This window comes from Neophocaena asiaeorientalis, unplaced genomic scaffold (genome assembly GCF_003031525.2).
Source record: "Neophocaena asiaeorientalis asiaeorientalis breed wild unplaced genomic scaffold, Neophocaena_asiaeorientalis_V1.1 scaffold105, whole genome shotgun sequence".
Taxonomy (NCBI): Eukaryota; Metazoa; Chordata; class Mammalia; order Artiodactyla; family Phocoenidae; genus Neophocaena; species Neophocaena asiaeorientalis.
Genome location: NW_020172162.1, coordinates 1845187 through 1917275, shown reverse-complemented (window position 1 = coordinate 1917275; position 72089 = coordinate 1845187). Strand labels below are relative to the sequence as shown.

General features: G+C 42.1%; 2 protein-coding genes across 6 annotated transcripts in view; one reads left to right on the top strand and one right to left on the bottom strand.

Moving 5' to 3' along the window:
* The window catches only part of ATG5 (autophagy related 5), a 114040-nt gene extending 88192 nt beyond the window's left edge, over positions 1-25848 (top strand). For 3 of the 5 annotated variants that reach the window (XM_024755647.1, XM_024755654.1, XM_024755664.1), the window contains 2 exons: positions 9105-9222; positions 25077-25831. In XM_024755647.1, coding sequence (XP_024611415.1) covers positions 9105-9222; positions 25077-25213 — 255 coding nt within the window. In that variant the 3' untranslated portion in view covers positions 25214-25831. Of the gene's footprint in view, positions 1-9104; positions 9223-24939; positions 25000-25076 lie in introns of those variants that run through there. The other 2 variants (XM_024755661.1, XM_024755662.1) reach the window with 2 other exon arrangements.
* An 11296-nt stretch (positions 25849-37144) lies between these two features.
* Positions 37145-67175, bottom strand: LOC112406517 (40S ribosomal protein S3a-like). The gene is given in 8 exon segments (XM_024755328.1): positions 37145-37245; positions 37248-37755; positions 37942-38028; positions 38030-38109; positions 38112-38177; positions 42557-42673; positions 47480-47695; positions 66983-67175. Coding segments are annotated over 8 exon segments (1368 nt in total).
* Positions 67176-72089: the final 4914 nt, after the last annotated feature.

Below are 72089 nucleotides of genomic sequence, written 5' to 3'. Positions count from 1 at the left end.
TTAACCGTGGTTTTAAAGGGAGAAATGAAAGGAATTAATCATTGTTAATTGCTAACACCTGTTGCACTAGGTGTTTTGTGTATCTCATCTTATTTAATTGTTACAACAGTCATTCAAAAATATATATTATTCCCATTTTTCAGATTTAGAAACAGACTCCCAAAGACTGATGTAATTTGCCTTACGTACCCAGTCAGTTGTGTTGTGAGTTGGGATTCCAACCAAGCCCTTGCTAATTCAATGCATTTGACATTCCATGCTTTATGTGCTAAATTTGTAAGCCACTTTGCTCCCCTTATCCACTGATTTCTCACAGGTACTGTTATATTCCATCTGCCTCTGAATATTTTAGTGGGGAGGGGCATATGGAAGGGAAGGATTGGTGCTGTACTCTGCCTGAAATAGTCTTGTCTCTTTCTCTGTTTTAAAAAAAAATTTCTCCATTTCAAGTCGGAAACTGGAAGACCTATATTCTCTCCTTTGTTTTCATCTTCTTTGGAAACTCCCTACAATTTTATTTAATACATTACATTCTACCACACTTAGCATATTTTACTTTGAACCTACTGGTATATCTTGCACACTTATAAAATGAAATTATGTAACCAGTTTTTTGTTTGATGTTTGTTTGTTTGTTTTTTACTTTTGTTTTTGCTCTAGCTGCCAAAAAGTCCAGAGTTAAAAAGTTTATGCTTGGGCTTTTAAATTTTCTCATAGCACTTTGTACATATTTCTGTTATCACTTAACACTGTTACACATTTGTTTACACATTTGTTTATGTGTGCATTGTTCATCTTTGTATCTACTCTGTATCTACTAGCACAAGTGATACCTTCATAAGTGCTCAACAAATGTTTAATGAATGAAGATTTCTAATGTATTTACCCCTGCCCTCTGGTTGTTAGAGATCCTGGACATGGGTACTACTACTGGGATAATTCTTTTTGTTTGTTTGTTTTGTTGTGTTGTGGCTGGACTCTTGACTGTCTGGGTCTGGGCTGTTTGGGGGCGGGTGGGGAGACAGCCATGAGGACTGTGCCTAGTTGCCAAGAACACAGGGCTTCACTGGACTAGGCAAGAATTTACCCAAAACACGTGAAATCAGCCTAACTCTCTAAAAATAGGAAGTAGGAAGTGCATCTAAGAAGCCAGAGATGAGAGCTGCCAATGGGGTGAAGTGGAATCATAGTCAGGAAGAGAAGATGTGATCAGAAACTGGGAGATTTGGGAACAGGCTAGGAAGCAGAATTTGAAAGGATGTGGAGGGAATGTTTCTGGATGGAGGCTGTGAGCACTCTTAGGGGGTGGGACTAATTTTTGAGTTACTGGATTAAAGGAGAGCTACTCAGGGCTGGTCAGAGAACTTTGTGAGGGGAGTAACCCTGCTCATTTTCTGCTGAATACCTTTAACAACTGCCTGATACAGAAAAGAGGTGAATTAAAGTAAGAATAAACAAATGAATTAAGGAAACAAATCTATTTTCAGATCACACAATCTATCCACATCCCTTATATCCACTCTCTCCATTTTCTTTGCCACCACACAAGTTCTTATCCTCATTATTTCTCAAGCTAACCAGAGAGACTCCCCAATTCTCCAGTCTCTTCCAATTTTAATTTATGTTATAGACTGTAGCAGGATTAGTCCTTTTTTTCCCTCATTCAATTTCTGTAAACTAAAAACAAAAACAGTTCACCCAATTCTCCCACCCCCATACTCCCCGCCTCTGGCAACCACTGATGTGTTCTCTGGATCAGTGAGCTTGGTTTGTTGGCTTGTTGGGTTTTTTTGTTTTTTGTTTTTTGTTTTTGCGGTACGCGGGCCTCTCACAGTTGTGGCCTCTCCCGTTGCGGAGCACAGGCTCTGGACGCGCAGGCTCACTGGCCATGGCTCACGGGCCCAGCCGCTCCGCGGCATGTGGGATCTTCCCGGACCGGGGCACGAACCTGCGTCCCCTGCATCAGCAGGCGGACTTTCAACCACTGCGCCACCAGGGAAGCCCAGAACTCCTTTGATATACTTAAGCAAGTCTTGTAAATCAAATTTTATTTACAAATATAGTAAACCAATTATCCTGACTCTTTCATAGGACTTAAAGCAAAACATACAAAGTAGCCGATGATATCAAAACTTGTTGCTGTACCTGGAGAAATACAACATATATAAAGTATCAATATAATATTTATTTCTTCAGCCCAACCAAGGGCTTAGAATACCAGTCTAAGACTCACTGGACCAAATATTATGGATTCAGTTTACAGCAAGTCAGATCAGAGATCCTGAACCTGGGTACTACTACTGGGATGATTCTATCCAAGCAGTTCTAACAAACGGAGTCCCTTGTCATCATGAGGTATACTGCCTGATGTATCAGTAGGAGACCCACCTACCCCCAGCCTTTTAATTAAGGGCGTTTGTAAGTTTCACAAACAAGTGAATCATCATGCATCTACTGGGCATCTTTTAGGTTGTATCCTTTCTGAATTTTTATGTTTTTCTCTTTCATAACTTTTAATCTCTTTGTTTCAGTGAATAGAATCTCCTTTTCCTATTGGATATGATTCTTTCCTCTTTAAGGTCACTAACTCCATGGTCTGTGAACCAAATGTGTCCAGCTGTAATTTGTCATTTTCAAAAAACTAACATTTCTAACTCATTATATTGATACAATATATACTACCAAAACAACAAAATCAGCCCTAATGCTATGCAGTAACAGTGTGATGACAAGATTAGTATATCTTCTTATCATCCATATTTCATATTACAACTCAATATAAAATACATGTTAGTGTTTAATAAATTTCCTTTGACTGTCAAGTCATGCTTAATAAGAACAGTAACAGCACTTATTGAGCAATTACTGTTCACTAGGCGTTCTTCTAAATGCTTTTCATAAATTAACATGTATAATCTTCACATGAAGTTGTAACAAATGATACAGAAACATCTCTATACATACTCTTCACCCAGTTACCCCAACTGGTGACGTCTTCTATAACTACAGTAAAATATCATAGCCAGGAAAAGTGACGTTGATATAATCCACAAACTTTATTCATATTTCATTAGTTTTGTTCCAACACAAAGGCTACCCTTTTATAGCTCAGCCTCCAACCTCACTTTCTCCTTTCCCTGACCTCTGACAACAACTAATTTGTTCCCCATTTCTAAAATTTTATCATTTTACTAATGTTATGTAAGTATAATCATATAGTACATAAGCTTGAGATTGGATTTTTTCATGTAGTGTAATTCCCTTGCGTTCCATACAATTTGTTGCATGTATTAATAGGTTTTTACATTATTATTACTGAGTAGTATTCTGTGGTATAGATATACCACAGTTTAACCATTCACCTGTCGAAAGACATTGGGATTGTTTTTGCTATGAACAATTGTGTACAATTTTTTTGAGAACATATGTTTGCGCTTCTCTGGAAGTACTCAAGAGTACAATTGCTGGGTCATATGGTAAATGTATGTTTAGTTTTGTAAGAAACTACCTTACCCTTTTCCATAAGAGCTGAACCATTTTACATTTGTACTAGCAATAGTACGAGAGATCTCGTTTCTCCACATGCTCACCAGCATTTAGTATTATTACCATTTTTTATTTTAGACATGCTGGTAGGTGTGTAGGGATGTTGTATTGTGGTTTTAATTTGCATTTCCTTAGTGGCTAATGACATGTCAAACATCTTTTTATTATTTTTTTTTTTTTTATTTATTTTTTTTTTTGTGGTACGTGGGCCTCTCACTATTGTGGCCTCTCCCATTGCGGAGCACAAGCTCCGGGGGCCCAGCCGCTCCGCGGCACGCGGGATCCCCCCGGAGCGGGGCACGAACCCATGTCCCCTGCATCGGCAGGCGGACTCCCAACCACTGCGCCACCAGGGAAGCCCTCTTTTTATTATTAATTAATTTTATTTATTTATTTTTGGCTGAGTTGGGTCTTCGTTGCTGCGGGTAGGCTTTCTCTAGTTGCGGCGAGCGGGGGCTACTCTTTGTTGTGGGGCGCAGGCTTCTCATTGTGGTGGCTTCTCTTGTGGCGGAGCACAGGCTCTAGGCATGCAGGCTTCAGTAGTTGTGGCATGCGGGCTCAGTAGTTGTGGCTCACAGGCTCTAGAGCGCAGACTTAGTAGTTGTGGCGCACGGGCTTAGTTGCTCTGCGGCGTGTGGGATCTTCCCGGACCAGGGCTCAAACCTACATCCCCTGCATTGGCAGGCGTATTCTTAACCACTGCGCCACCAGGGAAGCCCTCAAACATCTTTTCACGTGCTTATTTGCCATATGTATATCCTGTTTGGTGAAATGTCTGTTGGTGTCTTTTGCTTATTTTCTAATTGAATTCTTTGTGTTTTTTACTGTTGGATTTTTAGAGTTCTTTATATATTCTGGATACAAGACCTTAGTTGGATATGTAGTCTTGCAGATATTTTCTTTCAGTCTTGCCTTTTCATCTTCTTCACAGAATCTTTTCTAGAGTAAAAGTTTATTTTGATAAGGGTCCAGTTTATCAATATTTCCTTTTATGGATCTTGCTTTTTGGTGTTAAGTTCTAGACCAACTCTGAATCAAGTCCTAAAGTGACTTTGCTTTTTTTACCCTGCCATATAAAAACATTACAACATAAGCTGAATTTCATGATTCTGGACCTTTTAGCATCTAGATAAGTGAACTTAGAGAAAGTAGATTAAAACTAAAAAGAAATAAAATTTGAGTCTGCTAAATTGGGACAGTATTAAGTTAAAATATTCATTACAGTGCTCTAAAACTGTTGATCGTGGTGGTGGTAATGTTGTGGTGGTAGTGTGTGTTTTAGTGTGTATTTAGGTGGTTGTGTGTACCATGATTGTACTGTGTATATATTTTATCTCAGAAACTCTGCAGTGTAGATATTACCTCCATTTATACTCATGCATATGTGTGCAAACTTGATTCAGTAAAATCTTACAAATTTAACTTAAAATTTTTACAAATTTAGTTCCTCTGCTTCTGTTCAGTATATCTCCAAGGTAAATCAACAGCATAACTTTTTCATACAGGAAAAAGTTATTGGTACAGTGATGATTGGTGCCTAAGTAAAGAAGGGATGGGGCACAGCCAGCCAGTAGCATCCTAATTTTATATACATTTGATGTGCTTAAGAAATGACTAACAGGGGCTTCCCTGGTGGCGCAGTGGTTGAGAGTCCGCCTGCCGCTGCAGGGCACACGGGTTTGTGCCCCGGTCCGGGAGGATCCCACATGCCGCGGAGCGGCTGGGCCCGTGAGCCATGGCCGCTGAGCCTGCGTGTCCGGAGCCTGTGCTCCGTGGCGGGAGAGGCCACAACAGTGAGAGGCCCGCATAACGCAAAAAAAAAGAAAAGAAATGACTAACATATTTAATTTAAAAACTAGCAAGGGCAGTTTCAAATATGACTTTACCAAGTCATATTATTTCTCATGAGAAAGTAATTCTGTTTCTTGAAAGTCCCTGAAATAGTTTGCATATTTACAAATATATGGCTAGATTAAGTGTTGCGGTGTAGCTTTATTACAGTGGCTTTCTTATCTATCAGGCTAAGGTTCAGATTACCATGGATATTGTTAGCATTATCTGGTTTTATGTATATACTAAATCAAAGTTTAAAGAATTCATGTTCGTGGAGTTTTTGTATTTTTAAAATTCTTGCTATATTCAAAAGGAAAATAGCTTTTAAATACTTCCTAGTATAATTTAGTCTTCTCTGCTTAACTCCAACTTAGGTTTAATGAGATCTGTTAAGAAATTTACATGAATTTACCCTTCATTCCCATTGCCCTTTAGAACCTCTGTACAGTAGTTGAATTCCTGATCTGTCTGTGGAGGGCTTTTAAGGATAAGTAACTCAAAATTGAGTACTTTTCATAATCTTTGGTGTAACTTACTCAGACACTTAATGGCTCTTTTCTAACATACTAACTTTTTAAGAATGAGAATATAAGTTTTTTTAATATGATTTTTTTAAATTAATTAATTTATTTTTGTCTTTGCTGCTACATGCAGGCTTTCTCTCGTTGTGGCGAGCGGGGGCTACTCCTTTGTGGTGTGCGGGCTTCTCATTGCAGTGGCTTCTCTTGTTGCGGATCACAGGCTCTAGGTGCGCGGGCTTCAGTAGTTGTGGCTCACAGGCTTAGTTGCTCCGCGGCATGTGGGATCTTCCTGGAGCAGGGCTCAAACCCGTGTCCCGTTCATTGTCAGGCGGGCTCTTAACCACTGCGCAACCAGGGAAGCCCGAGAATGCAGGTTTTTAAAGGCACTCGAATAAATGTTAAACAGAAAGTGTTTATTCGATTTTTTATTGGGGTATCTTAATAAAGGTTTTTATTATTTGAAAAACAGCAGTTTACTTTGATGAGAGTTTTCTTGGTTACCATTCTACAGAATTTACTTAGAATATGTGGGCTTTCCCCCTCCCCGCAAGCAAATAGCATTATAAAGGTTGTTGAAGTTATACCTTTATTATAACTGCTCCACTTTGGGAGAGAGTTGAAAAAAGAGAAGTACAGGGAAATTACAGGCCATTTTTTCTAGGAATGGGAATAGGGGAGAATTTCTGTTTTTTAATATGTGGCTGAGACTACTCAGCCTTTCCTGTTTAGCATATTTTTTCAAATTATTATAATATATATTATATTATTAGAGCTAAGCCACCTCGTAGTTTTGTCACTAAGTAGGGGGCGAATGAATCTTGAAAAGATTTATTTGGCTTTGCTGAAAACCTTAGTATTTTCAGATCAGAGCATGGATGATACATTTTAACTTTTTTTAAACTGGGGGTACAGTCCTGCCCCTCCTTTTCTACTGACCGGGGCCTAGTTGTCATCACATAGGCTTGCATTACTCAGCCTCTCACCGATCATGCTGATGTTACCTCTTCACCAAGTCATTGTACACAGAGCTGCTTTCCATCAGTCTTCAGAAAAAGCCTCTTTCATCACGTCACTTCCTTTGCTAAAAAGTCTTAAAAGCCTCTTCATTGCCTGGAAGATAGAAAGCACTAAGTGGGTGGTGGCTATTTTAAATTATTACTGCAGTCCCCTATTCATTTCTTTTTTCTCTGAATTCTTCTAACCTTTATTATCTTCACATAGTTAATCCTTGATTGTGCATGATATCATTCTCAGTTTCACCTGTGGGAAAACTATGAGCTTCCAAAATTGAAGGATATCAATCACACTTTTAAAAAAGATTTTTACTGGTGTATAATTGATTTACAATGTTGTGTTAGTTTCAGGTGTACAGCAAAGTGAATCTGTTACACAAATACATATATCCACTCTTTTTTAGATTCTTTTCCCATATAGGCCATTACAGAGTATTGAGTAGAGTTCCCTGTTCAATCATACTTTTAAAAAATGAAGAGTTCAGTTAGTGAAGTGAATTGCATTATATTCAGTGCATACTTATTAAAATTTTAGTTTTTTTCATACTTTCCATATATGCTCAACTGTATTATTGTAACACTGTTTTTAACATTTATTATGTATTCACTGAACACACAGTGTAAAGCCAGGAGAGGTACTCACATGCTTGCACCACATCTAGCTTTTCTTACATCGTAGTTTATGTCTGCGCTTAAAATCAGATGTTTTTTTTACCAAATCTGGTAAAAGTTATCTTGAAGAAGTTGAGATATATACCTCTGTGATTTAAAAACAAACAAACAAACAGGGACTTCCCTGGTGGTCCAGGGGGTAAAACTCCGCGCTCCCAAAGCAGAGGGCCCCGGTTCTATACCTAGCTGGGAAACTAGATCCCACATGCGTGCCACAACTAATGATAACGCATGCTGCAACTAAACATGCTGCAACCAAGACCCGGTGCAGCCTAAATAAATAAATTAATTAAAAAACGAACAAACAAACCAAAAACTTGTCTTTAATGGCTAGGTATTTGAAATCATTTTCTTATAAAATATAAGGTATTACTCTGTTCCTGTAGGTTTTTACGATTTTTCGTTCCAGGAAGCTTAAAACAAAAACTTAGCATCTTAAAATGAAATACCAATTAAGAGTTGTGGTGGGTATTATTCTCCTTATCATTTACTTATTCCGTTCTTGGCAGTTCTCCTATTCCCAGAATAAACTTAAGAGGTATGGAATGTCCCAGATTTCCAAAGAAACTGGGTGCAAGATCATAGAACTCAAAAACGACAGTGCTATTTATTCATAGATTGGCTGATTCCAGAGCCTCCGCAGTCTGTCGTGGGGAGGCTTCGTCATTGTTGTCGTGTTTCTAGAGAGGGAGTTTGAGAAAATTAAACCTAATTTTTCGAATGGGTAAGACGTTGAAATTCTTAGCAATAAATTATGACATAGTGCTAATAGCAATTGTCAGAGGAAATACATCTACTATTTTGAAATTTGTTGAACCTATAGAAAAGAAAAAATAATAAAACAACTAAGACCATATAATACCCTTCACCTGGATTCACCAGTAATTAACATTTTTTCACATTTGCTGTCTCTTTCTACACACACACTCTTTCTCGCTCCCCTCCCCCAACCATTGGACTGTAGGTTTCAGACATCATGGTACCTTACTCCTAAATACTGGATCATGAATTTCTTAACAATAAGGATATTGTCCTTATAAACATTATCACACCTAAGAAATTTGACATTAATTTAATAATATTATCTAATGTTCATTTCGTGTTTCCCCATTTATTCCAAAAATGTCTTTTATAGCTGATCTTTTTAAATTTCTTTCTCCAATCCACTATTCAGTCAGACTTTTGTGTTTTGTATTTGGTTGTTATATCTTGTCAGTCTCTTTTAATCTTTTTGTATTGTTTCTGTTTTTTTAATGCCTTTGACTTTTTTAAAGTGTTCAGGCCAGCTGTGTTTAGAATGCTGCACCTTCTGAATTTGTTTTATTGCTTCCTGTGATTAGATTTACTTGAGTTTGTGTTAAGCATTTTGGGCCATAATACCACATTTGTGATGTTATATGCTTCTGATTACACTATATCAGAAGACAGCTAATGCCAGCTTTAAATTTCTGATCTATTAGTTCATATTCGCAGCAACAGAGACTTAATTGTTTGAAATCTTTTTTCATTTTTCGAATAGACAACAACTGAACGGCCTTTCATTCAGAAGCTTTTTCGTCCTGTGGCTACAGATGGACAATTGCATACACTAGGAGACCTCCTCAAAGAAGTCTGTCCTTCTGCAGTTGCTCCTGAAGGTAATATAATCAGCAACATTAAAACATCTCTTTCATTTCTCTTTGTTACTGAAGTAACATAAGCATTCTATATTTATAAATAACAGTTATTAGTTACTTTAGGAAGATATTTTCATTATCTTGTTCATCTTTTGAAATAGAAGCACGTGATATTTAACTTACTATTTTATAAATTATTGACACTAAGAGAATAAGAATTTCACTCTCTTTAACAAACTAAAATACACTTTTAAAATTACTCTCATATTTCTGGGGCTTGCATCTTTCATTTGTGAATTCAGTTCTGGTAAACATTATTTTTAATCTCGCATTGTGTTTCTTCATTCTAAAGGAATAAGAGATAGTAAAAAAAAAAAGAAAAGGTCTTGCCTTTGGTTGATATTTTAAAATTCAAAATATTGAATAATGGATACGTATTTTATTTGAATTTTTTGCTACTCTTTAATGTTTTACTCAGCATTGTTCTCTGAGGCTTTAACATTTCACAAGTCCAGTCAAGAGCTTGCCCTGTTTTGTAGTCCTCATTTTGTAGCTTAGGTTAAGACTGTTTTCCTGTAAGCAGAGGAAAAATATAAAAATCACAATTCTCTTTTCTTAATTGCAACATAAGGAACACTAGGAAAATGCAGAAAACTAGGGGGGAAATGCTATAGACCCCTAACTCATAGAGGCCACTATTGACACACACATGCAGATATATACTTGAATGTTTGGGGGGGTGTGTGTATAAAATTATATGTCCTGCTGCTTTTTTCACCTAACATAACATGATAGTCATTAAAAATTCTTTAAAGCTATGTTTTTAAATACCAGCACTATGGTCCTTTATATCAATGCACCATAATTTGACCATCACCCTGTTACTGAATGACTTGTCTTATTATTGGTTACACTAAGCTGTAGGGGAAATTTCAGTGGCATATTGCTGTATTTGTTAATATATTGCCTAGACTTGGATTTATCATATAGAAAAACATTTAAAACTTGCCACTTTAAATCCTTTATGGGAAGAGGTAAGGCATTAGTAAATACAAAGGTAATACTTCAGTAGATAATGCTGTGTTTCTTATTAATATATCCTAAGTTGTGGTGATGGCAGTATTATTTACATGACTTGTAACTATATCACACAGTTCAAGAATCATATAGTATCTATGGAAATGGTTTGCCTATTAAGTAGAATTAGAAATAGTAGGATTGAGAGGAATGTTGATATTCTAGCCTAAAAGACTAAACAAAGAATATGGAACTCAAAATGTATGCTATTTGACCTGTGACTATAACTGTTTTTCTTAATTAAATATACTTGCCTTTCCTGGCATTCCTATGTATATCTAGCACTTTGAAAATACACAAAGGCTCAAAAGGAGGGGAGAAGAGGGGCATCTGAAATACCATCAGAACCAGTTCCAGGAGGGATCAATAGAAAAGATCATTGACCACTACTCAAAATTATGAAAATTGAGCAAGTTTCATTGGTTTAAGAGGTTACTAAATAACCTCTAAGTTATAACCTCTTATAATAACCTTACAGTTTACTAAATATAGTAAACTATATTTACTGAGTCATTTGTCACCACTGTACTATACTAGTCAAGGTTTTTGATACTGTCATACATACTCATATCTCTAATAATAGGAAAATACTATCTTATAATCCTAATCTTCTTTATTGCTATATAGTTTTCATTTTCAGTAAGAGTTTGTGTTAAATAATTTTTTTGCCATTCAGTGATTTTTATTTTTTATAAATTTATAGCCATCGCCACAATCTAGTTTTGGAATATTTCCATCACCTCAGAGTTCCCACGTGCTTGTTTGTAGCTAATTTCTGCTCCTATTGCCAATTATAGACAATTACCAGTCTGCTTTCTGTCTCTGTAATTTACCTCTTTTGGATATTTCACATAAAGGGAATTATACAAAATTGCAACTGATTGTTTTCACTTAGCATAATGTTTTTGGGTTTCATTCATATTGTAGTATAAATTAGTAGTTTGTTCCTTTTTATTCCTGAGTAGTATTCCATTGGGTGTATGTATCACATTTTGTTTATTCACCAATTGATGGGCATTTGGGTTGTTTCCACCTTTTCACCTTTATGAATGATGCTGCTCTGAACATCCACATACAGGACATATGTTTTCATTTTTCTTGGGTAGATTCCTAGGAGTGGAATGGCTGGGTTGTATGGTAAGTTTATATTTAATTTTTTAAGAAGCTGCTAAACTTTTCCAAAGTGGCTTCACCATTTTCCAGTTCTACCAGCAATGAATGGGGATTCCAGTTTCTTCACATCTTCATCAGTGTATATATTTTTTGTCTTATTATAGCCATCCTAGTGTTGTGTAGTGGTGTCTCATGTTGGTTTTTTAAAATTTCCCTAATGACTAATGATGTTGAATGTTTTCATGTGCTTATTGTTACTCATGGATATATTTGATGAAATGTCTTATGTAAATCCTTTTCTCATTTTTTTCATGGATTATATGTCATATAATCCATGAGTTTTGAGAGTTATTTATATATTCTTTATACAAGTACTTTACCAGACATGGTTTGTAATTATTTTCTTCTAGTCTGAGACTTACCTTTTCATTTTTTTGGAAGAGTAAAAAATATTTTATTTTGATGAAGTCCTATTTATCAAGGTTTTTAATACATGTGTTCAGTTAAATAATCAAATATTTTTTCTAGTAGACAACACACTTGTATAGTTCCAAAATCTAAAAGTTTATAAAGGAATTTAGTGAAAAGTCTCTATCTCAACTCGTATACATAAAATCCTGACTCAGTTCCCCTCTCCAGAGACAACCAGTGTTGCCATTTTCCTGTAAATCCTCACAGAGATAGTTAAGTAAACTTTTTAGTTTTGAACTCAAGTTATAGAAATTTGGACTGGGATATTCCCAGTAATTTTAGGAATAATCTTATTTTTCCAATTCATTTGATCCATGCTATAAGGGTTTTCTGTGTGTTTTTAAAATCTATTTAATGTCTATTTTGCTACATTCTTGAAGATTCGGGAATATAGACTAGTTTTTCCATTTGAAGTATAATTAAGAGATTGATCATTTTTATTGCTGTCAGAGACAGGACCCACAGGCTGCCCCCACTGCAAGCATTGGCCTTCAGTTATTCATTTCTCTGCACTGTATTTTTCTTTCTTTTTGAGTACTTTGCAGTATTTTAAAGAACATCGAAAAATGCTTTTATTAATTAAGAGTAAATTGAAATTTAAGCTAAAGCTTAATGTTGAAATGGCTACCTGATTGTACTTTTCTTAGATGTTTTTTGACAATCTTCTTTCCAGAACACTGTCATATAAAATGTACTTCTTTATAACATCCTTGACTATTGAGTGAGAACATCACAATAAGACTCAAAACCTTAATAAAACTGTTCTACTATAAGGCGCTAGCCCCCCAACTGGCAGCACAGTTATCAACAAATCCACAGAATGATGAGACAAAACCTTAGTGGAGGGAGAGCAGGAAGAAATTGGTTGGGTGTTAATTTTGTATTTGACATCTTTAAAGAATCATATAACTGTTGAACCTTAGAGTTATTTTGGTTCAGTCTCTTAGTTTTTTTTTTGTTGTTGTCGTTGTTTTGTGGTACGCGGGCCTCTCACTGTTGTGGCCTCTCCCGTTGTGGAGCACAGGCTCCGGACGCACATGCTCAGTGGCCATGGCCCACGGGCCCAGCCGCTCCACGGCATGTGGGATCTTCCCAGACCGGGGCACGAACCCGTGTCCCCTGCATCGGCAGGCGGACTCTCAACCACGGCGCCACCAGGGAAGCCCCAGTCTCTTCGTTTTTAGATGATTTGCTAAAGGTCTCTTAGCTGCTTAATTGTAGAACTAGGTTTAGAACTCAAGTCTCATCTCCTGGTCCATTGGTTTTTCCACTTTACTATGCTACCATTTATTTTCATTTTCACCTTTTCAATCTTTTCACTTTTTTGTTTACTTTAAAATAACATTCTGAAATGTTTGCTTTTTCCTAACTCAATTTATTCTATGATTTGTGTTTAGTACCTAATCTGGCCTGCACGCAAGACCTACACTTTTCTTTCAGTGTTCTGTGGCGTGATATTAGGGACCTGAGCTGCTGTTGTTACTGTAGTGTTCCTGTGTATAATTCTGGCTACTCTTCTTGTTGATTTTATGAAAATGCTGTCTATGACATTCTGACATGTAAATGATAAGCAGTCACATGGTTTGAGCTGACACATTTGTCAGAATGCACCTTAGTGCTTTTTTGCCATTCCTACACCCAGATCACAGTACATATACAAAGTTACTGTGGTCCTGCACAAGAATGGCGCATACATTTGTGAGGCTTTTTTATTCCTTTAAAGATTCTTTATTCTCTCCTAAATTTTTTTAGAACATTTTAAAAATATTTATTTATTTTTGGCTATGTTAGGTCTTTGCTGCTGCATGCGGGTTTTCTCTGGTTGTGGCGAGTGAGGGCTACTCTTCGTCGTGGTGCACGGGCTTCTCATTGCGGTGGCTTGTTGTGGAGCATGGGCTCTAGGCGCATGGGCTTCAGTAGTTGTGGCTCACAGGCTCAGTAGTTGTGGCTCGTGGGCTCTAGAGCGCAGGCTGAGTAGTTGTGGAGCACGGGCTTAGTTGCTCCGTGGCATGTGGGATCTTCCCGGACCAGGGCTCAAACCCGTATCCCCTGTGTTGTCAGGCGGATTCTTAACTACTGCACCACCAGGGAAGCCCTCTCCTAAATTTTTAACCTGCACTACCTGCCCATCCATTCCTAAATAATACACAAGGTGACTCCCCTTGTTTTTTGGGTCCTTTTTAAAGGGAGGGCAGTGAGGTAGCCACTCACAGCATTAATCCACTAACCTGCCCCTTAGGCAGATATCTTTTTGTGACAGACTTCTTCCCACCCAAACTGTCACATGCTTGTATCCATCAGGGAACATACACATACCATACACATACTTCATTGAAATGATGTAAATAGTACGTATACTTTTGAGGTACTCTTGATGGTACATTTCATACCAGGAGGAGGCCACATTTCTAATACCAGTATCTTATCTTTGGAAAAACTTTTATTTGCCTCTTCTTTTTGTCACCTCATTGGAAAATAACTGTCAGTCATTTCAGGATCTATGGGGAGTATTCAAAACATCAAGTCACTCTTTCAGTAAAAAACATTACTGTCTCGTTCAGTACACCTGTGATATTGTCCGTAGTGAAGCATTTTGAAACACCTGCACCCAACTTAAGTTGAAAGTGAAAGACTTTAAGATTGGGTGTGTATGGATAAGAACTAGCTGTCATCACATGATTACAGGAGAAAGTGCTTCATAAAAGTTATGTGGCACCATTGTCTACTATTCCTTACAACAAGTGATTCATGCATGAAGGAATTCTGCCTTATTTCATCATATGAAGGTAGAATGTACTAATATGCATGAAGACGTGCTTTAGGTCATTATTCTTATAACTAATGATGAGCTGCTTTATGTGTTTCTTTTTTTGTTTTGTAAGTGACTAGATAAGTTAGCCAAGGTAACAGGAAGTAACCAAAGGTGAACTCAGGTAAATTTTTTCTGTGGTGTCAGCAGTAGTTAAAATGACTCAGAGAGCTAAGCTTCTGTAGCAGGCTTGAAGTGAAATTTCTTTCTTTGCCCATTAGAAACAACATACAAAAATTTTTAAAAACTAAAAATCATAGCTTTTATTCTTTTACTTTGGAGAATACAAAAATCTTATAAGCTTTGCCCAATCATGTTTCATTGCTTAGTTTTCTAATGTAATGTATAAAAACCTAGTAAGTTAGGGTTATAAAAATAATAATGTCCATTCTCACTTTTTTTTTTTTGGCGGTACGCGGGCCTCTCACCGCTGCGGCCTCTCCCGTTGTGGAGCACAGGCTCCGGACGTGCAGGGCCAGCGGCCACGGCTCACGGGCCCAGCCGCTCCGCGGCACGTGGGATCTTCCCGGACCGGGGCACGAACCCGCGTCCCCTGCATCGGCAGGTGGACTCCCAACCACTGCACCACCAGGGAAGCCCCATTCTCACTCTTACAAGTTTATTTCAAAGTTCCGGTTGATCAGTCCTCTGTAACAGTTGGGCTCTTATAATCCTGAATTTATATTTGGTATTGTACAAATGGAGTGTGTGTATAGGGAAAGGCTTACATTCAGTGGCAAATTAGTCAGGGTTGCCTGCATCTCTCTTACCAGCAAGTACAGTCTTCTTGCTGCTTGCCTTTTTCCATTTCTGCCCTGCTTCCTGGGATTTTATTTACTCTTTGAGCCCCTTCCCAACTACCATTTAACTTTTGGGTTCCATTTGATGTTGTAGCTTTCATTATTCGTCAGTTTCTTCACATCATACTGTCTTCTGACACTGGGGTTACTAAGGTGTCCCTGCTTTTAAGAAACTTTAGTCCAGTTGGAGTGGACAGAAAGATGCACAGATGTGATATGTGTAGGAATGGAGATATGCAAAAGATAGTAGGAAGATTTATTGTCTTATCCATTCCAGAGTAGGCAGTAAAGACTGAGCTAAGTCTTAAAAGATGAGCAGAAATTAGTTGCAAAGGAGGGACCAGGTCACAGTGTCCCACTGTAGTAGAATCCTTCACTAGTTAGCCAGGGGCTGGTTGCTCAGGGGTAATGTCTAGTCTGAAATGCTGACCTAAAATGTCCCTACTCTATTTCCTGAAAGACTAGCTTTATTTTTCTACTTTTCTCCCATAAATGTGGACAAGATTTTCAATGAGGTCAGATGTGGGGGGAAAGTATTGAGGAACTAAGTGACTAAAATTGATCTTTTATTTGCTTAGTACAAATCTTTTTATTTGTACAAGTCTTTTATTGTACACATCTTTTATTTGTGCTAATGTTTTTGTACAGATCTTTTATTTGTGCTAATCTTTTTTAGTACAAATCTTATTTGTACTAATCTTTTATTAGTACAAATCTTTTATTTGTCAGTACATTAGAATATAATTTTAACAGCTGAGGCTAGGGAGTCATAATATCCCATTTAGGTAGTCTAACTTGAAAATTATACTGCTTTATTTTTGACATGCTTTATGAGAAACCACAGAATAGTTTCTATAAAAAGTAAGGAAAGATGGTGCATTCACATTTTTTTCTCCTTAGCCCCATAGCATATGATTAGATTGTTTTATAAAGTGAATCAGCTGTTTGTTGTAACAGCTTTTTTCAGACATAAAGCAATTAGAGAAAAGAAACATCTATACCGCAAAAAAAAAAAAAAGAAGAAACATGTAAATCTCACATTATTCTTCCAAGGCGGATCCTTCAATTTGAAGTTTGAACTTCAAATTGGCACTTTTGTCAGCATGGTGACACTGACCCCCAAAGAGGTGGCATTTCAATTTGCCAGTTCATGCCACAGAAACATGAAGCCTTCAAACCCCAAACTTCATCAGAATGAGGGTTTAGGAGTAAGAATAATAATCATTTTACAGTTTCAGTAATTCTTTTTTCACTCATTTAAAATTTGTTTTCATTCTAGTATCCTTTTGTACCTTCATGCAAAGGTATGATTGATTGATTTAGAAGATCATTTAGTAGTTGCTTTTTTTTGATGGTTCTTACTCAATAAAATAAGGGTGTTACCTGCTACGCACCTGATAGGATGGTTGGAGGGTTTAAATGAACAAAAGATTTGTTTAAGTGAGATTTCATAATCTAATATTTTTCACAGTTTTACAATTAACATTTTTTGGTTTTGTTAGTATTTTTTCACAAATAACCGTACTCATAAGAAATTTACCAAGTGGAGTTAGCAAGAACCAGTTTTATTTTTTCCTGTTGTCATTTGTTGATAATCCTACTCTGCAGAGATAAGTACGTGTTGATATTCAGCCTCTGCACCGAAGATAGAGATGTAGGATGAGCTCTAAATGTAAACTGATGTTGGAACCGCTTATACCTCAGGTTATGGCAAGAGTTCCATGCTACTGAGTTTTTAACTTTTTTCAGAAGTTACCTTCTGGATGTGATTAGGAATGCTCTGGTAAGACATAAGTAAGCTTATCTCCATAGTCCCTGCAGCCAGCTGGACTAGCATATACTCGTTAAAATATGTTAAAAAGGAAAAATCTTAAGGCAAGAGGTCCGGAAGTGTTGCTGCTAGTGAAAGCTTTTCATTGAAGACTATAAGCAACAAATCACATATTTATTTGAAGTTTCAGCTATTCACAAATAACCCTGGAAGGCCCATTTGTAACTCCACTGAGGTACTGTGAGCCTGCCATGTGGGACTGGGTCATTGGACTACAGTCTTATCCTAACACTCTCTATTATTCATTGTTTTCTCTCTCTGGGTGTAAAAGAAATGATACAGTGTCATTCACAGTGGTAATACAAGAAGTTCTTCAAATGTAGCCCTCATCAACAAAGATCTACTATATTCAAGTCTGGACAGAAGTAACTTATGAGGCTTATTTTAAACTTGGTAATTATAATATATTTTCTTAAATGTATCGTTATGTCATCAAATCTAAACTGAATCGAACTCTTCGCCTTGTTTGTTTGATTCTTCCTCCATCTCTGTGCTTTGTCCCAACACATGGGTAACATGGACTAATTTTGGTGGTACAGAATCTGTTAATGACTTAACCCATTGACATATGTCTTTTCTAAAATGAAAGGAATAATAAACTGATTATTTTCATTATTCTCCGTTAGTGAAGATGGGATTACTGGGCCTGTCAGGAGATGCCTCTGATTTCCTTTATCTAGATCCCAAGAAGTTAAATGAATTAACTTGACTCTTTGAAAAGTGGGAACAGATCTTACACAATTAATATTTCATCTTTAGCACTAGAAAACAATTCCCTTAACAAAATAATAACACATGCAGGCAGTTAAAAGCAAGTCATCTCTTCGTTAAAACAAGTCCTGTGAGACCTTAATCTGACCATATATAAACAGTGTAATTACTGCCTGTATTTTAAATAAAACAATTAGTTTTGAACTATTCTGTAACTCATAATTGACAAATATTAACGGGCCCTATTACACCCAACTAGAATTACTGGATCATTTTATAAAATTAGTTCAAAAACATTTGAACCTATATTTTCAAAGTTTTATTTTTGGGGGCGGGAGGTTTCTTGAAGTGAAGAAGTTTTAATTTCTAACTTGTACCACACTTTTATCTTATCAGGAGGCATTTAATCAGTTTATGTAAATGGTCTCACAGTCACTTAATACAATGTTCTTTTTATAATTATAGCTAATTTGGGGGGTTAAGTTTAAATTTTGGTTTATTACCTCCTCATTAAGAAATATAAAGGTTATAAGCAAGTCAGTGAAAGAATTAACATAGACATGTTTTGAAAAATCTTATACAAAATGTTAAGAGTCAAGGCTTTGGTAATATTTTGGACAGAAATAATAAAAATATATATAAAGATAAAATTTACGCATGGGAAAAAATATTCGGTATATAGTAACTGTGATATTCTATGTTCATTAAAACCTATACTACTAAATGAGCATAGATCCGGAAGAAGTTAATGTAGGTATTTTTAAATAGGTTTGTATTTCTCTGATAAACAGCACTCTCCTTCTGTTTGTGATCATAGGATAAAAGCTCTGTAAGCTTGTATATGTTCATTTTTACTGCTACATCATGTAGTATGCTCTTAAGATTGAGATCTCATTCCCCAGGAAGCATTTCTGTCTAAGATTAATTGCCCTTTTAAAATCAGCGTTTGATGTATTCCTTTGGCTATATCCTGGCTTGGTTTAACCCTCTTTGACCTGACCTCACTGACTATTATCGCTGAAGCTGAGTCAAAATCCTTCAGCATGATGTATGCACTTCAGATTTCAGCCTGTGGTTTTTCATGTCGATGGACTCAATTAGTTGGCGTTTTACTAATGAACATATCAGAAGTTAAAGAATTTGTCAGGGCAACATTGTTCAGAATAGTGACAGTAAAAATGTTTATCTCTGTTTTTCAGAAGTATCAAATAGTTTTCAGAAGTTTTACCTTCAGCATCACACATTCCAAGATAGCAAATCAAGGCATTTTCTGCTGAACTATGTAAAATATAAATGTGAAGCCACAAATCTAAACACAGTGGTTACAACCTTTGGCCTTAGATTTCTATTATTCCATATCCACAAGTGTGAACTAAAAAAACAAGTTACTAATCTGAAATGTTCTGATTAAAAGCACTTTCCGGGGCTTCCCTGGTGGCGCAGTGGTTGGGAGTCCGCCTGCCGATGCAGGGGACACAGGTTCGTGCCCCGGTCCGGGAAGATCCCACATACCGTGGAGTGGCTGGGCCCGTGAGCCATGGCCGCTGAGACTGCGCGTCCGGAGCCTGTGCTCCGCAACGGGAGAGGCCACAACAGTGAGAGGCCCGCGTACTGCAAAAAAAAAAAAAAAAAAAAAAAGCACTTTCCCTTAAAGATATATCATCCATTTCTCTAGCTTCCTTTAAATTCAAAGAAGTTTCACATATTTAGTTACACGTATTAATAGTAAGAGTGAAACTCATGCATCTCTCTAGAATCTCAAGTAACCTGTTTTTAAAGACATTTAGGTCATATTCCTTGTTAATAATTGGCTTAAAAATAATGGCTAAAATGCAGATTGGGATGGGGAAGGCTGTGAGCCATTGCTAATAGAAATCTCTAAAAAGCAGATTCATCACATACTCTTAAGTTCTCAAATAATGATATACTTTAAAATGTATAACAAAGATTTTTGAAGTTTTTTTCCCCCCTACTTGAGTTTTTCATCTTTAAAATAAAATAAGAACCATACCTAAAGTCTATTAAGTAACATCACCATAGTACAATAGGGCTCATTTGACTTATCCAGGATGTGCTCTGTTGAATATACATATTTAGAGCAGTACTAGATTTATCCAGAGGGTTTACAGTGCTTAATGACTTTTTAAAAATGTCATTCATTTTGTTGTTTGCATAATGATAGCCTTTGGGTTTTTTTGTTCTCATCTCTCTCTTTTGTTCTTCTTAACACATTCATAAAATCCTTGTGCCACACTGCATAATAATGGGTCTGAGTAATGCAGTGTATGTTAACATGAGGCCAAATTCTCACACCCTTTGCATGCCAGTCACTTAATTAAATCCACAGTTTTTATATACGTTTTGGTATATCACTCACTTTATTGAATGCCTACTATGTCCAAGCCCTGTGCTGGGCTCTGTGCTGAGTGCTTTATTTGGATATCCCATTTGATCCTCTCTGAAACCCTGGAGGTTAGAATTCTTTACCTACACTGTAGGAGGAGGAAACTGGACTCAAAAGGTTAAGTGATTTGCCTAAGAATTAAAAGCTAGTGTATTATGCTGGTTTAAACTCAAATAGTTCGCTGTCTTTGCATAAAAGACTCCTGTACTAGAACTGGAAGACTTGTTACCAATCCTCTGTTTTAGACCAGTGCTTTACAAACTGACCCATGGTGTTGAATCACAAACTGCCATGGATCGTAAGTCAGCAAGCAGCAGGACTTGGGAGACGGGCTTCAATCCCACATCAACCAAAGCTGCCCCACCTTCACCTGTGTTATATATTGTGGTTCTGCATAAGATTTTGTTTGAAGAAAAATTCTATACCCATATTATTATACGATTTATTTAAGGGAACATTTTAAAAAAGACTTTACCCCAGAGATTGATTCAGGTCTGGAGAGGTTATATATTTTTAAAAATCTTCCAAATGATTCTGATGGTCAGCCAGATTTGCAAACCATAGATCTAGACAGACATCTTCACTTTATATATAAGGAAAGAGATGAGTTCTGCCTAGAGTCCTTCATTGTCAGAATTGGAATTCAAGTTGCCTCCCTCCCAATTTGTGTCTTTTTTTAAAGTTCATAATTTTCATTAATGACTTGTTGACTAATATGAATTTTCTTTCTTTTCTTTTTGTTTCTATATGTAATTCTTACTCTTTTAATCATACAGCCAAAATCTGTCTAAATATATTTTTCTTAAAATGTCACACAGCTCTAAAATGCTCACTTTAAAGTAGATGCTAGAATTGTTTGTTTTTATTAGGGTATTGGTGATAATAAAACATTATATGATGTGTTTACATTTTTATCTTTCATAATACTGAGGCTTATAAGTAAGATGAATATAAGAAATGAAATTTTATTATGATATCCTCTGTATTGATTTATGATCTCTTTAGATTTAACATCTAACTCTTAAAGTGAATTTAATTGCTACTCAAAGAAAATGCTTGTCTCTGTTATTTTTTTCTGTCCTTTTCCTTAATTCACAAACTCAAAGTATTTATGAATGATTGTCCTTATATTTACAAGATGAATTAAAAGAGTTGTTTTTTTAAATTGCTATGTGGACATTCTACAAAATAATGACATGTATTCTTCAAAATTGTCGAGGTTAAGAAAGACAAGGAAAAGCTAAAAACTGTCCAAGTTAAAGGAGAGTATAGAGACCTGAAAATTAAATGCAGTGTTTGGTTCCTGGACTGAATCTTAGACTGGAGAAAAAATAATTAGGATAGTTAATAACATTTGAAATGATTACATAATAGTATAATATCAATGTTAATGTTTTTTATTTTGATAACTGTACTATGGTTATATAAAAGAATATTTTTATTAGAAAGTATATACTGAAATATTTAAAGGTAAAGGACTCTGTTTCTAATTTACTCTCAAATGATTCAGAAAGTAGTTATATATATACACAGAATGATAAAGCAAATGGGGTAAAAATGTAAACAGTTGATGACTCTGGGTGAAGAGGAATTCCTTGTGCTATTCTTGCAACTTTTCTCTAAGTTTGAAATTATATCCAAATCAAAAGTTACCCCCAAAAGTGCCCTGTATGTGAAAATTTCATATAGAATGAGTTCACTCGATAACTGTCTCAAACGTTTGCCTACTTTAAAGCATCAGACTAACGTTTTTAAAAATCTGAGTGGGTGGGATGTGGAGTAACATATTTCTCCTGAGTCATTTACTTTGTAGTGACATATTTCTTATTCCCAAGTATTAAATTCTAGATTCCCATTTTGAAACACAAAGATATATTTACCAAAAACACGATTTACTTGAGTAGCAGTATCATCAAGTGTTTCCGTTCTGTTAGGGGAAAAAAATCTGCTGAATTTTTACTATTTAGTCTTGTTAGCTTTGATATTGCCAAAATGTCCAGTCATGCTTTGTTGTTATTTGTGGTAGCATCAGTTTTGGTGATGGCATATATACTTCTTGGCTTATTTGGAAACATTTTGACTTTTTGTTGTTTCAATAACCAAAACAGTCTTTATCAGTAGAGCTCTTCTACATAGTAGTGGTAGTCATTAGAAACTATTTTCAAAACATTAATTTTGATAGTGTGTTTTACCAGCAGCAAAATGATCCAAGCTCTGAAAACACTTATTGTCAGGTACCACGCTAGGCACTGAGGATACAGTGATAAATAAGAGAGAAGTATTATTTAAGAGTTTCAAGGAAACTGCTGTCCCATTGTAAGAATCCTTCTGATGAGAGTTACGTCATCAGAGAAAGTCAGAAAACCAAAAAGATAAATATACACAGGTGAAATATTTGGACAGATGTAAGCAGTGACCAAATTATATATTTAAAATCTTAAACTGTTGTGTTGAGGGATATGACATCACTTGCTTAGTTGTCTGTGCTTAGCGACACGTTTATGTTCCAGATTAAAAGTGGCCCCAGGTTAAACCAGAGAATCAGGGCTGCCTATTCAGGTTTCTGATAACGTGATTTATTGGGTTTGTTTTACAAAGTGTTTGAATTGTGCTTATGTTCTCCAGCTTCTGCTGTACAGTTCTTAAACTGTCCTCTTGTGTAACAGGGTTATAGCCTTTTGCCTTTCAGACACACCATGCGTCAGTGTGCCACATTTACATGCTGCTTCAGGCAGAGTATTTTGGATATTCAGCTCTATTTCGTAGTATCCAAAGGTGACACTGCTTAAGGAAGAACTTTACAGATAAGGAACTTTGACTCTTACACCACTGCTCTTTAATTTTTTTTTTGACTCAGTGCTAAGTAGGAGGAAGATTCTGAGACTATTAAGGTATTTCAAAGAAATATACAAGAATATAAAGAGAACTACAGCGGAAATGTTTTTAAATATTCTAAGAAAGATTTAATACAGTGAAACCCTGGCAGTCTAGAACTTACAAAGTATGAATCATTCCAGATAGCTGAGGGCTTATCCATTTGAATATCAACATTTAAAAATCTTCTCAAAGTACTAATACTGTGCTTTCTATAGTATTCTGTATATAGCTTAATCTTTTAGTTATAAATGATTCACATCATTATGGAAACCAATCATTGTATTAATACTGTGATCACAACTGTGTAAAAAGTATGTATAGATGCAACAAAGATTGGTGGACAAATCAAAACAATGAGAGAATTTTTTTAAGTTAGTAGTATTATAAGGTGATATCTTTTTCCAAAATTGTTTTAAGCTATGACACAGTGTTTCAGGGTTTTTTGGAGACATTTATTTGGTTATCTTTGGGGTTGATAATATGTTCGTTAGGTCTTTATTTTTGGCATTCTTTTAGCAATTCTCTAGTGTTTTTGTGTCCTCTCATTGTCAATCTGTTGACTGTCACTGCCCAGGACTGTGCTGCCTCTAATAGGGAGTTTAAATATTTCTTTAAAAGGGTCTCTTGTTTCAGGTGCCAGCCAAGCCATTATCACCATACATCATCAGCCCATTTTGCCTAGACATTTGAGCACTAGGGATGCAAAAGTCATTTTGAACAGAGCAGAAAGGAAAAATAGGGTATTTCCTTCTCATACAGTTCCATGAATTCCCTGTTTCCTTGCTGTCTTCTGTGTCCAGGAAGCTGAGAGATTTAGACGTTGTAGATTGAAGAGACTAAAAGAGACAAACCAAGAATTGTGCTAAAGGAGTGATACAAAGTTTCTTGAAGGTTCTTTGTTTTGTTTTATTTTGTTTTCTGTTTTTAGAAAAAGAGTTTGGTTTTACTTTCTTTTTTTTTCTGTAGCAACCAAGCATGCTTCCGTTTTCTTTAAAGATCGTCAGTATATCATACAAAAATCATAAAAGACACAAAACTAATCTTAAATTTAATTTGTAATAAAATTTGAACTTCAGAGAAGAGCGTGAATTTCAGCAACGTTTTAATTAGCGAATGGGTGTTAACAAAAATCAATCAAGTTTCAGTACTCTGAAACAGAAATCCCTGAGTCAGACTCCCAGTTGCTTCTCATTAAAACTTTAACTATTCTTCTAATAGTCCCTAAAATTTTCTCATACATATATGAACAGCTTTATTGAAAATTAACTTACAGCTCCCATCTGTTTTATTAAACATCTTCCTAAACACTGCTCTTATTCTTGATGACTTCTAGACACCTTTCTGTTTTGTATGTTTTAAATATGTATTGACCTACTTCACCCACCTGTCATTTTTAATAGCTGTATAGTACAGTTTTTAATGTGTAACTAAAATAAATTTTGGTCAGTGGGTACAATGGGCTGTTTTCTCCACTGTGGTTTCATTAACGTCAATCTTAGGTAAGCACAGTAATTAAGAAAGAATGAATACTTTCACATATAGCAACAGAATTTTTATCAGAATTCATTGTAACTCTCAGGTTTCTGTTTTGGGTGATACATATTGCAACATTTGAACTTTCTCCATGTCCACATTTCCTGCTCAGGAAACAGACCAGGTTTTTAACCTGTTAAAGCAGTAAAATCCATTTAATTCACTGAGGATTCTCAAAGGCAACAGATTATTTTTTCTTCAACTGTTTTGACTCTTATCGATTATTGTTGGATTTCTTTCTTGGAATAGATGGGGGAAAAAAGAATCAAGTGATGATTCATGGAATTGAACCAATGTTGGAAACACCTTTGCAGTGGCTGAGTGAACATCTGAGCTACCCAGATAATTTTCTTCATATTAGTATCATCCCGCAACCAACAGATTGAAGGATCAACCATTTGCTTAAATGGAATCACCGTTAAACAGGATTTACCAGAGCATGTCACCTTTCTGCTTCAATCAGGTTTGGTGGAGGCAGCCTGACCAGAAACACTGCTACAAGCCAAACAGGAAAAAGATTCCATGTCAGATAAGGGCACTTGGGCTGGTCTTACTTTGCATCACCACTGCTTTCCTCCGCTGCCGTCATTAAACCTCAGCTGCGACATGAAAGACTTTACAGGACCACTGCAAGTCTTCTGTTTTCTTGTAAAATATAATGAAGCTGAAGCCTTTGGCCTAAGAAGAAAATGGAAATATGTGCCACTCAATTTGTATTTCTGATTAACAAATAAACAGGGGTATTTCCTAAGGTGACCATGGTTGAACTTTAGCTCAAGGGAGTGGAAACATTGGTTTAATTTTCAAGAGCATTAGACTTAAGAAAGTAAAAGAGAAATTCTGTTATCAATAACTTTCAGTAATTTTTTGTAAAAGATCAAATTACAGTAAACCCATCTTTCCTTAATGAAAATTTCCTATGTTTACAGTCTGTCTATTGGTATGCAATCTTGTAACTTTGATAATGAACAGTGAGAGATTTTTAAATAAAGCCTCTAAATATGTTTTGTCATTTAATAACATACAATTTTGTCATTTTTCCAGTACTTTCTGACTCACATACATTAGATCACTGTTTTTACTCTGTGTGTTACCTTTCAGTCTGGTCATCATTGGCATGGAATGGGTGTAGGGCATAGGATAACTTGTCTCAGGAGCTGTCATAGAATTTCTTGCTGCCGATTTTTAAATCTGTGTTATTTACACTAAAAGTATAAATAATGTTGCCATTTATCATTGCTGTTTTATCACTGTAAATCTGTCAAATCATAGTATCTTAAGCATCTGTATAATTTTACATTTTTTTTGGAAAAACCCATTCCTTTTCAAGCTAGTGTTTTTCATTGGCCTCAGGTCTAATGTTTCACGGTGGTCCCTGGTAGCCAATCTTTGAAGTTTAAAGATTACCGATCTCCAGACTGCAATAGCTTTTCCTTAACTTTACCAAAAATATTCAGAGGTTACTAGAGTTCTTATTCAAATACGGAAATTTTTGCTGCACTTTATGACCACGCTGCTGGGATTCTACCAGCTGGACGTGCTTGTGCGTTACACTTTGTTTCTTGTGAGCTAGCTTGCTGTGCATATTGAATGTTGACCCGTTTGAGTATGCTAAAAGACAGTATCATACAATAATGGTTTTAGATTCCAAAATAAAGATGAATGTTTTTCTCATAAAAAAAAATTGTACGAATGTGAAGTGAGATCCTGCTAGTGCTCACTGCTTCCTTTTTCCTTTTATGATTTTCACTAATCAGCAGCAGACTTATCCACAGAATGAGATAAAGTTAGTCAAAGAGCAAATATTCTGGAATGGAAAGTATAAGCCTCAATCCAAAAGGAAAACATAGGGTACCAATATGATCAGAGAAAAATGGAAGCAAGTAGCAAATACTTGGCTAATGTCAATAAAATGAAAAGTGCCATTTTAGTAAGGCAGAAAAAATAGTAATCTTTCAGTTACTTAAGGATTAAAAAACCCACTGACTTGTGTTTTTTCAAAAGAGGTTGATCTGAATATGATTGCTCACATTAAAAGTGTTTATTCATCTATTCAGTTTGGGGATTTTCCCTCTTGATGTTTTGACAGACTGATGTGAGCTTCAGTGAGCAAAGGGATCAAAATGCCAGGAGTGCTAAGCTGTGAAGAAGATAAGTGTGGTAAGAGCAGTAAGCCATAGTAGTTTTCACAGACAAGACCAATGCATGGTCTCTGCAGTGGGCTCAAGTGAGCTACTGATCTTTACGTCCAGGTTTGAAAGTAAGTTTTATCAAGCCATTTCCCATTTTTACCTCCTTGTTCATTATTACACCAGCGTCATAACTGTATTTCTCTACTCCAGTCCCAGGTAAGTCAAGCTTCTGATACCCAGAGAAAGAATAAAAACAGAAATTAGTGCTGGCTTAAATATCTATTTTTGTTTCTTTTTATTTGAATATTTAAATTTTATGGTTTATTAAAAAATTAAATTAATTGTGTGTCTGTCTTTATTTCTAGAAGTTGAAAATGAAATTTACTATAAATCAGGTTACCTATTGGGGAAATCATTAAAATTTCCGTATTCTTACACCTGTCATAAAAGTTTCTCAAAGAAATAACCGACAGGAGGGTTAAAGGAGAACATATGAAAGAAAACTGGAGAGGACCACAAACCTCAGTGTGCTTGTTTAACTCATCCTCGGCAGTGAGCGTCCTAAGAAAATGAAAATGTGTTCTTAAGTTCTTGGCATTGTTTAACTAGGAAGGAATAAATTCAGCCTAAATAAAGTAAATCATTGCTTGTCCTTCATAATGTTGTTTTTCACCTGGATGGCCTAAGTTCATGGATAGAGTGAACTGATAAGGACTTTATGTATCTAAAGACCCAAAGTAGCTTGCTCATAGTTAAAACCGACCTACTAGTCTTTATAGCATGGTGATGTTCAGAACACATTGCAGTCAGTCAGTTGGACGTGAACGCAGGATGGGCTGCTCCTGTTATGTTTATTCCCCCATTCACTGGAAGCTAGGTGGGAATGGGTGGTTTGCTAAGAAAACAATATACAAAGTGTGATATTGAGTGACACTTACTTTTAATGGTTATCTTTCTAGGATATGTTTATATTTTGTAGGCTATATGAGGTTAACATTTTTTTCTTTGAATTTTCAGAAATATAGTTTACATGGGTCATGCCAAAGAATGACAGTCTCATGTTTTATTTATCATACTGTTGATATTTAGGTCTGAGGTAAGTTGGGTTTCCTTTTAGATGTGCCAACACAGTTGAAATAGAAGTGTAGGATCTTGGAGTATGATAGGAAAAAATCAAGTATGACAATATTTATAGTCCATTCCATTCATGGTCAATCACTGGGGTGGAATCAGTCAAAATACTTACCTGTCTCTTGAGTTCTGTCATCCACTTAAGTTTTTATAAATACAGTCATCTCTTGGTCTGAAAGTATTAAAAATTACCGACACGGGTGTTGGAGAGAAGGGAGTCATGCCTCTTTTCAAGTAATTTGAGATTAAATGATTCTTTGTAATAAAAATTCATTTACCACATAGATTTATTTGTCAAATTTTCTCAAACATGAATTACAGATTTGATTCTCCACACTTATTGGCAAATGTAATACTACTGTGGGATCTTAGTAGTCACAATATAGGAACCATAGAGTGAAAAAGCACTCTACTTTTAGATCCTGTAGGTGGTTCATTAAGTATTTAAGTTTTTTAATATTTAACTATTCTTGTCAATTGACAATATGTTGGAATGATCACCAGTGAGATAAAGACTAATCTGAAGATTTAGAAATGTCAGCACGTTTCAACATACTAATTGATTCTTCTGAAAGTGATGAATTTGGCTTTCCCTCTATAGCTTCCCCAGCCCCATATCACAAGAATAAATAAAGCACAACCAGGCTTTTTCCTCTTTGTTTACCATGGTTCTTAGTAGAGTGTCTTGCACATAGTTGGTGCTTTGCAGCTATGTATAAAAAAGAAAAAAATTAACAGGATTATTTAATGATGCTTTAAAATCAATGTTATGTTCTCCTGTTAAAAATACCAGCTATAAAAATAGGAAGGACCTTGTTGTTTAGAAATCAATATACAAAGTGCAGTGAGTGCAGGTTTGCAGTACTGGTGAAGACTGGCTTACTCAAATTGGCTACTTTCAGCAGGAACCACTGTGGATCGGAACCTTGCGTCAGTCCACGTTCATTTTAGTTGTAGCGTAGACCGCAGCACAGATCTTCTGTTTCAACATCACTCTAATTTAAGCAGCCCCTAAAGTTTGAGCTATTCTCATCAAGCGTCTAGAGGTATTTATTAATTCTGGCCTTTTCGTAAATGAGTGGTTTGTGTCTTGCTTTTGCCTTTAGACCTTACTTCTGAAAATGTAATACATTTTTAGCAAGGGAAATGTGTTAGACCTGTGAGCAGTGTTCTTCAAACTGAGGTAGACTCTTAGGACCATGTTTATGAAAAGCTTTAAGAGAAATATTTGTCTTTCAGTCTTTTATATTCAGTGGAAGAGGTATCTGCTTCATGTATTATTTAGAAAATACAGATGAACTTTTCCTTCGTAATGTTTACTGTGGTTTATAATAAATATTTGTATGGTATTTGTTTCTCACACTGAGCATAAACTCCATAAGAGCAGAGACCAGGTCTGTTTGGCCCAGGATTGTATTCTCAGGACCTAGCACTGTGCTGCAACACAGCGGACTATATACTACATACTTGTTGAATAAAAGGTTGGAAAAGTCTGTGTAGTATATCTCCCTTTTAGACTCCAAAGCATATTGATACATTAAAGACTTTGAGAAATTTTAAGGTTAAGAGACCTATTTGATCTAGCACTTCCCAAATTTTCTTGATTATAGGATTTTTCCTCCAGTACCACATCATATTGAACTCTAGTTTGGGGAATACTACATTAAATCGTTATATCCTAATGACCTAGAGTTTAACGCGTAAGGCTTATCCCTCTTTTTCTGACAATCAACTCCATTTGAAAGTAGCTCTTAAGCTTAGGACCCCTCCAAAAAATATCTCGAGTCTATTCATGCCATCCTCTAGCTATGTTCCATTTTTGTCAGTATCATTCTTGAAGTTCATTCACCAAGTGTATAATGAGTAATATATGCCAAGCTATGTGCAAGAAATACAATAGGTTAGAACTCGTCATGGTAATGCTGGGTGGATGGTCTGGCTGCACAGCAGTGCCATAATTTGACGGCACATATAGAGTAAGATGTGGTCAAAGGGCTGGAAACCACAGGGTCTCTTTACAAGACTTCCATCCAAGTATAAAAACTAGGCAAATGGTCAGTCCTTAGGTGTGAAAGTAAGCAGGAATCAGGGATGAATAATTGCTCTCAGGGCGCCTCCATTAAGGTAGGCAAAAGAGCCATGGAGCTGAAATGCGGCATTCCAGGGAAATAATTACCAGAGCTCCAAATGGAAAGGCCAAGCAGAGAGGCTGGCTCCATAGACGAGTGATTTTCTGTGGCACTGGTACATGTGGCAGGCGTTTCTTATCTCTAGGGAGACACTGTACTTGTTTGGGATGTGGTGACTGTATCTTCGTGCTGTCTAATGCGCATTTTCCAAATAAGCTCTGTTGCTGAAAGCTTAAATCCATAATTTGGACGTTGATATTCTTGTTACTCAAAACTGTTGGGTTTTAGCTTTCTTTTACAGAGACAGTAACTCAGTGACCTGTTACCTGTATCTGATCTGTTGTGTGCAGGCCTAGGGAAACATTTCATGCCCTGACTACTAGCCTTTTTCTGCGTAGGCCATCTCAACCATGCCCCCCTTAAGAATTTGATCATTCCTAAGTGCCTGTATTTCAATAGTTCCTTTTGTCATGGTTTTGAAATTAATTAGCATGTGATGCTAATATTCAAGTGTGACACAGAAAGTTATTGATGATACTGCTGACGTGTGAAGGTATCAACTGGAGCCAACTTTAGATGAGGGCTAGACAGGTTGGGGCAGGGGTTGGGGAGGAATATATATATATATAAGCAAATCAGGTAAAAGTTAAGTTACTTTGGGGTTGTACCATGCATGAAACATTCGAATAAAAAAATAGAAATGCCAGATAGGTTGTGATTAGCTGTAGTTCAACTCTAATTCAGATGCATGGTGGACACTTTTCATTCTAGGCAGAATGAAGACCATGCCTTAGTCTCAGAGCATTTAGGATATCTTAGTAAAAACCAACTCTGATTGCTAATTCTGTGTTCTGCATATTCTCCCAAATCTTAAAGAATTCTACATGATTCGTCTATTCAAACATTTGTTGAGCAAGTAGGGTAGTGGATATTTTGAGAGAAAAGACATGGTCTCTGACCTTAAGGGACCTCCGTAAGAGGAGAGAAGACAAAAGTAACTACAACATAATCGTTGGATATTGCAATGAGAACATACAAATAAACCGCTATGAGAAAAATGGAGCTGAGAGAATGATTTACTTTGAGCGAACTAGATGTTATCTTGCTTGACCTCTCAGAAGCATTTGACAGTTCATCACACCTTCATTCTTGAAACACTTTCTTCACTGGACACCACACCCTCCTGGTTTTCCTCCTACCTCAGCCCCTTTCTCAGTTTTCTTTGATGATTCTTTTCTTCACTCCTAAATGTTGCAGTACTCTAGGGCTCAGGCTTTGGTCCTCTTCTCTAGCTACACCCAGCGTGTGAGCTCATCCTGTGGCTTTTAACACCATATGTTTTCTGCAATATTAACTTCTCCTGAGTTCCAGACTTCTACCCAACCACTTACGTGACAACCATCTTAGATGTCTAATAGTTCAAATTTTATTGAGTCAAAGCAGAACTCTTGATTTTCTGCCCATACCTGTAGCTCTCTCTTTCCCATCCTAATAAATGCAACCCAGCCCCAAAGCCTAGTATCTTTTTTCTTTTTAATTAGTTTATTTTTGGCTGTGTTGGGTCTTCGTTGCTGCGTGCAGTCTTTCTCTAGTTGCAGCTAGTGGGGGCTACTCATTGTGGTGGCTTCTCTTGTTGCGGAGCATGGGTTCTAGGCGCACAGGCTTCAATAGTTGTGGCTCGTGGGCTCTAGAGCGCAGGCTCAGTAGTTGTGGCGCATGGGCTTAGTTGCTCTGCAGCATGTGGGATCTTCATGGAGTAGGGCTCGAACATGTCTCCCCTGCATTGGCAGGTGGATTCTTTTGTGTGTGTGTGTGTGTGTGTGGTACGCGGGCCTCTCACTGTCGTGGCCTCTCCCGTTGCGGAGCACAGGCTCCGGACGCGCAGGCTCAGCGGCCGTGGCTCACGGGCCCAGCCGCTCCGCGGCATGTGGGATCTTCCCGGACCGGGGCACGAACCCGTGTGCCCTGCATCGGCAGGAGGACTCTCAACCACTGCGCCACCAGGGAAGCCCGGCAGCTGGATTCTTAACCAGTGCGCCACCAGGGAAGTCCCCTAACCTAGTCATCTTTAATTTCTTTCTCCACATCCATGTCTAGTCCATCAATGAGTCCTAATGAGTCTACCTTAAAATATACCCTGAATGTATTTTTTTTACCACCTCCACTGTTTCCACCAAAGTGTCAGCAATCATTGTCTCCCCTGGACTACTTAACAGTAGCCTCTTATCTGGCCTCTCCTTAAAACATGTGACGTCATGGCAGTTCTTTGATGAAAACATTCCAGTGTCTTTCCAGCCCACCAAAATAGATCTAAAGTTACCAAGTTCTGCTTGATCTGATCCCTGCTTCTGACCTCATCACCCTCTGCCTCCACTACTTTATTATGTCTATACTGGCCTCCTTCCCCACCTTGTCCTTTAAACACACTAAGATGGTTCTCCCTCTGGGGATTCTGCATGGCTATGTAGCTAACAGTTATTGAGTGTTTACTACAGTGTTCCAGGCACTGTTCTAAGTGCTTTTCAGGTATTAACTCATTTAGTTTCAGAGCTGTATGAGGTAGTTACTGATATTATCCCCATGGGGAAACTGAGGCACAGGAAAATTAAGTTACTATACTAGCATCGTGAGGTGGGTAATAGATCTAGGATTTAAACCCAGGTGGAACGGGCCAGGTCCACACTCTCACCCACTTTCTGCAATTGCCTTAGCTTACCTTTGGTCTCACAACAGAGTGTAAGCTCCATGAGGGCAGGGACATTCTTCTCTTCATCCTCTTACCTCTAATGATGCCTGACATATTGCAGGGCCTTATTGAATATTTGTTGAATGCGTAAGTTTCTAAAGCTTCTATTTGAGTAGGTTAGGAAAAGCCTCATTGAAGAAGGCTTTTGAGCTGGAACTTGAAGAAAGGGAAATTCTTTTTTCAAGAAATTGGGAAAAGAGGGAAGGAAAGTGAGATACAGATATAGATATTCATACAGAGAGAGGTATATGAATAAAACCTCAGAAAAAAGATTGTCCAATTGGGCTAAGTCACTTGCAGGAGAGAAGGAAAGATATGACAGGAAAGGTCTGTTCTGAGAAGATTATAGAAAGCCTTGAGTACCAGGCTAAGGAGATGAGATTTTATCTGGTGTGCAATGAGAGCCACTGAATATTTTTAGTAGTTAGATCATATGTTTAGAGTAACCTTTTGAGATGATGACTCTGGTAACATCTTGTAGAGAGATTTAGTATAGGCTGAGTCTGGGAGACCAATGAGAGAAAGGCTGCCATGATCGAGTCACTAACATCTCTTGACCATCACAGTAATCTCAAAAATGGAGTTCCTGCATCCACTCCTGGCCCTGCAATTCCTTTCTCCATCTGGCAGCCAGAAAGATCATTTAAAGCTTCAGCTCAGGTCTTATGATATTGTGATTTATAATAAGAAATACATATTTGGTCTTTTTGTCCTTTCCGGCCCAGAGCTCCTAAAACTGGGAATTTCCTAGTGATGAGAGCAATCACGATATCTTTCGTTATGTTATTGATGACTTTTGAACCACACCTAAAGATGGGGGCTGGTTGCTGGGAGAACCAGTCATGTGATTAGAGGTTTGGAACTTTCAGTCCTACCCTGCCTTGACCTCCAGGGAGGAGAAGAGAGGCCGGAGATTGAATCAGTCACCATTGGTCAATGACTTAATCGGTTATGCCTAGTTAACGAAGCCTCTGTAAAAACCCAAAAGCTTCCTCAAGCTTCCTCGTGGGTGAGTTCATGGACATTTGGAGAGAATGGCGCCTCTTCCCGCATGCCTTGCCCTATGCACTTCTTTTATCTGCTGGTTCCTGGTTTATATACTTTTATAATAAACTAGAAAACAAAATGTGACTCTGAGTTTTGTGAGGGGTTCTAGCGAATTAAGTGAAAAGAAGCGGGAGTGGTGGGACCTCCTGGTCTACAGCTCTTGGTCGAAGGCCAGGCAGCAGCGTGGGCTGGTGATTGGGGTCTGAGGTGTGGCCGGAGGGAGGAGGCAGTCTTGTGGGACTAAACCCTTAGTTCTGGAAGGTGATGCTACTTCTGGGCAGATGTGTCAGAATTGAGTTGAATTGTAGGATTCTCTGCTGGTATCTAGAAAATCGCTTATTGGTGGTGTGGGGAACATCCCCCTCCCCGGACGTTGACGTTGGTACAGAACTATTTTAGGTCCATTTTCTCCTCTGCTTGAAATCTTGAAATGGCTTCCTGTTGTCTTTAGGGAACTCCAAAATCCGTACTATACACAGGCTTTGCAAGATCTGGCTTCTCCCCAATAGATTTATTCCCCATTACTCTTCCTTTTCTTCATGATCCAACCATACTATACGTCTTTCAGATTCTCAAAGCATGAAGCTCTCTATTAATACAAACTCTTGCCTTGACTATTCCTTCTCCCTGGAATGTCCTCTCCCACCACCCGCTTTTGCTTGCTAATTCCTACTTATCCTTTCTCTCAGTTCCTCAGGACTTTCCTCTGTAACTGCACAATCCCTTCCTGGTAGGGTTGCTAGATGTAGCAGATTAAAATACAAGATGCCCAGTTAAAGTTGAATTTCAGATAAACAAGAACTAATTTTTTAGTATAAGTATATCCCTTGCAATATTTGGGGCATACTTCTACTAAAAAAATTTAGTTGTTTATCTGAAATTTATCTTTAACCGGACATCTTGTATTTTAACTGGAAACCCTGCTTTCCAGCTAGATTTGGTTATTCTCTCCCCTAGCTCACTCTTTACTTTTCCTCAGTATTTATCTCCCTGTATTCATTGATCCACATCTGTGATACCTGATAGGCTGTAAGTACCACGAGGGCAGGGATGAGTCGTCTTTGTTCACCAATGCCTAGCACAGTGCAATAGCATGTCATAGGCCCTCAATAAATATTAAATGAGTGAAAACAATAAGAGGCTATTAGAGTTCTAGAGGGAGGCCAGGACTGAAGATACTGTCTGGGAAGTTTTCTGCGTGGAGGTGACCTTTGAAGCAGGAGCAAGTGGAGGAAGTGAAGAACACAGCAAAGGTATGGAGTGGAAAGAGAAGACCCTGGGCTAAGCTGAGGGGAATGCCCCTGCTTGGGTGGAAAAAAGAGGAAGAAGGGCCAGAGACAATAGAGCCAGAGAAAGAATTCATAACCTGCAGAGGGATCTAGGGAAATCACAGGGACCAGGCCTTTGGATTTGGCAGTTAAATACTTGGGACCTTCAAGAGAGCTAATTCGGGTCTGATAGCTCTCAGGTTGCATGCAGACTAATCTTGAGAAATTTAGTGATGGGGAAAAAAAAGGGTGTAGCTGAGCCATTAACATGGTGGAGAGAAAATGTGTCTGTGTGTGTGTGTGCTTTATGCATAAGGGAGACCTCAGTGTGTTCATAGGTGAAAGGGGAGGAATCAGTGGAAAATGACAGCGGTCATCCTGGAGGAAGAAGTGATAGATGGTCTTGGAGCAAGTGGAGGGGGTGGACTCAGAAAAGAGGAAGGATGTTTCGCAAGTAAGAGGAGGAGGGTGGGACCAGTGATTATTAATTTCAGTCATTTCTGATAAGTGTGACTCTCTGGTCTCAAAAAATAAAAAAGTCACATTGTCCTTATTACTAAAGATTATATCCAGTGTTCACTAAAGAGTATAACCTGAATTTGAACATAATTAAGGTTTCTTAGCCCAGCAGCTTTTCGAACTGTGACAAGCATGGGAATCACTGCCTGTTTAAATGCAGATTGTGAAGAGGAGGTGGGACAGGGCCTGATGTTCTGCATTTCCAACAAACACCCCAGGGATGCGGTTGCTGCTGTCTTAGACCTTCCATCTTTGCTTCCAGGACGCTTTTTTTTTTTTTTTGCAATGGCAGCTGAATGTAAATGTTTTACATTGGCCTAACCTTGTAATGGAATTTATGCGAGAAATACTGAACACCCTTTCTTCTGAAGTTAGCTGAAATAAGGTTGAAATACATCTTACCACAAATGTGTTCTAAAGAACTCAGAATGCTCATGTGTATCTCAAACATTAATTTTCTCAGTACTAAGAAGGAGTTGTCTTCAGAATTTGAAACCATATTGTTTTGGAATATTAGAAAACGAAATGGCTTAAAAGCAGAATGTGATCTTGATGAAATATTTATCTGTAGTGATTATTATTATTTACATTTTATTTTATTTTTGGCTGCGTTGGGTCTTTGTTGCTGCACGCGGGCTTTTCTCTGGTTGCAGCGAGCAGGGGCTACTCTTCATTGCGGCGCGTGGGCTTCTCATTGTGGCGGCTTCTCTCGTTGTGGAGCACAGGCTCTAGGTGCACGGGCTTCAGGAGTTGTGGCTCACGGGCTCTAGAGCGCAGGCTCAGTAGTTGTGGCGCATGGGCTTAGTTGCCCCGCGGCATGTGGGATCTTCCTGGACCAGGGATCGAACCCATGTCTCCTGCATTGGCAGGCGGATTCTGTTTTGTTTTGTTTTGTTTTTTTGCGGTTCGCGGGCCCCTCACTGGGGTGGCCTCTCCCGTTGCGGAGCACAGGCTCCGGACGCGCAGGCTCAGCGGCCATGGCTCACGGGCCGAGCCGCTCGGCGGCATGTGGGATCTTCCCGGACCGGAACACGAACCCGCGTCCTCTGCATCGGCAGGCGGACTCTCAACCACTGCGCCACCAGGGAAGCCCGGCAGGTGGATTCTTAACCACTGCACCACCAGGGAAGCCCTATAGTGAATTATTGATCAGTTATTTTTTTGAGGGATAATACTGTTTGTTGATTCACAGGGACTTCTCAATCTTTTCTACAAGTGTTTTTAGGGTACTAGTATGATTCATTATTAATGGTCTAGATATACTTTTTAAATGTTAACATTTAGCAAAGTAATGCTTTTTTTCACGAATAAGATCTTTTATTTGTCATCATTAAAAGTGTAAATTTTAAACAGATTCGTGTACTACTGGTTCATATCCACCAGCTCGTTCGACTTTAGCACCTGTCTCATCTGCAGAAGCTTTTCCAGAACTACTACCTTCACCATGTGACACTCCATGAGTTTTCCCAATTCAAACTTGGGCTTCTTCAGCATTTTTACTTTCCTAACGAAGACATCATAGAGCAGATAAGTAGACTGGCAAGCCTTTTCTGTGTCTTTTCCAGTGCTGTCTGGAATCAATTTATTGACCACTTCTTTCAAGTCATTTGTCTTCGCCTCTTGGGTCATGGTTTCCATCATCTTCTTCCGGATTTGGCAGACCTGTTGGTTCTGGGCATAAGAGGTCTTACGAATCTGACTGTTACATTTTTTAGTAAAACCCACACAGAATAGACGAAGCAAATAACCATGGGTAGTCTTGACACCAATGTGAGTTTCAACCATGGTCTGCCATTTTTTGACCATGGAGCACATTTTCTCACAGGTAAGATCCGTGCCATGGAAATCAGGCAATTTTTTGCCCTGAACATCTTCAGTAATTAGCTTGAATTTTCTAAATGTAACTTCATCATTCTGCAGATCAGCAAGGCTCACTTCAAAAACAGAATCCGGGGGCTTCCCTGGTGGCGCAGTGGTTGAGAGTCCGCCTGCCGATGCAGGAGACGCGGGTTCGTGCCCCGGTCCGGGAAGATCCCACATGCCGTGGAGTGGCTGGGCCTGTGAGCCATGGCCACTGAGCCTGCGCGTCCGGAGCCTGTGCTCCGCAACGGGAGAGGCCACAGCAGTGAGAGGCCCGCGTACTGCAAAAAAAAAAAGAATCCTTAAGGTCATCAGATGTGATTTTTGAGTTTTTGTGACTAGTGTTTTCCCAATATTTCTTACATTGACACATAGCTAGTGCTTTCACATCATACCAATCTTTCTTAGAAAATGAGTCAACCACTTTCTTCTTGGCTCCCTTTTTGCCACTTTCGTAAGGTGCTTGTTCTTGCCAACCACCGTGGTGCTGCTCAGAGAGCCAAAAAGCCAGTGTAATGCTTTTTAACAGAAAACTGCAATATAATGTAAGCATGCTGTTTACAAAATAACTATAGGACTTATTTTTTAATCATTAATTCCTAGTTTTGAACGCATGAACTATGATGAATGTCTTCCTCTTTCAATCCCATCAGCATACTTCTGTCACTTCATGTAAAAGTTTATTTGAGATGATGTTAAAAGCCAGGACTAGACAGGTGGAATAGCCTGCCTGTCACCCGATGTGGGTCAGATCCTGCAGAAAGCAGAGGCTCAAAGGTAATCAAGCATAGATCAGAAAAGGAGATTATTATAACCTGAAGACAAATTTCAAAATTTTCTTCCTCTGGAATCATTTTTAAGTTTCGGGACTTCCCTGGTGGTCCAGTAGTTAAGAATCTGCCTTCCAATGCAGGGGACGTGGGTTTGATCCTTGGTCAGGGAACTACGATCCCACACGCTGCGGGCAAGTGAGCCCGCGCACCACAACTATGGAGCCTGCATGCTCTAGAGCCCGCACACCACAACTAGAGAGCCCACACGCCACAACTACTGAGCCCGCGGGCTCTGGAGCCCACGCGCCACAACTAGAGAGAAGCCTGCGTGCTGCAGCAAAAGATCCCACATGCTGCAATGAAGATCCCGCGTGCTGCAACTAAGACCTGACTCAGCCAAATAAATAAATTTTTTTTTAAGTTTTCTTCATTTGTAATACTTTGTACACGTGCAAAATGCAAAAGGTTCCAAGCGTGTACGGTGAAAGTCTCCTCCCTCCCATGCTGTCTTCACAGAACTCCCCTTTGTCAACCAGTATCTTGTGTCTATTTCAGAAAACAGCTTTACTTTGTATGTTTAATATTTCCTATTAATACATATAGTCTGCACTATTCTTAATAGCTACATAATTGGATATGATTTTCCATAATTTCCCCCAAATTTGAATTTTTCTTCATAAAGAAAGGTACATGCAACTGAATATATTGAGCATTTAGGACCATTAAGGAGGAATGTCAGTAGATGCCTACAGGGAAATTCAACATCCCTCTAAACTGTTTCCTTATATTTGTAGAGACCGTATCAAAAGCTTGAAGCCCCTGCTAACTCTCCATTCTTACAATTCTAGGAGCCCCTGCTGGGTTTAACAGGACGCTAGAACAGAGCAAAGAGGAGATGCCATTCACTCCTTCGTATCAGCAGACCTACCGGTTAATACCATCAAGAAATGCTCCAAGGCACTTCCATGCCTGTGGGTGAACATTAGAACCATTCCAAACCAATGCTAAGATCTGCACGCTTTCCAGAAGACCTCTGATGGTGCAGGACAATCATCACCATGCACAAAATGCAAATCCAGTGGGCGCCTGGGAGACCTCACATGGCGGTAGTGGTTCTGGAGTTCAAGTGGAGTTCCAGCAGGACTTTGTTTATCTAGTCTCTCATCTATTCAATACACATTTATGAACATTTACTGTGTTCCAGGCACAGTTCTGCTCCTAGGGGTATGAGAAGAGAGACAAGGTTCTTGCCTTCGGGGAGCTTACATTCCAGTGGGGAAGAGCTGGCTCCACCTCACCAAAGCCAGCCAGTCTTTGTCTTCTTTCCTCATTCTGGTCTTTGCTTTCTCTCATCACCAGTCTACCATTTCTAGTCAACCTGCAAACCTGCATTCTCTGCTCTTCGTTTCGTCACCCCGGATGCCTTGCCTGTGTATATGCATCTATTCATCTCCCATGTGTCTAAGTGTCTTCTTTGTGCCCAGCAGGGTCCGAAGCTCTTTGTGGGCACTCCATAAAAGTGACTGAATGAAGGCCCGGCTCTTGGCATTAAGGCTGAACTTTTTTTAAAGTAAGCTTTTAATTTTAAAACGTTTTTTTATTCACAGAATAGTTGCAAAGATAATGTACAGAGTTCCCGTACACCCCTCAGCCAGCTCCTCCTGTCATTAGCACCTGACATTACAATGGTATATTTGTCACAATTAATGAACCAATACTGATACGTTGTTATTAACTAAAGTCTATATCTTACTCAGATTTCCTTAGCTTTTCCACTGATATCCTTTTCCTCATCTAGGATGCCACACCACAAGTGGTTGTTGTGTCTCCTTAATCCCTCTGGTCTGTGACAGTTTCCAGTCTTGTTTCTCATGGAGTTTTGACAGATTTGAAGAGCTCTAGTTAGGTATTTTGTAGAATGCCCCTCTAGTTGGGTTTCCCTGATGCTTTTTTTATGGTTGCACTGGGGTTGTGGGCTATTGGAGGAAGCCAGCAGAGGTGAAGTGCCCTTCTCACATCTTGTCGGGGTACATGCCATCCACATGATGGGACAGTAAAATCAATCTTGAACACCTGGCCAAGGTACAGTTTGCCAGCTTTCCTCACTGAAGGTGACCCTGTTCCCCTTTTACCTACTCTGTTGCTTGGAATCAAGTCACTAAGTGCCTTCCCCCTCCCCTCAAGGGGGTAGGGGGTGGGGAGAATTAAGCTCCACCTCCTGGAGGGTAGTATTTATGTACATCATTTAAATTCTTCTGTAAGAAAGATGTAATTCTCCCCCTCTTCATTTATTTATTTAGTCAACCACTTATATCAGTATGGACTCTCATGCATATTTATGTAAAGATTTGGGTTATAATCTGATACTAGGCTATTTATTTTGCTGCTCAAATTGTTCCAATTTTGGCCATTGGGAGTTCTTTTTAGGTTGGCTCCTGTGTCCCTTTGACATGCCCCATCCTTTCGTTTTTTGAGTATTTCTTTCCTTTCTGGCACTACTGTATATTTCCTGCCCCAGCCTTAGAATCAGCCATTTCTCCAAGGAACCCCAGTTCCTTTTATTGGGGAGGCCTGTTTTTCAGTCCAGACCTCAGCATCACTTACCCACCCACTCAGTCAGCCTGTCAAGGAATACGTAGGTATATTCTTCTCTCATGCTGATCATTGAACCAGATGTGGGATATACAGTGGGGAACAGAGCATACAAGTCCCTGCCTTTAAAAGCTAGTGATGTGGCCTACGAGACAGACAATGAGCAAGTCTCAACAAAGAAATACGTAATTATAACTTTGATACGTGCTTCAAAGGGAAGGGACATGGCCCTCGGATGAAAAATAACCTAAGTCAGGGACCTGGGTTGCATCAGGTGGCCAGAGAGGCCCCCCATGGGTAGCTAACATTTAGATAGAAAGTAGATGAGAACGATTCAACCATTCAAAGAGTAGAGGGAGGAGTGTTTTCAAACTGCAGGTTAGTGGGTCATGGCTAGCTTTTTAAAAAAAGGACAGAACATACCAGAAGTATTATCATGTAAAACTAATGTTGCCTTTATTAATAGGTTGATGTATTTACTGGTTCATGGTATAAAATATTTCTTACAGGGGAGTATTGTCAAAAAAACAAGTTGAAAGCAACTGTTTTAGGAGGAAATAAAGGCAGATTGAAAGCTCTGAAAAGAGAAAAAGCCGTAACATACTTGAGGATCTGAAAGGAGGCCAGTGTGACTGGGGAGTGAGCCTAGGGTGTGAGAAAAGGCTGTAAATGTAGGGAGGTGCGCAGCCCTCGAACAGGGCCAGGGCCCAGGAAGCCTCAGTATTTTCATTAAGGAGCAATGGGAAGTCATTGGAGGGTTTCAAATGGGGAAGTGTTGATATTTAAGAAGATCTTTTAGGCTCCTATGTGGAGAATGGAAGGAGAGGGCAAATGAGGAAGCCGGAGCCAGTCAGCGAGAAGGGTCGTACAGAGGGAGGCCCAAGCAAGAAGAGTCACTAGGACATGCGTTCACATTCCATTGTCAGTCTTGTACTCCCAGCCACTAGAACAATGCCTGGAACACAGAAGACCTTCAGTGTATACATGTTGAATGAATAAGTTACATGATTGTAGTAAAGACGGAGAGAAGTGGTTGAGTCAAGACATGTTTGGAAACTGGCAAGTCTTGCTGATAGATTGGGTCTGGGCAGAGTGAGAGCCCTCCCTCACACACCACCCTGCCAGTGCTGACATTTGCTTTCTTTCTCTGCTTTGGGCAGTTACAGGATCCTTTAACTGTTTAGACTGTGTTTCTACCTCTGTGCTTAGTCATAGTGGCCAGAAGTGGAAATAACAGAATTTTTCAAGAGAAACTGAGATTGAGTAGAATCACAAAGAACAGTTCTTAGCACAGATTTTCAGACCCACAGATTTTATAATCTTTGATACCAAATCTCTGAAATTCTGTGAGCACCAATCACTAGCAAATAAAGATCCTCAGAGGGGCACCAAACTTCCTGGCGTTTTAGCATTCTGACAGGGAGCTGGCTGGGGGCCGAGGGTAATCGTGTATAGCTATGTGCCAAAGACCCTTCTCCCACCCGATTTTATGTCTTATTAAAATATATTGTGGCCAAATCCTTTCTTGATACTCCTTTTCTTGACAGTGCTGATGCCTGAGGTCTGCAGCTGGCTGCCCACTTGGCGACTGGCTTCCTCAGCGGAGGGCAGCCACCTGTCACTGTGGAGGGACTGGGACAAGGACAGGCCTAGACAGAGCCAACATGGAGCAGAAAACAGGAGGAGCCAGACCCCAGGAACAGAAAAATGTGAGTCCTCTCTGGAAAGTCGGGCACCAGAGATGGGCGTGCTCCAGAAATGCTGATGAATTTTGAAGGGTTGGTCCTTTTGGTCAGATGGGTTTCATGCTCTTCTGAGAAACCAAAGCAACCATCAGATGTTACTGGGAGTGATGCCAGTGGTGTTTGCGTTGGTTAAGAATTTTCATATGACAGAATAACAAACTCAAACTGGCTTAAGCAAACAAAGGGATTGTGTTAGTTTATGGCCTGAGAACTCCAGCACGCAGTCTAGAATTTAAATCTTTCTCACGATACCAGCTCCATGTCCGTTTTGTTTAGAGCACTGCCTCTTCTGTGTGTCGGCTTCATCCTCAGGCTGGCACTTCTCTTGGTGGCACAAATGGCTGAGGGAATTTTGAACCTTGTATTCTCCAGTACACCATCCAGGAGAAGGGGGATTGTCCCCTCTGGTAAACCCACAGAGGGCTGAGGAAGCTTTTTTTCCAGAAGCCCTAGGAAACATTTCCTCAAATCCCACTGGCCTGAATCGGGCTGTATGCCCACGCCTGAGCCAATCACCATGGCCAGGTGATGGATACTCTCTGGCTTAAGCACATCAGGGCTACCCCTGGGAGCTGGATGTATCCAGCTGTTAGAGAAGGGGGGGACAGTGAGGGGGTGGGTGGTTCCCTCAAGGCAAAATGTGGGTGCTGTGGCAGGAAAAGGGAGGAGAGGGACGCTGGGGAGGCAACCTGTGTATGTTTACTACATCAACATCATTATTATCGTGATAAAGGCCAAACTGGAGGCAGTGCAGATATAGATAAGGAAAGCTTTGTTCAGAACCCCAGTTCTGCCTGCTTCTAGGTGAGTGACTTAACCTCTTCAGGTCTCAGTTTCTTTATCTGAAAAGATGTGGATGAAAATACCTCAGGGAGGGTAAAATTCATATATCTAATTATGTCATATATATATATATCTCAAAATATATCAGGTTATATATTTGAAAAAGTAAAAACAAAATGAGGTACTTTTTGTATTTTCTCAAAGTGGCAATTACAGTCAGTCCTGTAGAAGCCAAGACTGAGCCCATGTTTCGGCCTAGTAGGACGGCAGGTGGAAGGAAGGCTTTCCTGGCCACCGAGTGTTGGGCAAGTCAGGGCCCATCTCGTGTCTTCATGGCGAGAAAGAAGTTTCACTGGTTCAGAACCAAACTTAAGCAGCAGGTGTTCAGGGATGGGGTGTTGAAGTTTCAGCTTTGATTTTTCTATGAAATCGTTCAGGTTACTAAAATGTCGGCCCTATTCTCTTGTTTAAGAACTGGTTTCATTTCTAATGACACAGCACCATCATGCCATTCCTTGATTTAGTCACGAGAACCAAAACTAATGTGTGGCTAGTTTCATGTCGTTTTTATAGCAGTTAGTACAGAGAACAACAGGCTCTTGTAAAAACAGATGTATTTGCTATCTGTTTCTCTATCTGCTGCCTCTCAAGCTCAAAACCCTATTTCTAAGATGGCGTGGTCCTCTGGTTGGGCCTTGTGGGAGAGGCTCCTGTAAGCTGCTCTTCTCAGTGGGAAACCTTTTCATAAGAAACAAGAGTCCCAGCCCCCAAACATTATAAGAATTGTAAAGGGGTGTCAGAAAGAGACCTTTCACCTTTTGAGAGAAGATTCGCTTGGCATTAATGTCTACTGTGAACCCAGAGGAGGGGGTTTTATTTTATTTTATTTTTCTTTATATCTTTATTGAAGTATAATTGCTTTACAATGATGTGTTAGTTTCTGCTTTATAACAAAGTGAATCAGTTATACATATACATATGTTCCCATATCTCTTCCCTCTTGCATCTCCCTCCCTCCCACCCCTCCAGGTGGTCATAAAGCACCGAGCTGATCTCCCTGTGCTATGGGGCTGCTTCCCACTAGCTATCTATTTTACGTTTGGTAGTGTATATATGTCCATGCCACTCTCTCACTTCGTCCCAGCTTACCCTTCCCCTCCCCATATCCTCAAGTCCATTCTCTATGCCTGCATCTTTATTCCTCTCCTGACCCTAGGTTCTTCAGAACTATTTTTTTTTTTAGAATCCATATATATGTGTTAGCATACGGTATTTGTCTTTCTCTTTCTGACTTACTTCACTCTGTATGACAGACTCTAGGTCCATCCACCTCATGATCCTTCTTCAAGGCCTTGTGGTATTAACATGAAAAAGTGAGCATATATTTAGCATTCCTGGAAAAAGCATGGCCTTCCTATTAATGCTAATACTCTCATAATGACACCACAGCCAGTCTCCTCACAGAGGCTTTATCATCTACAGTGTCTCTATAGGCAGGTTAGATAACAAATGTTTACAGATGAGGAAACAGAGACATCGATGGCTTCAGAGAGAGAGTGTTGTGGAATTTAATTAGAGTCCTGGGCTAACCTCTGCTGTGTAATTGCTTGATCTCTCTGTGGTTCCTCACATATAAAATGCAAATAATAATAATAATAAAATCCCTCATGGGTGGTAGTGAGGATCATGTAAACGAATGCATGTAAAGTGTTTACACCAGCACCTGGCACATAGTTTTCACTCGATAAATGTTTGTTGCTGTAATTATCATTACCTTCACTATCCTTTTTTCTCAATCGCAAGTTAAATGACCTTGCCTCTTTGACTCACACGTATACAACCTACCTACTGGGTCTCCCCCCAACCTCAGTTATTCATTTGATCTTGATCTCAGTTTGTTGAATGTTGAATATTGAAGTGAATTTCATGTTATGTGGATCCAACTCACCTGGGAGACCAGATTGGGCAGTTATGCCTCCTGTTCTTTGCTTTGATTCGGAGCCTGTGCTATGCTGTAGTCAAGCCCAGGTCATCTTCTTGGCCCAGTTTTAAATGTTTCATCCAGTTCAGCCAACATCATTTCACTTAATTCCTGCATTTAAAAAAATTTCCACATGGGAACATTGTCAAGAAAGCCTTTCTGTAGTTCATTTCTTTTTTTTTTTTTTTTTTCGGTACGCGGGCCTCTCACTGTTGTGGCCTCTCCCATTGTGGAGCACAGGCTCCAGACGCGCAGGCTCAGTGGCCATGGCTCACGGGCCCAGCCGCTCCACGGCATGTTGGATCCTCCCAAACCGGGGCACGAACCCGTGTCCCCTGCATCGGCAGGCAGACTCTCAACCACTGTGCCACCAGGGAGGCCCTGTAGTTCATTTCTTTATCTTAATTCATTCTTTGTTTCTTTCAACCAATATTCTTTACTGTGTTCACCTGAGCAGTCCCCTAATATTGCTGGTATTTATTGCTTCGCATATGTACATCTTGTCCCTTCTCTCAGATTGTGAATTTCTTGAGGCCAAAAGCCATCGCTTCTATTTCTTTGCCTGCAAGACCGTGGGCAGGTCTGCCTGGGGATTAACTTGTGGAAGGGCTGTGACTGCATCTATGGATCTCCCTGATCCTTTCCCTCTGCTTACAGCCTCTTTCTTTTCTCCTAAGTGTCTCACTAGGCCTTAAGCAAGCAGAGACGTAGATTTCATTGTCAGGGCTGATCTGTCCTGTATTTGGGGCTTTGAAGGTGATACACCCAGGGGCGTCCTTGGACTAGGCCTCCAACACCCTCTGTTGGTGTATGTGTTGGCAAATCACCTGCCATTTCCTCCAGCAAACGATCACATCTCCCATTCATGTCTCATTGTGTTTTCCTTGGTTTAATCTCTCTCCTCCTACCCACAGTCTTATCCTGCTTTTCCCTGATTCTCTTGCAGGCCTGTCCCATTTCCTGGCCTCTGTTCGTGCATTGGCCATTACTCTTGTTCGACCCTTCTGTGTGCCTCACTTTGGTTTCTGTTCCCCCTGTTCTTTTTCTTTCACTTTCCCCCACCCACCAGCCCTTTTTAACAGTGTCATCATGACTTACAGTTTGGGAACATGGCCCTCGCCATCTCCCACATTACACAGCCGCCCCAGCTTTCGTTTGCCCAGCATCCCTCCCCTGAGCCAGTTCAGCAGGACGGAAGCTCTGCCACGGCCAGACGCCAGCACCAACTCTTACTGTGAGCCCTGCTTCATGCCCGTCTGCGGAAGCAGGGGCGGGGCTGAAGATGGAGGCCACAGAGAAGGACCCCAGACCTCTCCTCAGCTTCTGCTGGGATGTGTGAGTTGGGTGTGACCCCAAGACTCAGAACAGCTTCGCTCTGTGAAAGCGCGAAACAGGGAGGGTTCTCTGAAAGGAATGGTCTGGGCTGCGGGGAAGAGGTGGGGTAGCACATGTGACAGAGACCCAGGAGGTTTCTTGTGCTGACATGACTTGGCCTCCTAATCCACAAAACTCAGCTGAAACACCCAAGCCAATGAATAACAGGGTCCCGGCCATAAGCAGAAAACGCTCTTCCCTTTTTCTTCCCTCCACCTCACCCATGCAGCCTTGTGCAATCTGTCCTTATACAAAGGTTTGCAAAATTGTCCAAGTAGAGGACAGGTCTGTAGTTTCTTGGCCACACCTCCCTTCCCGGAGGGTCAACCAGCACAGCTGGAGCAAGCTGACGGGGTAGGAGGGGAAGGGGACGGCAAGGATGCTGGGAACGGGGCCTTCTAGGACTCAGTTTCAGAGATCAAGAAAGCGGTCTTCTTATTTCAAACATGCAAACTGAATTTGGTCAAACACTCTCCTTGTGAGGCAGCTGCCCTTTGAAGCTGTGGACCAGGGTGGAAGTAAAAGCTCCTGTCTGAGAAAGGATATGTTTCTTTCTTATGCTCTCTCCTGACCATTCTTTTTCCTGCTGGTTTGCTGCATGGACCCTCTGCCGGCAGCGCTGGGGGGAGCCTGCAGCAGCCGGAGCAGTGGTGCCTGAGTGAAAGTGATTAACACCCTGAGTTCCACAGCTACCTCGGCGTCTGCAGCACCTTTCCCCAGCCTGACCTCCCCTTGATGCCTTTCTGCTGCTGCCGTGTGAGCCAAGCTCGAAAGCCAGGCTGAACAGGCTGGTTGAAGAAAGGAGTGAGACAGGTCTTAAGTCCCAGAAAGGCAATGCAGCCCAAATCCTGGTGCTAGTGGTTAAAGCCCACACATGGGTGCATCTCACCTATGACACAGGCAAGAAAGCAAATACAGCTAAACTCAAGATGGACATCTGTATTCAGAGATCTTTTATATTCACCCATATTACCTGGTATGGTGCTGAGAATGCATTTAATATTTATGGACCCTTTTGGCATTAAGTAAGGCCTGGCCAAGATAAAAGGAAAAGATAATAGGAATTTTGCCAAACAGGACCAAAGAATGCAATTTCTTAAACTCTATTTTATTATTTTTTCTCTTCTATTATGGTTTATTATAGAATATTGAATATAGTTCCCTGTGCTATATAATACGACCTTGTTGTTTACCTGTTTTTTATATAATAGTTTGTATCTGCTAATCCCAAACTCCTAATTTATCCCTCCTCCACCCCCTTCCCCTTTGATAACCACAAGTTTGTTTTCTATGTCTGTGAGTCTGTTTCTGCTTCATAAATAAGTTCATTTGTGTCATACTTCAGATTCCACATATAAGTGATATCATATGGTGTTTGTCTTACTCTTTCTGATGTACTTCCCTTAGTATGATAACCTCTAGTTACATCCATGTTGCTGCAAATGGCAACATTTCATTCTTTTTTAATAGCTGAGTAGTATTCCATTGTACTTATACCACATCTTCTTTATCCGTTCATCTGTCAGTGGACATTTAGGTTGCTTCCATGTCTTGGCTATTGTAAGTAATGCTGCTATGAACACTGGGGTGCATGTATCTTCTCAAATTATAGTTTTCTCCAGATATATGCCCAGGAGCGGAATTGCTGGATCATATAACTCTATTTTTAAAGAACTATTTTTATAGAATCTTAGCTTTACTTGGCATCAGCCAAAGTGTGCCAATCTCCTTTCTGACCATCTTATTTTAGAACTAAATGTATAATGTTACCCATACCAAGTATCTTGGATATCTTTTTCAATTGATCTTGAAAGTTCACAGAGCTGGACTTCTGAGGCCTTCTAGACCTGTGGAGTACACGGATGATCCACTGAAGTGCAAAAAGAAAATATTTTAACTTCTGTTTACATCTATGTTTTTCTTTTTTTAATAAATTAATTTATTTATTTACTTATTTTTGGCTGCGTTGGGTCTTCGCTGCTGCGCGCGGGCTTTCTCTAGTTGCGGCGAGCGAGGGTCACTCTTCCCTGCGGCACGCGGGCTTCTCATCGCCGTGGCCTCTCTTGTCGCGGAGCACGGGCTCCAGGCACGCGGGCCTCAGTAGCTGCGGCACATGGGCTCAGTAGTTGTGGCGCACAGGCTCAGTTGCTCCGCGGCACGTAGGATCCTCCCAGACCAGGGCCCGAACCTGTGTCCCCTGCATTGGCAGACGGATTCTTAACCACTGTGCCACCAGGGAAGTACCCACATCTATGTTTTAATGTAAAAACGAAGAAAGGAATTAAGCTTTACTAGTACTACTAGTAATAATAATATGACTAATATTTGCTATACATATTTGCAAGTATATGTGTATAACATTTACAAATAAATATAAATATGATGGGGATACAGGTTCTAATTTTGCAGAGGGTGGGGACTGGATTGTATGATCAAAGAAGTTTGCTGGGACTGTTGCTTCTGACCATGTGGACTAATAGAGACCAAATTTACCCTCCGGTCTGAAACAGCCCCCCCAAAAAACGGGATCTAGCGTAGGAGTTGTCACATGATAGTTGCTGAATGAACATGAGTTGAGTGTATAACTGAAGCTCCCCAGGGAAGCCCAAGATGGTTAGATCACAGATGATGGGGCGTTAGGGCCCAGTGCACCTTAGCACTGATCTATTCCAGTTTCCTCATTATCTAGATGAGGAAATTGAGGTCCAGGGCCACACAGTGACTTCTCCAAAGTCCCTCAGCCCCTAGTGGTGGAGTTATATTCTTTCCTATAAACCAACCCTAGAGTCAACAAGTCAATAAACCACAGCCCCAAGCTGCAGAAGGACCTTTCTTTTTTTTTTTCTTTTTAAAAATAAATTTATTTATTTTAAGCTGCGTTGGGTCTTTGTTGCTGCGCGCGGGCTTTCTCTAGTTGTGGCGAGCAGGAGCTACTCTTCGTTGCGGTGCGCGGGCTTCTCATTGCGGTGGCTTTTCTTGCTGCGGAGCACGGGCTCTAGGCGCACGGGCTTCAGTAGTTGTGGCTCGCGGGCTCTAGAGCGTAGCCTCAGTAGTTGTGGCACACGGGTCTAGTTGCTCCACGGCATGTGGGATCCTCCCGGACCAGGGCTCGAACCCATGTCCCCTGCATTGGTAGGCGGATTCTTAACCACTGTGCCACCAGGGAAGCCCCAGAAGGACCTTTCTTAAAGGGCTAATTCCTGCTACTCACAGAACAGGGACAGGGTGGAGTTTGAGGTGTTAAAGGTAGTATGTTCAGAAACAAAAATAGGCACCAAGAATTATTGCACACAAAGCCACTTGGAATTGAAGATATGGCCAGACATTGCTCAATTCTAGAAAAAGACTGAATGAAACTTCCAGGTTGGGTAGAGGGGCCAGAGGAAGATCATTGCTAACATAAGCTCTGGTTGCACCTCAAGACTCTACAGGAGACTTTGGGTTCTGGATCACAACAGGCCTATCTACCTAGAAACTCCAGAAGATTCTGGACCTGATCCAGGCCAACCAGTACTTCCTAGTATAGCCCGCAGGCCCTGGGTCCGTCCTGGGAGTTGGGGGGCAGGTGGGCCCACAGCGAGCAGTCTCATGTTGGGACCCCACTGCCCAACTGCTTGGCCTGACTGAGACCCCACATGGAGAAGACCCAGTCCTGAGGGGCACACTGTCAGCAGTGGAGACCTTCAGGCCACGTGACACGTGCATCACTCCTCACGGGAGGATCTTCCTGCTCTGGCCTATAGGAGCCGCTGACATTGTACCCAGCAGGCAGGAGCAAAGCACCCTGCACCCCCCTGCCAGGCACTTTGTCCTAGGTTTTCTTGGGAAGTGGCAGCTGTGGACGAACCCTTTCACTTTGGGTTTCTCCTCAGTTCACATTTCTGCCTGCTCCTCAAAGCCCTTGAAAAGGCAACCCAGCTCTTTCAAAGCACTTTGTTTTAGGGCCGGAAAATTCTAAGACATGTCAGTGACTGCCTGCTGTTGTCTTGAGTGTTTAAGACTTGATCTGGGCCCGTCGTAGGAATGGACTTCTGCCCACAGAGGCTTCCTACTGCCTCTCCTACCACCCGGAGTATGTCTACGGGGTATACGGGGTGGAGGCTAATGCTTGGCTCTTGTTCCAAAGATTTTCTGGTAGTCTCAGAGTTCAGCAGAGTTTTCAGCAGTGACATTTGGGCTTCACCTGACAACATGAATGACAGGGTTTGAAAGTGAATAGTGATTTAAATGAGGCTTATACAGACGTCTCTGCCCTGGGGTCTCTAGAAGGAGAGGTCCTCCGGAAAGGAATCTAGCAGGAGATGATTATACAGCTTAAAGCGAGTCTCCTGAACAATACTTGCCATCTGATGTACACCGGATTTGGAGGTGAATCTCTTTAGGCTCAGGGCCCAGCTAGGAGATGGTCTGAACCAGCCTGACCCAGGGGTGGACATAACCAGCCAAGCTTCACCTGTGCTGTACTCCCTCAGCACGGAATTGTCCACTCGACTCACTAGCAGAGGCCCAGCGCAGAGCCCTGGAATGGGAAAGGCATGTTCCCAGCAGCCAGCGACTGGAAAGTGATCTCTATGCCCTCATTAGACCGAGCAGGACAGGGCTGTCATTAGTCTCCACTTTGTAGATCAGGAAGCAAAGGCACTGAAAGAGCAAGTAAGGCACCCACTGCCGCAGGGTGAGTCAGCGGTAAACTGGGCCCAGCACACAAATTTTGTGCCTCTGGGCCAGCCTTCGGCTCTGCCTCGGCCTCTGTGGTCTCAGAGAAGATGTCTCCTGCCTTATCCATAGCAAGAGTTCTTTGTGACACTCATTCCATGAATCCTGCCCTAACACTCTCTGTTCTCCTCAGGTTTGCTCAACAGCCTGAGGCCCTGCCTTCCTCAGTCTCCCTTCACACAGCCCTTTGGCCGTCTGGCGGGTTGTCCAGCTCCAACTGGCCTCTTACAGACGTCCCAGTTGGCCTCCCCACTCACTCCAGCACATCCACCAAGTGGTCCCCGTGCCCTCGGCCTTGGCCATGGTGGCAACCTCCCCACACAGTGTGACTCAGAAACACAGCCCTGACCTGGGGCTCCCAGGCTTGTTTCCTTCCCTTACTGCTTCTGTCACCCACACTGGTCTCTCTGGTTCCTTCAGCCACTCCCTGCATCCTCTTCCTCATTTCTTTCTCTGCCTGGAAAGCCCTCCTCTTCCTGTACCATCAAGGCTCTTTCAGGAATTCAAGGCCCCTCCCAACTCTTCAAGAACTCCTGTTTTTCCTTCTCTGCAATGTCTTCCTGTACTGCCTGAAGAAACATCGTGGTCTCTCCAGATGCCATTTGCCCCCAAATCTGATTTGGCCTCAACTCTCTCACCAGTATCTCAAATTTATATTTAAGGTGATGTGATAGGCAGAATTCTAAAATGACCCAAGATTTCCTGTTTCCCGACTTGCGTGCACACCCTGTGAATATGATGGATTTTACCTGTGTGATTAGATACGTTTTATAGCACATTTGACCTTAAGGGAGATTATCCCAGTGGCCCTGATCTAATCATAACAGGGACCTCAGTCCTCTAACCACAAGGAACTAAATTCTACTACCAACAAGAAAGTGCTAAAAGTGCCCTGTTTCCCCAGAGCCTCCAGACAAGAGTTCAGCTGCACCAACACCTTGATTTCAACATTGTGTTACTCTGAGCAGAAGCCCAGGCATGTTGTGCCAGCCTTCTGATTTATAGAATTTAACTGTGAACTAATAAATGGGTATCGTTTTCAGCTGGTAAATTGGTGGTAATTTGTTATGGAGCCATAGAAAACTAATACAGGTAAATATTTAATTGTGTTGGAGTTGTGGATTTTCCACATTTATCCTGGCACCAGAGTCTCAGGTCAGTAGCTACAGCCACACTTGTGTTGATGTCAGTCTTAGGTTGTAGACTCCCAGCAGGAGTTCCCTCTGAATATAATTCAGCAATAAGGGGGATTCTTGGTTCTCAGCACTCTGCTGCCAACTCCGAGGCAAAGATGAACTTGGCCTTCCTGCCCTCAGGGGCTTCTAATATAGCAATTGGACAATCACTGAAAGAGTCTAATACAAAGAAGATCAAGGCAAGGGAGATCACATCCGGTATGTGAAATCAAAAACTTATTAGAGGAAGTGACATTGGACCTGAGCCCTGAAGGCTGAGTGGTGTTTTACTTTAGGGATGGAAATAGGAAACTGAGTGAATTTTTAGAGAAATAGCGTGTTGGACACTTGACACATCAGGGGTAGTGTGAGTTAGGACAGAAACAGTATTCTGGGTCCCCAGTGTGTGAAGGCTCTTGAATCGTCAGGTGTAGTGTGTTTGGGTGATTTGGTGAGGAATTAGGGACCAAGGAAAATTTGGAGGCTGGGGAGGGATAGAATCAAGGTGGACTGAGTATGTAAGATGGATTAAAGTAGAGGCAGGTAGGAGATGGGGATTATTTGCAACCATGAGGGGAGAAGAGGTAAAACTTAATCAGAGCCTGCATCATGGCTCTGGCAGTAGGGACAGAAGGAAGGAGAGAATGTCACAGTCACTGGGGAAGATAGAAATTCCACTAACAGAGCCACAAAATGAACATAGCATTCAGCACAGGTCCATCCATCAGTCCCACCTTCCTCCACTCATTCCAATATTTAAGATGTATTGTATGTCTCCTCTACCCAATAATCTGTCCCAGGTGCTGCCCCAAAGGCAAACATCACTATATTTGAGGAAGTAGGAATGACTGTGTTACCAAGAGACAAGTGGTCTAAGTCCTGTAAGAGAAGTGTGGCTCGAGAACTACAGGTTCGGGAGGGAGGCAGGTGGTGCCCAGCTGCAGTCAGAGTCTTCAAGAAAGAATGACGTGGAGTCACTGTTTAACTTGTAGGTGGCAAATTTAAAAGGAGAGGGGTCTTTGCATCTCTCCTCTAAACTACCAATGAAACGTCACCTCATCCCGGTACACACACACACACACACGCGGACACTCACTTAGCTGGAGCCTGCTGAATCGCGCCTCACAATGGCAAACATGGTGAAACAGTTGTTCCTGCACATGCTCAGTTGGGTTGTTCTAGAAGACAACTGGATAGCCCTTTGGGCCATTCCTTAGACACTGGCTTCCTCCACCCGCCTCCCTGACTGACTGCCCAAGCTGTGGTGATTATCATAACCATACAGGGTAAGAGACATACAGCGTCGTTTTTGTTCAGCCACCACCAGACCAGCCGAGGGCCGACTAGGCCAGCAGGGCTCTTCCTCCTTCCCCCTCGGTTCTGGGTAAGCACACGTCTTCCACCCTTACTTTAAAGGCAGACAATTTGTTTTTATCATTTGCCAACACAGCTGAGGATGATTATTAATTAATCAAAAACACTGACTTTTAACTTCCCACGCTCTCTCCAGAGATGCTCCAGTGACAGCCTGCATCTGGACTTCAGAGCTGTTTAGATAGAAGTGGGCACCATGCAGCAAAGATTTGTTTTCTTCTGGTTTATTCTTTTTAAAACACAACTCTAGCTTAATCCCATTTAGCCAGTAAACTTGATTTTTAAGGTGGTCTCATTTTGTGGGATTTTCTGCTGGTCTTTATACAGCTTCCTTTGAAACCAGAAATGCTGTGTCAGGATTTCACAAAAAGGAAAATGTAAAGAGCACATTTTCTGTTCGTCAAAAGCTCAAACCGAAGCACACAAGCAGCACGTTTCCGTGAATAATGAAACACCACTGTCCTCCTCTGCTGGCAATCTTATGTCGCGGTAGTGCCCACCAAATTCAAGGTCTCGGCAAGGAGTACCTAACGGCTTCTGAGAGCAAGTTTGAAACGTTACAGTTAACATCACAGCAAAGGATGATCTGATTCAGTGGGCTGAGGTTTAAGCAACGAGTCTTTTCCCCCTGTTCTAAGATGGCGCCGCTGGGGAGCCATCCTCCCCTCTGAACTTGAGCTTTGTGGCTACACAGTGGTTTTCAGTGAAAAAAGAAAGGGGCGGCAGAAGATAGCTTGCCTCAAATTACACATCAAAGCTGAATGGCCACCTCTAGAGTGAGACGGGGTGCGCTCTGGCTTCATCACTTGGCAGAGGCTAGAGTAAAAACTCCGATGCCTTTTTAGGAGCTGTACCGACGGATAGAAGATTTTAAGCAAAACCAAACTTAGGAGACAAGTGGGCTTCCCTTCCACTTAGTGAGGGCCACATCTTCAGAATCTCAGATACCTGCAAGGAGTGTGTTGTCTTGTAAATGCAGAGGTGCCAGCTTGGGAAAGGCGTTTTGTGAAATGCGGAGCAAGGGCTCCCCCTCCCCACTTGTGACTGTGCTCCCCTTCCGGCTGCTTCTCTTCCTCATCCTCGGTGACCCATGTTCCCAAAGCCCCTGACTCCTTTAAGACAACTCCTGGAAGCTGTCTTGCCAGTGCTCAAACCATCCAGGCTTTGTTTCTCCTCTTTGCTCTCCTGCCACCTGTCTTTTTGTCCTTGCCATTGTTCCTTAGCATCTCCACTGGAGGTGTGCAAGGGGAATAAAAGGGGATAAAAACTCCACCTTGTCACAGTCCATTTGCTTCTTGTGGACAGCTCTGCTAAAAGGCAGAAGAGAAAAAAAAAAAAAGGCAGAAGAGGAAGCTATTGCCCAAGATAAGAGTTTAGATAAGGTTTGGGGATTATCTGTAAAATTCACTTATTTGTGGTTACCCTCCCGATCACCTGAGGATAATGGGGGGGGTGTCTTTATCAAGCACCTGTTTTTAGGAAGTTAAGGGCAAAATTCTTCAGTCATTTCTAAGAGCTGGTCAAAATAACTCGAGATAAAACTAGCATACCTACTTTATACCTTGTATCCACTCCATTGTTTAGCTCTCTGGAGCCGGCTGACTTTGGAAGTGGAGAATTTCCTATCTCTTGTTGGTCGGGGAAAGAATTTAACTAATTCTCAGGTTAATAGGGGTCCCTGGCAGCCCTGCAGTTCTTTTGAATGGCTGGGAAGAAGTAAATTGAATAGATAAGTGAGGGTCTTTGATTACAAGTAATAGAAAACAACTGAAACTAATTTAAGCCAAAAAGGTCAATTTATTATAAGGACTCAGCAGAGGATCTCATGGGACCCAAGGACCAGGCCTCTGCAAAGGGCTGGGGCTGAGGCCTGGAAGGCTTTAGGATTCTTGGTCCATCTCTCAGCACCCACCTCCCCTTTAAAAAAAAAACTATCCATCCTCTTCAGTTCTCTCATTTATACCTTAACCCCCTCTGTCCTTCCCTTTGCCCCCCCGTACACAGGGTAAAGAAAGCAGAGCTGACCCAGGATCCCAAATTTCCACTTTCACAGGGCCAACCAGCAAAGAAAGACCACTCTCTCTCTCTCTCTCTGTTTTTTTTTTTTTTTTTTTGCAGCGCGGCATGTGAGATCTTAGTTCCCTAACCAGGGATTGAACTTGCACCCCTTGCGTTGGAAGCACAGAGATTTAACCACTGGACCTCCAGGGAAGTCCCTGAAGACCACTCTCTTTTGGCACTAGTTTAAAATTCTCAAGAAAGAGCATCTGATTGGTCCAGCTTGAGAGCTGTATCTGCCTCTTGCCCAATCAGCTCTGACGGGAGGGTGGGGTCGTGGGTATAAATACGACTTCTGAGTCAGAGCCAGTGCTCAGAAAAAGTGTGTGGGTGATGGGATAGGATCACTCAATATTTAGTAATCCAACAAAAGAAAAGGGCCATAGTACCTGTTCCCCTCATACAATCTGGAGAAAAACCTGCACATGTAGGAAAACAGACAGTTAAAATCATTTAGTGCTAATTACTGTGAGGATAAAAACCCTGATTAGAATGAGCTCTTAGGAAATAACCAAAACGGCCCATCTTCAGTTGAATAGATAAATACATTAAGGATGGGCATAAAATGGAACCCACAACACAGCAGTGAAAATTAATGAGCTACAGCTACACAGTTTAGTATGGACGAATCTTGAAAGTATAACGATGCATGAAAAAAGCAAGGCACAGAAAAATACATCCAGATGTTTTTACTTATGAGGTTCAGAAACATGCAAAATTGGACAATATATTACAATGTAGTCTTACTTATGTGTATGGTAAACTATAAAGAAAAAAGAGAGAATGATAGACTAAATTCAGTATAATGGTCACTTATGTGGTGGAGAATGAAAATGTGCTCAGGAACAGATAAATGCGGAGCTTCAAACAGGTTGGTAATGTTCTATTTCTTAAGCTGAGTGGTAGATGTGACAGCATTAACTTTATTATGATTTAATCTATACTTACGTACTGTTTTTGTTCATATGATATACTTTGTAATTAAAAATATATATAGGGCTTCCCTGGTGGCGCAGTCGTTGGGAGTCCGCCTGCCGATGCAGGGGACGCGGGTTTGTGCCCCGGTCCGGGAGGATCCCACATGCCACGGAGCGGCTGGGCCCATGAGCCATGGCCGCTGAGCCTGCGCGTCCGGAGCCTGTGCTCTGCGGCGGGAGAGGCCGCAGCAGTGAGAGGCCCAAGTACCGCAAAAAAATATATATATATATATTGTGCTCACCTGATCAGGGGACGATGGTGAATAATTCAGTTTGTCAAGTGGTTTTCTGGTTTCTATCCATGTGACAACCGCCCTGACAAGGAAAGTGTCTGGGGTGGCCCATCAGCACTGTGACCTGGAAAGTACCTGAGGTACAGCCAGGCTTTTCTTGGGTCCTTTGTCCTGATGTCAAAGCAATTACTCATCTCTACTCCTAGCTCAAATGTCCCAGCCATCTCTACCCAAGAAAGTTACCTACCTGCGTGCGAGCATTTCCATCAAAACAGGATTACAAACTGGTGGTTTCTTAAAAGGTTAGACATAGAACTACCATATGGCCCAACAATTCTCTTCCTGGTGTATATCCAGCAGAATTGGATAGATACTTGCACACCCATATTCATAGCATCATTATTCACAATAGCCAAAAGGTGGAAACAACGCAAGTGTCCATGAACAGATGAATGGATAAAGAGATATGGTACATCCATACAGTGGAATATTATTCAGCCATGAAAAGGAATGAAGTTCTCACACATGCTACACATGGATGAAGCCTGGAAGCATTTGCTTAGTGAAATAAGTCAGACACAGAAGGATAAATATTGTATGATGCCACTTATACAAGATACTTGGCATAGACAAACTCATAGAGGCAGAAAGTAGAATGGTGGTTACCAAGGGCTGGGAGGAGGGGGAAAGGAGGAGTTATTATTCAACGGGTACAGAGTTTTTGTTGGGGATGATGAAAAAGTTTGGGTGTAGATAGCATAGTGGTTAAACGTTATGATTTTTTTTTTTTTTTTTTTTTTTTTGGCGGTACGCGGGCCTCTCACTGCTGTGGCCTCTCCCGTTGCAGAGCACAGGCTCCAGACGCACAGGCCCAACAGCCGTGGCTCACGGGCCCAGCCGCTCCGCGGCATGTGGGATCTTCCCGGATCAGGGCATGAACCCGTATCCCCCACATCGGCAGGCAGACCCCCAACCACTGCGCCACCAGGGAAGCCCAAATTTGCCAGTTTTTTACTGTTACTGAAGTTTGGGTCTGAACCCTGACAGAGTTGAAACCAAGAAATTTCCATTTTGATTTTGTGAGTGATTTTTGCATTCTAGGGAAGAAGGACATTAGCTCTTGGAGTTAATTTGTCCTTTTATTCTGGAAGGAACGCTTTGATGAGGCTTTTCTTTTATTTGTAAGTCATCAGGTATAAGGCTAGATGTTATGGGACAACCTTCCAGGAGAGATGACCTATCCTGGTCACATGTGATGGAGCAGTGCTTTAGTGAGAAAAAGGAAAAGGTAGTGGTGATGAGGAAGGCCAGTGGCATGTGGGGCTGCTGATATCTACTTGAAGTTTCTTCTTCTGCTCTGTAATTCCCTGGTGTTAGGCTAGAGTCCTCAGTAGATGCTGTTAAACTGTTGTTGTTTTCACTGTGCTTTGGAGAACTGTGAGGGTCCTTAGGGGAAAGAGAGGCAGCTGGTGCTGACCAGGAGGGGCAGCAGTGAGAGACAATAAGAGATAACCAGGGGCTTCCCTGGTGGCACAGTGGTTGAGAGTCCGCCTGCCGATGCAGGGGACAGGGGTTCGTGACCCGGTCCGGGAAGATCCCACATGTCGCGGAGTGGCTGGGCCCATGAGCCATGGCCGCTGAGCCTGCGCCTCCGGAGCCTGTGCTCTGCAACGGGAGAGGCCACAACAGTGAGAGGCCCGCATATCGCAAAAAAAAAAAAAACAACAGGATTACTCTGGGGACAAGGACATCCTCCTAGGGAGTCCCCAACCGATGAGAGGAGGAATGGGGACATAGCTGGATTTTCTGTTATGGGTTACTCAGGAGAGGTTAGCCTGAGAGGGCTGGAGAGCGTGGGATGTCCAGGCTACATGCACTCAGCCACAGGAGGAAGTCTTTCAGACACTGTCAATTTAACATTTAATATTAGCATGTAAGTAATATGCTCTAGGTGTGGACTCATACCTGGGGGATTCAATGAGCCCAACAGCCCTCTAGCTGTGTTGTTATCATCCTACCCACTCGTCTTCATCTTTATTTTCTGTAGATTGTTGGGGTTTCTTTTTAATTACAAAAGTTGTCTGTACTCCTCATGAAAATCCAAATGATGCAGAAGCCCATTGGAGAACATTTTGTCAAGTGTTATGTTAAAATCAAGATGCACCAGGCCTGTGGCATTTGCCAGGTCTCTTTGGCAGGGAGGTGCTTGTTGGCTTGGTATGCCTTCTTGTGGGCCCTGGCTCCCTCTCCCAGCTCTAGAATGTGGTCCTGAGGTCCATGACCATAAGCATCCTGAATGAACAAGGATGTGGGCAGACACTTGAACTAGTAGGAGAATCACATTTGCTTTTAGGTTCCTCAAGGTGGTGTTGTCCCTTAGCAATAGTATTTGAGGGCCTAGCTAGGGTTTTATGAGTGGCAATGGAAATAGCATCTAGAAGAATATTCTGTTACTTTATATGGTAAAATGTAGACTTTTAAGTTTTACACAAAGGTAGTAGAGATCTGTTGCTTTTAACTGCCTTACATCCTTTCCCTCTTCTTTTGCAAACAGCACCCCAATTTTGGGGAACCACTCCTTTCCCATACTTGACCCCAGTGGTCTGTGAGGGGCCACCCCTATACCCTGGCTCTTTGGATGAGCGTGTGACCTAGGCCTGAACAAGAGTGACGTGTCCTCCTATCACAGTGACCTCAGAGAGGGTCAAGCGGTCCAGTGGGCCAGCCATGGTCAGTCCCAGGACTTTTTGCCTCTGTTATCATTAAAGAAAGGCTCTCCACCTGCAGAGCTGCTCCACTGGCGGAAGTCAGCCTGAATTCAAGTGGCCACCTTTGTCCCCACAGATGAGCCCTGAGCCAGGCTGAGAGATGGAGAAACTCAGGTGCCAATGACATCGTTTGCTCATAGGGGTCCAGCTGTATCTGAAGCCATCCCTGAAATTCTCCATCTAAACCAATTTGAATGGAGTTTCTGTCACTGACAGCTAAGAGGCCAGAATAAGGTTATCCTTTTGACAACTAAAATGTATCTACTTGGAGAAAATAACTGGATTGGTAGTTGTATTTTGTTTTTTCTATATTGAATGTATCAGTTATTAGATATATGAATGTATGAGTGGAAGAGACCAAATGAGGCTGTTTTCAATTATTGTACAAGCAATATTTGGAGTTTCTTAAGTTCATGAGAGTTTTATAATACTCAGGCAACAATTGGGCAAGGTAAACACGAGGAAAGGTGATTCCCATGCAGTGTCCAAATTATTGGAAAAACATCTTCAATTCTTTAGCTTATGACAAGTTAAGACAACTATCCCCATCAACTCCTTAGTTCAAACTACAAAAATGGAGGAGGCAAAGAAAGGAAGTATAACAGACGGAGTGCATGACATTAAATGCAATTAAATGCATTAAAGGCAGTTTTGGGGAACACTGCCTTTCCTCACAGAATGGACACAGCACCACCAGGCCTTGTCTGTTTTAGATGCTGTCCACTCACAACAGGTGACTGGTAGGCCAGTGCCACACTCAGTCTATTGTTTTTTCCTGGACTTCTGGGGAAATGCCTTTTTTGATGTGTGTGTATAAGTGTGATTTTCTTAAGTCTTCGTTGACTGACAGGTATGATCCAGACCTCAGACTAAGAGACAGGGAAGCCTACATCAGGTATGATATGGAGTCCTTGTGTGGCCTTGAAAAAGCCACTTAACTTCCTGGCCTCAGTTTCCCTGTCTGCAAAACAAGGCTCATAATCCAAATCTAGATGCCTCCCTGGGCTGCCGTGTGCATTAATTACTATTTATCGGGCAAGTGGAAGTTGAGCTGTGTTAATTATTATTATCATTTCTGGGTTTTTCAGCCATGTTGAAGCCAAGCCCTTGCCTTGTTTTTAGTTCCTGAGTTCTGACAAGGTATAGCCCCAGGTGGTGAGAAGGGCCATAAATCCAGGCCAATCAGCAGATTTATGCATATCTCACCACAAGGGACTGGCCCCGGGAGGCTCTGTCAGCCACAGGCTTTGGTTCTGGAGTTCCAGGGCAGCCCAGAGACCCACAGGCTTTACTAGAACCTCGTTGGAACAGAGCAAGAGTTGTGAGGCTGCTTCCACACTCCTGTCCCTCGCCTCTTTGTGTGCCTGCCATTTAATTTACTAAGGAGTCTGGAGATCAATAAGAGACGCTCACCCTGTCATTAGACAAGGCCCTAAATTGCAAGTTACAGGTGGAGAAGCTTCAGAAGTGTTGTGATCACTCATGAAGAAAGATGACTAATCGCTTTCTTCTGGTCACTTATTTGGCTGATGACTTCGGTTTCTACTCTCTAAGTACAACAGTTATCAGATTTCCATGTAAGTGGGTAGCAGACAATTGGCACATCCAGCTTCATTGACTACGCTTGTGGGTTGACCTAGTCGCAGATGCCTCGTTGTGCTTTTCCCAGAGTCATTTAAACTTCAGGGCACGGGTGAAGGAGAGAAAGCTCACCTCACCCCACCTGCTGCCATCTGCTTCCCCACTCAGGATCACTGCTGAGTGTCTGGGAGACACTGCACTTTTAATCTTTTGCAGGGAGGTTAATCTCCTCATATCCAGTGCAAGTTGGATAAACAGTACCAGCAAGTTTGGGTCTTGGCCACGTGTAGAACCCTGGAGTTTAGAAAATGATGCCCAAATCCATGGGCATTCTGAAGAGGAGAAGGGGTGAAGCTGACCATCCAGGGCACAGATGCCACCTATATCCTGTATCATCTCACTTGGCAGGGGCTGGAACAATCTGATTTTAGGAAAATCCTAAGCCCCCTGGTGAGGCACCATGCTTACCCACCGAGGACTGAATCCCATTGTCCAAGTGCAGATCACGTCCCTGCCTGTGTGCTTGACGTCCTTGTCAAGGGACATGCCCACATCTATTTGCACTGATTCATAACCGTCTCTTTCCAAATTTAGTTCTTGATGTTGATACCGTCCCCCGACTCTTCACCCCACATGCCCCGGCCCTCACTTTCCCCAGATCTGCAATCCCCTGGCGGACAGGCAGGTCCCGCCTGGCTCTTTCGTCTGCTCAGCACAGCAGGCAGACAGCAGGGATAGTGGTGAGTGCTGGTTAACTAATTAATGATTATAAAGCACTTTGAAAACATAAAGAACCAGATAAATGCCAAGTATTATTATTATTAACGATGAGAAGGCTGTTTAGTCATCCTTTGCCTTGAACTCAGCTCACTGCCCCCACTGTGGCCGCAGGCTGATCTGTGAACTAGGATGAGAGCCCTCCTCCTCTCTGCAGGCGCTGTTTCACACTGAGTCAGTGACCAAGGTGAAGGGCAGGGGCCAGGAAACCTCTCCTCGTCTCCCACCTGCTCTCGAAGCACTGCCTGCTTTGCGGCTGTCATGCTAACGTTTACCGAAAGCCAGGCTCTGAAACTGCCGCTCTGTTTCCCATTCACCTGTTTGGTAAGTTCGCTGCTGTTTATTTGATTTCTTGATTACGGTGATTAGAACGTCTCTGTGTGAGGGCAGGATGGAGCCCAGAGTGAATGGACTCACTTGTTCACGTGATCTGATCATTTTCTCTTTTACGTATTTTTAGGCCTGAACTCTTTTCTAGATACTCCTAGGTACACGTGCTCATTGACAGAGTAGCTCTGTGTGCTGGGGAAGGCAGGTGGTGTTTTCCCCATTTTACAGACATTAAGGCCCCAGGGCATCTAGAACCTAGTGACAGGGCCAGGGTGCACCCAGCTCTCCTGAGCCCCAGACGGAGCAGTGCCCTCCGACGCGGGCAGTGATTGCAGCAGACTCCAGACACCTGGCAGGATATGCCAGAAGACATTGAAGAGGCTCCCTGATACATTTGCCCGAGGCAAGCCCTCTCAGGAGCACCTGGTCTCTGGGCGCTGACCGAAGCCCCAGCACTGTCCTGCCTGAGGCTTGTGATCCCAGAATCTGACATTCCATAGAACGGCAGGGCCAGAGAGCTCTCAGAATCCGTCTGTGTAATGCCCTCCCTTCACAGATGACGCATCTGAGATCCGGTCAAACTACTGGTCCAAGATGACAGAGCTGGTTAGGGAATGAGGCTTGAGGCTGGCCTTCCCACCCTGCAGCCTGGCTTCTTCCTCAATAGCCATTTGTAATTCAGGGTGGTGAGGTTTCACGTGGTGTCATGTTCTTTTCTGTATTTTCCAAAATTTCCTTCTGAAATGATAGAACTAATCTGAAAACAAATGATTGCTCTATGTGAATAAATGCAAATGTGGAGTGCTGCGTTTCTCTTCCCCAAGCACAGAACTCTTCTTGGATCGGTAGATGTTCTTTCAGCGGAGGCTCAGAGGGTGCAGACATTGCTGGTTATCTTAGCCCTTTGAGCTGCTGTAACAAAATACCACAGTCTGGGTGGCTTATAAACACCAGAAATATATGGCTCCCAGTGGTGGAGGCTGAAAGTCTGAGATCAGGGTGCCCACATGGTCGGGTAAGGGCTATCCTCCAATTTGAAGACTTCTCTTTGGGTCCTCACATGGCAGAAGGGGTGGGGGCTGTGTGGAGGCCCCTTTTTATTTTTATTATTTTTTTAAATTAATTTAATTAATTTTATTTATTTTGGGCTGTGTTGGGTCTTCATTGCTGCACGCGTGCTTTCTCTAGTTGCCGCGAGCAGGGGCTACTCTTCGTTGCGGTGCGTGGGCTTCTCATTACGCTGGCCTCCCTTGTGTAGCACGGGCTGTAGGCATGAGGGCTTCAGTAGTTGTGGCTCATGAGCTCCAGAGCGCAGGCTTAGTAGTTGTGGCGCACAGACTCAGTTGTTCCGCGGCATGTGGGATCTTCCTGGCCCAGGGCTTGAACCTGTGTCCCCTGCACTGGCAGGCGGACTCCCAACCACTGCGGGAGGCCCCTTTTTAAAGAGAACTAATCCCATTCGTGAGGACTCCACCCTCATGAGCGAAGCCCCTCCCAATCCTAACACATTGCCCTGGGCATTAGTATTTCAACATATGAATTTGGGAGCACGCAAACCTTCAAACCATTGCGCTGGCTGTCTTCTCCCAGCTTAGTTCCCCAAAGGAGGTATCTCAACAGACCTACTACTTGGTTCTAGGTCTAAACCCTCAAAGGTAGGGCTGTGTGGCCTTGGGGTTGGGAGGGACGGTTGATCTGATCCTACAGCCGGGGGTGCAGCCTCTCCTGACGGGGCCACTGCTGCTGTGAGGACAGCCTCAGGAACCATTTGAAGGGCCCTTCGGTGACTCTGAGATCCAACTAACACCACACACTGTGTGCGCCCCTGACCAAGCTCTGTGGCCTAGTGCTGTGGCCTGAGGTGCTGTGGGATTTCTTTTATTAACTAGTGAGTTTATTACATAGCTCCGTTTTTAAAAATTGCAGCTTCAGAATACATTGAAGGTCAAATGTGCATCGAGAATGCAGGCCTGGCCTGGAATGGAGCTAGAAAGCAGAGCAAAACCTGGCAAAGCCTCGGGTCCCACCCTCTCCTGCCCCCTCTCAGTTCAGAGCAGCCCCGTGAGTGAGGCCACAGCCCTGCTCACAGCGGCGGGTGAGGTGGGCACTGACAGCAGATTCGATTCTCCTCATGTACTTTTGAGCAGATGCTTTATCCTGAAGAATTCAGGAGCATCTGGAGAGAGCAGAGGAGAGACAGCATCCAGAGAGAGATGCCAGCGGTGAGGCTGACTCCGGAAGAAGCATCCGACCCACTGGTCATGGGGAAAGTAAGGCAAGCACATCCCAGAAAAATCACCCCCACCCCACCCTGGAGTTTTCTGGCATGAGCTATAGCATAATTCCCATGGCCAAGTGATACAAAAGAAAAGTAGCTTCTCAAATGGAGAATCATCACTCAGCACAGCCATCCCTCTCTTCCTTTTTCGGCAGAGCTAACATCAATGGAGCACTTACGGCATGTCGGGCACGATTACATACAGTCTCTCATTTAACCCTCACATCAGCTGAGGAGCTCACTTCTACAGAGGAGGAAGCTAAGGCACAGAGAGGTTAAGTGGCCTGCCCAAGGACACACAGGTAGTATGTGGTAGAACAGGCATTTGAACTGTGTCATCCAGTCTCCAAAGCCTAGGCTTCCATCTCTTTGGTATTTAGAGACCACAGTTCCATCCACAATCTCTGTAATTAGAGGTTTCAGTGGAAGTAGAAAATATTTCAGGATCTCTTATGGTGAAAGAATTGCCCAAGAAGTGTTAGGAAGGCCGAGAGGCCAGTTGAGTCACCTGATGGGGGATTTCTTCCCAGGGATGGTGCTCTTGGTGAAAGAAGGAAGCACACAGAGGAGCTTTGCTGCTGAAGAACAGGATGTGGGTGGGCGTCTGTGTGGAGCCGCCATGCTCAGGACACAGAAAGCCAGACTGGCTTGGCTCGGAGAGAGACTCGCGCAGAATGACGTTAGTTGCCCGTGCTTTGAACCCCTCAACGCCATTTCCACTTCCATCAAAATCCACTTACAGACACTGCTTTAGTCAGTTGGACTTTACAAGCATCAAGGCATAGATGCTGGAAAGAAGGGATTTCTGAAATGCTACCACATGTTTGAAAGGTTGTGTACAGGCTGTTGTGTCGTGTTTGGCTTTGGCTGGACCTGGCCGACTCCCGCCCCCCAACAATATTTAACAAGCACCTTCCAGAAGACGCAGCTCTGCATAACCTGTGCTAGGAATTTGGGCCTCTGCCCTGAATATTGGTCCTATTTCACATGTACCTCATCAACCTGATAACATTCCTCACAGCTGAAGAGTCACGTTGGTGGAGTGTGCAGGGCAGGGAAGCTCAGAAACACAGGACCACAGGACTTAACCTACAGAAAGGCTTTCATCCGAGCATCACAAAGCACTGACGGACAGTAATTAATCCTCACAACACCTGTGCTCGGAAGGTGCGTGATCACCTGGTTTTTATAGATTGGGAGGACTTTCTTCAGGCAGCCCCTCCCTTGAGAAGCTGAGACTGGATGGTGGGGCAATCCTACCTCTGAAGTGGGGGAGAGGCAGAGAGGGTGGCTCAGCGGGTGGAAGCCAGGCCCGTGTCACCTGGCCACCTTTCCCTCCCCAGGACACACGTTCCCCAGTGCACACTTACTGTGGCTGCGAGCCGGGGAGAGGGGGTTAAGAAGATTCTCAGAGATTCAAGAAACCAAAGGCGGGGTGAGGAGTAGAAGAGAAAGAGAATGAAAAGCAAAAAATAGAGCAGGAGGAGGTTAGAGGTTCTCTCTGACTTCCTGTAAGTATAATCCGACTGGCCACATGTGAGGGAAACCAAATGTCATGTGAAGCAGTGCAATTGTCACCCTCAGGAGGTGGGCCTTGTTGGGCGAAAGGTCAGAATAATCCCTTCTCTAGCGAAGCAGAAGTCCCAGTGCTATTTTTGGAAACTCCTAGAATTTGCCACCGCAACACGGTATGAGAAGAGGCAGAGTTACAGTCCATCGCCCTGCAGTGCAGCGCCACCCTTCTCTCCACTGTGGCCGATGGGCTTCTGAGAAGTGATCAGAGCAGATGTTAGTGAAGTGCACCACACCTCGAGCGCACTGGGGCTCCTCGCGGTTACAGGACTTGGCGGGGAGGATCAGGGCAAACAAGTCATGACCCCCCTGAGGCAGCGGTTGGAAATGTGGGCTTTTTAGTTCTGCTGAGCTGAGCTCCAATCCCAGCCCCACCTCCCGCCGTAGCTGGGTCACCTCGGTAAGCGGCTTGATCTCTTTGAGCCTCATTTTCCTCATCTGTTAATTGGGGCTAGTCATGCCCTCCCTCCTGGGATGGTTGGAAGAGTTACCTGCAGGGCTTCCCTGGTGGCGCAGTGGTTGAGAATCTGCCTGCTAATGCAGGGGACACGGGTTCGAGCCCTGGTCTGGGAAGATCCCACATGCCGTGGAGCGGCTGGGCCCGTGAGCCACAAGTACTGAGCCTGCATGTCTGGAGCCTGTGCTCCGCAACAAGAGAGGCCGCGCTGGTGAGAGGCCCGCGCACCGCGATGAAGAGTGGCCCCTGCTCACCGCAACTAGAGAAAGCCCTTGCACAGAAACAAAGGCCCAACACAGCAAAAATAAATATATAAATTAATAAAACAAAGGACTAGTCTTTGCCAAAGAATGATTGAAGTTTAAAAAAAAAAAGTTACCTGCAATAATACTAGTTCCTAATAAGCATTCAATGAACAGCAGCTGTTATTATGTTCTTACATTTTACATATTGGTTTGTCTTTACTAAAAGGACACCTCCTGTAGATGACAGGAGCAAATGAGAGCACTGTTTCTTTAGGGTTCTAAAACACACCATTCCTCCAAGCTGGTTCAGAGTACCTCTACATTCCAAGTCTATGAAACATGACTGATTTTGCTTGGCCTAGAAAACCCTGGCTTTTCATTCCCTTGGACGAGCATGGACCGAGATGACGGCCGGGACCAGCTGGGGGCTGATCCATCCAGTCATCTGAAAACACTCCCATGGTTTTTCAAGAGGACCAGCATTATTTCTCTTCTAATAGAAGATGTGATGCAATGACTAAACCTGTTTTAATGCCCCCTTGGGAATTTGATAAAAGTCATCGTCCTCTCCCTCTCAAAAAAATGCCAATGCACACAAAAGTTTACAGAGCCAGTTCTCGTTCCTTGTGGTGGTTATGTTCTATGAGTGCTAGGAATACTGAATTCATGAGTATGGAACCACTGCCCTAGGGAAGATACAGAGTTAGGGTCCTGCCAGCCTCTGGTCACAACATTTTCATCAACTGATCAATGCATAACTTTGTGTTATGTGTGGTTCTGTTTAAAGACACCTGATTTAATAGAAATTGATTCATTAACATTGAACTCACAGCCAGCACTCCAGCACTGTAACTCATGCCTGAATGAAGCTTCTCTAACACATATTTTCTCTGTAAGGAACATCACAGCCTTCTTGCACTTAGGAACACTAGGCAGCTCTTCAGCACTGTGCCTGGGGCCTTTTTAAACAGTGAAATCACTAACAAAAAGTACAAGAGGAATTAAATAGACTGCGAAAAGTCACATGTTTACAGTGTCAGGGCCAAAACAAGGAGACAATGTTGCCTTGTTCAACTTTAGCTGAATTGTGTGTATTGAGTGACTCAAAATTTTTGCTGCACTGCACAAGTGTGTGTCTGCAGATGACTACAAAAGCACCAAGAGTATTGATCCTGGGATTACAAATAAATCTTAACAAGTAGATGAATTTGCAAATACAGAATCTGCAAATAATAAGGATTGACTTATGTCGTCTCCAGGCATTCAACCCATGGAAGCCAATTCTGTGATAATTGGGGCAGGGTGAAGTGTTTTACCTTTTGCAACCTGTAGGAATGTGTCTAAGCCAGGAACAAGTAAAATGTCTTTCGGTATAGGTATGGGCATCCTTTACCAGACGTTTCCATTATTTTCTTCCTTGATATTTTATACCTCTGGACTATGTTCAAGGCCAGCAATGAAAAACCTAGACTTTTGGGGGGAAAATGAGCATATTATTATAGAAAGTAAAACTATTTGGTGCTTTCTTTTTTTGGGGGGGGCGTACACGGGCCTCTCACTGTTGTGGCCTCTCCCATTGCAGAGCACAGGCTCCGGACGCGCAGGCTCAGCGGCCATGGCTCACGGGCCCAGCCGCTCCGCGGCATGTGGGATCTTCCCGGACCGGGGCACGAACCCGTGTCCCCTGCATCGGCAGGCGGACTCTCAACCACTGCGCCACCAGGGAAGCCCTATTTGGTGCTTTCTTATGTTTATTATTATTGGCTTTAGCAGTGAAACGTTTATCTTTCTCAAAAATGTCTGATTATAACTATGTGAAAACATACGCATATGCAGAAAGATTAGGAGGAAACAAGAGAAAAATGAAAACAGTTGTTAGGGTCTTCATTTTGGAATGCGGCCAGCCTAGGCCATCCTGTCTGCCACTAGGCTAGCCACTCAAGTTAAAAGCTCAGGAGATCCATGGCAAACCTCCAGCACCAGCGTGGCACCGGAGCTGGACCCAGAACGAGGAGAAGTGACACCGCTCTGGGCATATTCTTCATTTATTCACAGTTCCCAAGACTGCTCCTGGCAGGGCGGCTGGGGAGGGCAGGAGAGGGACCCCCTCTGGCATCCCTGGCCCCAGCGAAATGCTGGCCCTCTAGTCCAGGAGCGGGCCCTGGCCAGGAGACAACTTCCTGGGGTCCTTAACCTCTCTGTGCCCTGTTTACCTCAAAGCAATGGGGTTGTGAGCAATGGCTAATAAAAAGAGCCCTTTGACAACTAGCAGTTTCCATGATTGCAACCATAACAAGAGCAATCATAATAATGTCCAGGAAAAACAACGGTTCACTGAAAATTTGAGAGTAGCTTCCTGAGCTGGGAATCAGACGTCCCCATCATCGTCTCACTCAAGATGCTTTTTAATAGAAGGCAATAACCAGTGATGAAACCATCAACATGACATACGCCATGTCATAAAAAATAATTGTCGGGTCAGCCAGCCTCCCTGGAGCAAGACTTCCCCTGCCTTACTCCTTCGTTGCCAGCCTCGGACTTCACTCTTTACCGTCACTTAGCAGATACCTGTCCTCGGTGTCCGGGCTCTCAGAATCGGAGCAGAGAGAGCCCAGTAAGCCGATACACATCGTCCCAGCTTCCAAGCAGCCGGGAAGCTTTGAACTCTGGGAGTGGGCCATTTCCTCCGTGGGAGAGAAACGACTGGAGCCAACCCAGGATGAACATGTTTCCCTCCTGTTTGTTTGCCAGATGTGTGGCTTTCAAGCAAGCTGGCCTGGAATGGGTACATCGCTAACGTGGCTGGGGTGGGCCTCTGGGTGGCACTGCCCCACACCGCAAGACTGCGAAGTGTCCCTCGGGCTCTCAAGAAGTCAGTCAAATGGTCATTTTCCAACCCCCAAAGCCTAAATATGTATAATTTCTTTAGAAATTGGCCTGAAACCCAACAGCTGCCTAAACGTACCAGCTGTCTGAATGTGCTAATGGACCCCTGGCCCTGGAGGAACCCAGTGGGTTATGCCCTGCCAGGCCCACACCGTGTGCCATCTTCACAGCTTATAGGCTGACACTTGACCCAAAGTCTCTCTGTCACAGCGGTCAATGTCCTGTGACCCTGGAACTCTACGTTCATTTTAAAAGGCCTAATTCTAAAGCATCACTTCACACTGTGGCCTTTAACGGAAAATTCCTTCCAAGCAGCAGAGGGCAGATCTTGTAGTTTCAGGGCGTGAAGCAGCACTTTTACCTATGGCGAGATCCCCTGGCTGAACCTGTGAAATGTGGGAAAGATCCCAGTTCTCTTTAGGAAGCAGCAGCCCAAGTGGGATGGCCCTGCCCTGCCCTGCATTACTCAGTCTCAAGGTTGATTCATTTCAGTGATACAGACAGTGGGGGAGGCAGGCAGCCACTGCCCATTACCCACCTCTCTGTCGCTTCGAATTTAATCACTTAGAGTCATCTGACATAATTTGGATCGTTTTATAATGTGTTATTTCAAATTCTATTTACGTAAGCTGGAGGGGGGAGTGGACACCCCCAGCCCCCCAAGGCCTCGTGGCTAGAGACAGGGCACTGGCCATGTGGCCCAGCTGGGTCTTTGTGCCAAAGGAGGCCCACTAGTCTGCACTTCCCCTTGGGTTGTTGAGTGACATTACTTTCATCCCTAAGGATAAGTCTCTCTGGTGCAGTTGGTGGCTCCTTCCTTCCTTGGCAAGCTCTCCAGCCCAAGGTAGACAGGATCATCTCTAAGGAAGCCCCAAAGTCAGCAATCCCTCCCCGCTAACTCTGGTGTAGCAAATCCCTTCTCACTGGCCTCATTTCCTCTTCCTCTCTTGGTTCTGCCTGGGCCTGTCATTCTCTTCCCTGACCACCCAAACTCCTAACAACATGACTTAGATTTACAAAATCTCAGAATCTCTGAACCGATAGAGGCTTTCACCTCCCTCTGCCCCAACATTTCTTCTCAACCGGAAGAGCATTTATTCCGCTCAGCTGGCACCGGGAGGGGGGGCAAGCATTGGACATTGTCCCTTACTTTGGAGCCCAGTACTAAATTCCTGTGGTTAGTGCCCGAGAGGGGCCTCCTCATGTAGCTGCCCACAGTGTCCGCAGCCTGGTGACACCCCAGCATCTTCCCAGAGGCGCTCCATTTGTGATGTCTACTATGGCAGCCAATAGCTACCTTGGCAACGTGGCTCGTTCGCAGAAAAACATGCTGTAAGGGTAAAGCAGCAGACTTCTAAGACTTAGAGCAGCAACAGCAAAAAAACCCCTCAAATATCTCATTAATAATTTTTAGATTGATTATATGTTGAAATGATATTTTGGATACATTAGGTTAAAGAAAATACTAAAATTCTTTAGCCTGTTTCTTTTTACCTTTTTTAAAGTGGCTACTAGAAAATTTTAAATTATACCTGTGGCTCGCACTGCATTTCTATTGGGTAGCACTGGTCTGGGCTGGCTACCATATGCCATGATTCTATTTACGCTGATACTATTTGTTTACCAACTTTTCTGGTTATTTTTATATTTTCCTTATCCTTTCCATTTCCCCTTGCTCTTTGCCTTCCTATTTCAATCTCTTGTTCCTCCGTTCACTCACTACCACATTCCCACACACATTTCCCCTTTTCTTTT